The following is a 65,979-nucleotide window of genomic DNA, read 5'->3' as shown; positions in this document are numbered from 1 at the left end:
CAACATACAGTCCTGATCTGTCTCTACGATATATAAGAACTAATGAATTGTTCATATGGAAAGACTAGGTTAGATTTGTCATAACTGACAGTTTCGACTACTGACTTCCTGCAATCTTCCTCAGAGACGTCACATGAGAGAGAGAGAGACGTGACGTGACGTGTCATATGGTTGGTTTATGTAGGTTTGGCCATCCCACCTGCATAGGGGATGAATGAGTTAATTTTAGTTGGATGAAATGAACTTGTTTGGACCCAGCTCACATTCCCTATTAGTGGGTGAACAATCCATCGCTTGGTGAATTCTGCTTCACAATGATAGGAAGAGCCGACATCGAAGGATCAAAAAGCGACGTCGCTATGAAAGCTTGGCCGCCACAAGCCAGTTATCCCTGTGGTCACTTTTCTGACACCTCCTGCTTAAAACCCAAAAAGTCAGAAGGATCGTGAGGCCCCGCTTTCACAGTCTGTATTCATACTGAAAATCAAGATCAAGCGAGCTTTTGCCCTTCTGCTCCATGGGAGGTTTCTCTCTGTTTACTTCAGTGTAGATTATGTGGTTAATGTCTCCATCTATTGGACACATGGTAGAACTTTTTTGTCTGCCTCTAGTAGTCTGCCTCAGACCTGGTAAGTACAAGTACAAGTACTCTTTCTCTCGCTGTCTCCTGCTCTAGTGTATCACATCACATCAAGGACGTAATGTAATGAGGGGGAAGGAGTAGATGTCATTTTAAGGATTTTAATGAGATAATCAAACTTTCTTTGTGGAAGAACCAGATCAGAAAAACTATTAATCAAAGTATGGTCTTCATACATCTTCAAACATGTTTGGAGGGGATCTTTTACAGCCGGCTTGTCTCACAACCGTTGAATGCACATCTGGGGACTTGCAGGACGAGTTGAGCGCTCAGAGCAGTCGATCTGTAGGAGCATGGTAAACACCGCTGATAATATCTGATCTGTAGGAGCATGGTAAACACCGCTGATAATATCTGATCTGTAGGAGCATGCTATCTGATTTAGAGAATATGGACGATGCATTTGAATTCGATGGCCACCCATATTTATTTGAGCTGGAATAACGTCATGTGACAGAGAGCAAACGGAGCAGACTGAGCACGTTGCACCAAGGTAAATAGATCATTCATTTCCTCCTTGTCTCTATGATATAATAAGGATATGAGCCGCTGTGTGTCAGAAAATGAGCTATTTACAGGACGTAAATACACACATTACACATGCCCCATATTCCTCGTTTCCTGGCTGCTGCTCAGTCCATGGATAAAAAAAGGGGGGGGGAATCAAGGTGAGTTAAAAAATCATAATTAACACTGAAAATAAGGCCCAGGTTGTAAAAAACAACAACTTAATTCTCCTTTAAAAAGCCCTCAATAGTAATATAATAATAATAATAATAATAATAATGATGACGATAATAATAATAAACAACTATTATTATTGGGTTGGGTATGTTGTATCCTACTTTTTTTTTCTTTTTCTTTTTTGACAGTTGGGACTGTGTGAGTGAGAGAGAGAAAAAGAGGGAGACACCGTGGATACGCCGTTCGGCACGGATCTCCCATTAAAATAGAAAATTGCACAACAGCAGTGAAGCAATCCACTTAAAACACTTTTATTACATAAGATATAAAAATGTAACTTAAGTGCCACAAACATGCTGACATTTTTTTCACCCCTCTCCAAAATCTCTCTGAAACCCCCTTCTCTCACTCGTCATCAAAGGACAAATATTATAATAATTAACAAACTCAAAAATGCTTCAAACATTGTGTTAAATTGATAACTTCCTAAATTCCAGCTCGCCCCACTGGGCCAGCAGGTGGAGCTGCAGCTCTGTGGCAAACCCCCCGGTCTCCCAGCTGTGTGAAAACCAAGATGGCAGCGGCCAAAACACCAAGCTAGAGGCTTCAGAATGAGTCCACCAGCCAATGGGGTGACGTCACACACACTCCGTCCAGCTCTTTTCACAGTCTATGGTTCTATCTTCTTCTTCTTCTACTACTTCTCTAGTGCATCACTCCAGCCTCCCTCTCCCTTGTTCTTCTTCGTTGGTGCATGCTGCAGTAGACGCCTCTACATGTAATGGACAGGAACGACTGAGTGAAAGCTGGCAGAAATCTGTTTGGAGGCCACATCAAGAAAACATCTGTTCCCTCTGAGCTGAGAGTTTGGTGATTGTTGAATGATCACACTGACAATCACAATGTCTCTGTCATCAGTCTTCTCTCTAGCCTGAAACCATGAGAACGTGACTTCACATCTTGTTTCACTCTATACATATCAGTCTGCACTAGCTGTGAATCCAGTGGCGTGCCTGACCAAGTTGGTGCCCTAGGCAAGATTTGTGCTGGTGCCCCCCCCCCCAAAGAAAATATAATAAAAATTATATCGCAGCGAATTCCACCACTGCAGTGCAGGCTCAGAATCGCCCTTCCCCAGTGGCACTGGAAGTACTTTTAGGTAGGGGGTGCTGTAAGGAAGGGACTCTCGGTGCTGCCTGCAGCACCGAAGAAATTTTTTTGTTTTTTGGACTTTTAGCCATATTTAGAAGAATATGTAATTTTAAATTAACATTAGGATTATACTGTTGTGATGTCATTATTCAGTATCTTCTCCTTTTCTCACTCACTTTCATGTAAGCACCTGCTCTCCCTTTAGTCGTTTTACACTACAACAGACAGCAACACAGGCATAAACACTGAACTTATTATTATTATTATGGAAAACCAGATTATGATGAAAATCAAACACTTTTGAAGAGAGAGCATATAAGATCAGAGCTGGGAAGCACAAACTGTTTTTTAATGCATTTTGTTGGTGGTATAAACACAAGACAGCCAAATCCAACAATTTTGAAAATCCCATTTCTTGCCACCAGGGGGTGCTGCAGCACCCTCAGCACCCACCTTCCAGCTCCCTTGCCCCACTTTGGGAAAAAGCTCAGAGCAGGTAGAAGGGGGCGCGGCCGCGCAGGGAGTGGGGTGGTATGGATTAGGGACCATGGTGAAAGTGCTGCAGCCCAGGCAGCCAGAAAGCCAGAATTAGAAAAATGATTTCACTATTATTTAAAGACTTAAGACGTTGTTGTGCTTATTTTTTGTCTACTATTGTAAAATAATAGTAGGCCTATTATCATGAAAAAGTATTTGTAAAAAGCCCCCCCCCCCCCCTTTTTTTTTTTTTTTTTTTACCTCTCTGGCGCCCCTAACGGCTCAAGCGCCCCTAGCATTTGCCTAGTTCGCCTAATGGATGGCACGCCACTGTGTGAATCTTCACTGGCCTCACGATTCGATTCGATTATGATTCAGAGGGCTACGATTCGATTCGATTACGATTATCGATGCATCACTTTTTTCTGCAATACATGATTTATTTTTTCTCACTTTCTTTTTTCTCACTGTGTGGCTACTTTTAAAATAAAAGTGTATTTGGAATTGCATTGTATTAAGATCCATAATTAAAATAAACCACTGCATGTACTTCTATTATATTTTATTTGATTATAAAAAAAATAATAATAATAATAACAATAATAATAATTGATTGATTTTTGAATCGATGCACTAGTCTGCACTTCCAGCTGTCCACAGTGATTTCAGTGTGCATGAGGACTTGACAGACAACTCCTTCAGCCAATCAGCGTTGCCAAATCCAGTCTAAATCCATAATCCAAAAAGGTTCATAGTGTCTATAATTTACTTAGATCGTTAGGTTTTCTTCTATATCAGACACAGGTTTTTGTTCCTACCTGACATGTTTCGACGGCAAAACTTCCGTCTTCATCAGAGGTGTCACTAGATGGTGTGTGACGTGTCTTCATCAGAGGAGTCACTAGATGGTGAGTGACGTGTCTTCATCAGAGGTGTCACTAGATGGTGTGTGACGTGTCTTAAACAGCTGATGTTGTTTACAGAGGCATGATCGTCCTGTCAGATTTGACAGGACGACCACGCCCCTCGTTGTCATTTCACCGTTTGAGGACGCTGCTCCAGGTGGTGGAAAGCATGTAAGCCCCCTCGTCCCGGTTCATCGTCGTTTGCGCCCGCTTCCTGATCTCCACTGCCTCCATAATCCAGCGCTGGTGTTTGTTGTCCTGGGTGAGGATGACTTTGGCCTTATCCCAGTCCATACATGTTTCACTGCTCTAACTCAATTATATTATAATGTTGCTTTGTCACGTTCTGAGCCTGCCCCGCCCGCACCCGCCATATTTTCATCATTTGCCAACCCAGACCGCCTGCGGCGGGGCGGGCCAGCCCGCGGGACCCGGCGGGTTCTGGGTGACCCGCGCATCACTAGCACACAGGATAGTTAAGGCTCTTTCACACCGGCCTTGAAAGCCGAAAAATGCACGGAAAATAGGATTCGCGCCTCCGATGTGAAAGTCGTGAACGCGCTTTGGTGGACAATTGTTTTACACCTTTTGTCCCACGACGGTAGGTAGTCACAGCGCCGGGTTAGCTGGCAACCCGCCACCATTTGAAAGCGCCATCGCAGCGAGCCGGAAAAGGTGCGAATGGTCAGCTCATTCATAAAAAAATTACAGGGGAAATCACCTCATGTATCAAGAAAGTGCAGGAATGAAAGTAAAAAAAGTAGCCTATACTATACAATCATGACTGCAGGGGCGCCAGGAGGAATGCTCCGTGCGGTTAGGCTTTATGCTCAAACGATGTTGACATTAGGTAAAATTAACGGATATAATAATAAGCTTCAGAGGGCTATAGCTGTCTGTGGCGAGTTGGTCTGAGGTTATTCCCTCTCAAAATCAGCTCTGTGCATTCCCTTACAAAAACTACTAACGTTAAGTAGTCATGTGCATTTATAGCCTATACTATTCCCCCGACGAACATTATGCAGCTGTTTGATATGCGGGCGGTCGTGTATCGTTCCAATTTTAGTAGGACACCAAATCGATCTGCCCGCCCACCATGCGAGTGTACCTATCCTCCCTGCTCACTAGAAGGAGGGAAGTCTTGTTGTTGAATGAATTCGTTCATCATACAGTAGCCTAGGCTACACTAACCTATGAAAATATTCATTTGGGCTAGGAGGAGCAGGAAATCCCTCCGCTCGCCTTTCAATCCGGGAGCAGGGGATTTCACCTGAAAGTACACAGCAGCACGGGAATGTGGCCGTGCTGCTTGGCTCTGTGTGAAAGCAATTTCTGTGGCGAGGGTGCGAGCTTTGCGGGACTCCTAAACGGCAATTTTTGCGCGATCTGTGTGTGAAAGAGCCTATAGTTAGGTTATGTTAAATTAGTTGGGTTAAGTTAGTTAAGTACATATAAGTGGCAGGGTGGCGAGCAAACGGCGGTTATTGACAATTTAGCTGGAGCTCAGTCAAACTTTATTTCACTGTAGTTTTCATTGTGAATTCGAAAATGGTCGGAGGACCACTCTGCGCCCTATCGTGCAGCCTGATTGGTCCGGTTACATTGTAATTTCACTTAGTCCAGACTGATACGTAGAGACAAACAGAACATGAGGTCATGTGATCCGTAGCGTATGGAAACGGGTTTGGACGTTTGGCGGGCAAAGACTCTCTGAAGCTCCTTTGGGACATTGGTGAGCTGCAGCTTGGCGGTGGGTTTAATTGTGGCTCTGCTTCTTCTTGAAGATCTTGTTGAAGGCGTGTCTCCTCCGGCCGGGGGCAGGACCCGAGTTGCTCTCGTCACACCGTGGATCCTCCCCCTCCTCTGTGAGGCCCCGCCCACCCGGCGGCTGGAGGCGGAGCTCCGAGCCGGCGGAGGAGGGGAAGGTGGCGGCCGCGTCGTACAGCGAGCGGGTGGAGCAGGCGGCGACGAGGGCGGGGCTGCCCCTGAATGAATTAATGAAACTTTATTTATATAGCACAAGTCATAGCAATGCAACTCCAAGTGCTGAGCATGAAAAGTGACAGCCAAAAAAAATAAAAAATAAATACATAATAAATAAAAATGGTAATAAAAATACCCCCCCCAAAAAAAGTAAAAACAAACAGTAAAAGAGGAAGTTGGAATAAACACACTAGATAAACGCAAGGCTAAAAAGGTGTGTTTTATATCCACACTCAGGCTGGGGCCATATTCTCTAAAAGCAGCCATGGGTCTTAGTCCATGTCCACACGTAGATGAGTTTAGGTGTATCCGCTAAAGTTTTTTGTCATATAGACGTTTCGTCCAGACGGAACCAGCGTTCTGGGAGTATACGTTCTGGGAGTATACGTTGTGGGAGAATATGCTAATTTTTGAAACCGGGTCCCAGAGTGAATAAATCTGAAGACGCCACCCTTGCATTTCCGTGTTTACAACCCATACGCATCTTTCCTAAACCGATGACGCCATAGCCCCACCTCTCTCCGCCAGCAACAATTTAGGCAGTGCAGTAGCGTTTGTGCTACAGCAGCTACTGAGCCTGTTAGGGCTTTTGCAGCAAAATATAATGCTCCTCTATTACCACCGTCAGCAACAAGTGGACACGGAGAACAGCGTGTACAACATCCTCAGGGCTCCACAGCTGACTCTTCCCATCCACCCCTCCCCTCCCTTCATCTGATATTTCCCAGAAGGCTTAGCGGCGGCTAAGTTTTTACAATAACACAAACAAAATCAGGCTAAACGTGTTTAGTGTATTTTTAATACAACATGCAATTCTGGAATATTTTAATATTGGACAAAATGGAATGAAATGAAATGTAAACCCTGAGTGTAACGCACATACTCGGGATGCTCTATATATATCCCTCGCAAATACAACGTGAATAGTGAAGTGAGAGGTTTGACGACCACACGGTTGCACTGTGACGTGGCAGCGTTACAGCGCCGCTTACCGGCCTGGCATATACACTACAGCGACTTCAGTGGTATTCAGTGGTTTCATGTGGATACACACATTTCTTGAAACAATTCCGTGTTTATGGAAAACTTTTCTTAAACGAAAAAAAAAAAGATCGCTTCCGTCTCCGTGTGGACATGGCCTTAGATGGTAGGAACAACCAAGACACAACTACCAGAGGACGTGAAGGATCTAGTGGGCACATATCTTAAAACCATGTCAGACATGTCGTCGGGAGTGAGACCATTTAGTGATTTGTAGACCAAGAAAACAGTGGATTATATATATATATATACTGTATATATATATATATATAGTGAAATGTTTTATGGTCTCTTCTGTTTCTAAATATAGCCGAATCGTTTGGTTTGAAAGTAAAACAATTTTCATATTAAAGCATTTTACGAAATGTCTATGGGAAAATCAATGGCGGATGAAATGTCTCGGTGCCTATGACCAACCCGGAAGTGAGCGTTTGGCTCTCTGTACGAGGGATAAGCGTGACGTCACCACGACAACAAACACCTGACTTTCCGTGGGACTCTGCGGGGCGTACACCCATATGAATACATGCATCCGCACTAGGTGCTGGAACATAGCTAGTTTGATATAATGGCCCAACAAGTGGCTCTAAAATATAGTTTCTAGCTATGCGGTGACACCTCTCTGCTGCGCGTACTTTACGCTCTGCGTGTTTCCCCCAGTGACACTGCTAGTTTACCAAAATGCTGATCGGCTGATTCCTCGTATTGTAAAGCTAACAACTAGCCTGTGCAGCCATGTTAAACCAGGTGTAATGATGTCAGCTCGGCTCACCTCAGCTCGCCCAGGCTGGAGCTCTTCTCCAGGCCGCCGCCCTGGCCCTGCAGGGGGAGGAGCCTGGACGACAGGGGGAGGGGCTTGGGGCCGTACGAGCCCCGGGATTCACCAAGGGCGGAGTCAGAATCTGAGCGGTTCATAATGTCCCTGAAAAAGAGAGAGACAGAGAGAGAGAGATTGAATGAGGAAGGTGAACAATGGTAATATTGTTTTAGTGTGGAAAGACATCGGATGTTTAAAGATACAGTAAAATCAAAAATACATATTTTTCCTCTTATAGTGCTATTTATCCATCTACATCAGGGGTGCCAAAACGTTTTTATTTAGGATGAGAGCTACTTACAAAAAATATAACTAGTTGCAAGCTACTTTTTTCCCCCTTGTCTCCCCCAAGAACATATTTAGCACATTTTAACAGTATTATATTATCTATTTAACATTACTTGATAATGTTATTATAATGTTAAATACTGTAGATACTGAGTTAGCTACACATGAGTGGGATTGAGTTTATGCATTAAAAATAAATAATTTACATTTTGGATTTCTTTGGCGAGTTACTTATTGATGGCCCGAGATATACCGGTGGATCACGATCTATTGGGCACTCCTGATCTACATGGTTTTGGCGTGAGTTACCGAGTTTTGGAGATATCAGGCCGTAGAGATGTCTGCCTTCTTTCCAATACAATGGAACTGGAAAAGAAAATAGTTCCTACCTGAAACTGCTAACAACGTCTGTGGATTATCTTGAGGAACCGGGTCATGATTTCTGGAAAGAGACAATGCTATTGAGTTTTTTAAATGTATTTCTTGGTGCTCTGAGCACCACAAGCCGAGTGCCATCCAGTTCCATTGTATTAGAGAGAAGGCAGGCATCTCTATGGTCGATATATCTCCAAAACTCAGCAACTCAAAACCATCAACTATCTCCAAAACTCAGCAACTCACACCAAAACCATCAACTATCAACCAAACGATCAGTGCTCTTCAACCTTTTTCAGACCAAGGACCCCTTGGTTGTTAGAGAAACAGAGCATTGACCCTCTACGATTAAAAAGAAACTTGTGTTACACTTTAAGCGTGGCTTATTTTTAACATTTATAATCCAGACTCACTCCATTTTACAGGTCTGTTACAATATAACTACATATGAACGTAATTTAGAACTATTGGTAATTACTGTGTAATTACATTTGGTGTTCATGTGTAATTACAAATAGTTCATATGTAACTAGGGTACCTGTAAAATAAAGGGTTACCAAAACTTCCTTTACCACAGTAATGATAGATGTGATGAAACAATAAAATAATAAGAAAATTAGCAGTAAAGGTGTGTCATGGAGCATTTCAAAATCCATAAATTGCAAAATGAATTTTGAGATAGGGCTGATGGGAAATGTAGGAGAAACACTAGCCTGGTAAAAAAACATCCTGATCATGTGACCTCATATTCTGTTTCGCTCGATTTCCTGAAATTGGCAAAACAGAAATGGCATCTTTCGAAGCAACGAGCGGTAAAGTTAACGTTCGTAGAGTAAACACAGACGTAAGAAATACACGCAACAACAACAATTAAACAGGGACAAGACGTTGTCGGCGGAAAAGATGTTTTCGCCATCCTTCCGACTGGATTTAGTTTGAGTTTGGCGACGCTGATTGGCTGAAGGAGTTGTCTGTCAAGGCACGTAGTCCCACCCACTTGGAGTCCACACTGATACGTAGAGCCAAACAGGATGTGAGGTCACTATCAGGATTGGTTTTAACCAGGCTAGAGAAACGGTGAACTCATCTCATTGGTTTACAATATTAATGTGATGATAGATTGTTGTTAAAATGACACAGAGCAACTTGAACAAGTCAGCGTAGAAAATAAAAGCTAGCAGTCAGTAAAGGACATTCACAAAACCAAAGCTACTACTTTGTGTGTGTGTGCGTGTGTGTGTGTGTGCGCGTGCGTGCGTGCGCGCACGTTAGGGGTGTTAGTCTCGGTTCATTTTGCTTTTGATAGGCCGACACTCGGTAAAATATTTGCTGACTCCGCCCGAGCGTACGCCGGTAACAATGATCCTATCCTACAATCCTGCTCTCGGGGGAAGGAGGGGGGCTGTGCTGTGTGTGGGGAGCACTGTGATCATCAGACTTCTCTGGATTAGAAAAGCCAGTAGCTGTCCTCCATGTTGAGAAACACATGCCCCCTCATATGCATTTAGATAGACCCTTAGCTAAGCCTGGTGTGTTCTGTTGTAACGGAGATCTCTCTCTAAATGTGTTTTTAAGAAATAAACTATGTACTTTTGTTCTTTTATTGTGCCCTTATGTGCTTTTTGTAATTGTGTATGTGTCATCTATGGACCAAGCATCTGCCAATAAAGGTTTGATTGATTGATTTGATTGATTAAGACTAAGCTAAAAGTCCTCTATAGCGTCTTTGCCAGCGGTTCCCAGCCTTCTTTGGCTTGTGACCGGACTTTGACGTCACAAAAATCTAGGGACCCGAGACATTCAAATTCAGGTACATCATCGATAATAATATCATAATATCATCAGTGACATCGTCAGTGATGTCACATAATAACAGTATGCTTCTTTCCCCTCCGCAGAATTCTGACTTTAATCTGAGAATTCTGATTTTAATCTCAGAAACAATTGATTGCCTCGAGATTAAACACATTAACATTATTTCCCCCTGGTCAGAAAAAGTCGGCAGATTTGTCGCTAGTTGCTTTTGAGAAATAAAGTCGCCGGGGGGATCTGAAAAGTGGCTAAATATAGCGACAAAGTCGCCAAATTGGCAACACTGGCGGATGCAAATGAACCTACAGACCAACATGCGTAACCGCCAAAAATATTCTCGTGGTTAACCAATTAATAGTTCACCATTGACATCCCTAGTGTGTGCGTGCGTTCACCATTGACATCCCTAGTGTGTGCGTTCACCATTGACATCCCTAGTGTGTGCGTTCACCATTGACATCCCTAGTGTGTGCGTGTGTGTGTGTGAGCCAGGCCCAGTGTTAGCCAGGCTAACAAAAGCTCTACTCATCCTCTATGTACAGTATGGGAACAAGAATGCTAAAAGAAAAATCGTTTCTTTGCTTTTGCGTTGGCGACTCTCTGTTTTACCCATCAGTCTTGTTTATTGTGTGTTGTTTTTAATATTTAATTAGGACAAATAAAGTTAAAATTTAACTTGAAATTACTCGTGTGTCTCTGTCACATGTTAGAACTGAGGGAATTGTCTGATAGCGATGTTTCAGTCCGGTGGTGTCGCTGTCAGATGGCCATGCAGAAGAAGATACCCACCTCAGAGTAAAAGGTCCTTACACATCGGCAGCGTTTTTTCCGTGCGATTTATTCGCACGTCAATAATATTTTCCCAACCTATATCAGTTAATGCAACCGTGCATACCAACGGCGAAGTTTCGCCGAGCGTTATTGTGGTGTTTATTTTTTCGAACCACGGTCGATTTTTCAGAAATTCGCTTCCGACGTGTACACATCTGTGGCTGTGATTGACAGGTGGGTCAAAACTCGCATCCCAATTTCGTGCCGTATATTCGCATCGCTCTTGATGTGTAAGGACCTTAAGGTTATTATAGTTTTACATTTTTCATTAGTCTTTATTTAAATTTTTCATTAGTCTTCATTTTCATTTTTCATTAGTCTTCATTTTCATTTAGTTTTGACTCAGACTCAGACTACTTTACTGTCCATTAAATTGACATAAAATGAAAATTTCTCCTTTGAATAAATGCCTTCAAAGCAGAGTGCTGTTGGGATTTCAGAGTAAGTGCTACTTTTAATTCATTTAGAAGAGCCTCAATAGCAGCGGCTATCTCGTCTATAGCAGTCACCATCGTCGTTAGGCCTGCAGCACTTGACTTGCTTGACAATAGAGAGGCAAAGTGACCGCCTACTTCCTGCTTCAGCACTGTACCAGAGATTTTCATCCGCCATTTATTTTCCCATACACATTTCGTAAAATGCGTATAGAAATAGTTTTACTGGTTCAAACCAAACGGTACAGATATATTTAGAAACTGGAGAGATCGCATTACATTTCACTGGGACAAAAACGTTAAAAAAAAATGCGGGTTTAAAGAAAATATTTTTTCGATGTTGTTTTTTTAGGTTTTGGTCCGAGTGAAATGTTCTATGGTCTCTCCCGATTATAGCGTTAGCTGAACCGTTTGGTTCGACGAAGTAAAACTATTTTATAAGCATAAGAAATGTCTATGGGAAAATAAATGGCGGATGCAAATCTCTGGTACAGTGCTGAAGCAGGAAGTGACGTTCCACTTTGCCTCTCTATGGTGTTAGTCCTGCCTGTTGCGCTGTTGATTATTGATGCTGATTGGCTGGCTCATTGTTAGTTCCGCTTGGCCCTCATTGGACCGAATGTTTTTGCTGTTGCATGTCACAATGTGAGACCAGGGCCGTTTCTCAATACCAAGAATGCATTCTTGTTCTTGTGTTCTTGGGGAGAACGTTCTTGCTAGTCGTTCTTGGAAGAATGAACTTGCTCGGTCACAAGCACACATGACGCTGTTGGCAGTTTGAGACGATGCATTCTTGAGGGTATTGCGCAATACCAGCGCAGAGGCCGCCTGCAGTACTACACAAATAAAAAGCTCAGCTGATGTAGATGCAGCCAATTGTGCTCTGGAGCTTTTTGCCATTTTTCTCCATAAATGTTGGTAAAGTGGCACTTATTGAAACCTACTACCCTGCTTGTAGGCATCAAAAGTCATCAGAAATTAATTTAGTGATGAAATAAAACTTTAAATTGTAAAAAACTTCCCAGAGATTATGGCGTCTTCTCTGCTGCATTCTGCCTCTGCTTATGCAGAAATGCATGCTGGGATATCTGCCTTGCCAAGTTGACAGAAGTCACCAACCGGAGCATCCTCGGTAAAGTGGGCATGTGAAGAACACATCCGGGAATTTTAAGCGTTCTTGGCGAAATGTGAACTTTGTATTGGAACAGTACTTGGGCTGTGACTGATGACGTTTCACAGGGACACAAGAACACACAAGAACGCTTATTGAGAAACGGCCCAGAAGTAGCCAGCTCGTTGGAGTGGGTGCAGTTCAAATTCTGGACCCAGACAGAGTCTTATGTATCAAATAAATTGCTGAAGATGAAAACTAAATATATTTTCTCTATAATTTTAGTTTATTTGAGTTAGTTTTGTAAACACACAATACAGTTTCACTTATCATATTTTTTGTGTGGAAAACTTAAGTTTTTATTTTTATTTCCGTTAACGCAAATGTCTTTTCAACCTAGTTTTTGTTACTTCGTTAGTTTTCGTTAACGATAATGACCTTGCCGCAGCAGGGCCGCCCGCGGGCCCGAGGCCGCACACCGCCTCCACAGAGTGAACACAGGTGGAGCACAGGTGCAGGGCTGTGCCTTCAGCAGGAGGAGAGAGAGAGATGGAGGGATGGGAGAGAGAGGTAGACAGAGAGGAGGAGAGCGAGCAGGGCAGGGGGAGGAGCTCCAGCTGGCCAATGGAGCGGCTGCGATTCTGCCGGCTGCGGCTGCGAGGGGGGCGGGACGACGGGAAGAGGCCATGCCCCTCCTCCTGCGACAAGCGCCGCCCCTCAACCAACCTCTGAGAGCTGAGGGTCAGAGCGGGGTCTCCCATCCTCTGGCGCAGGGGCATCAGACTCGGGGCTGCCGGGGAGAGAGGGGCGGGGTTAGACTTGAAGCCTGGAAAAGACTTGTAGGCTTTTATTGTGATCCAGCCCCAAGTCACTCTCAAGTCCATTTTTTTCTCCCATCTTCTCCCCAGTTGTACTTGGCTAATAGACTGTTTTCACAGCAGCCATTTTGTGTCTCAAGGCAGGGTAAACACAGGGTATACACAGACAGGTGTAACCAATAACACGTCTGTTTACGTTGCTTTGAGACATGAAATGGCTGCTGTGAACACATGCTTCCTCCGATACATGTGCAGGCACCAGCCACTTCTTTTCACCTGACCTGGAGGATCACGCTATCACCCCCCCCCCCCCCCACCACCACCACCACCCACCCACCCTGAGGCTTATTGATGAATTTGAGTTAGATCTTATTTGGATAGCCTTTCCGCCATCATTTTCCAAAACTTTTAAAGACTAGCTGAACCCAAAAATTACTTTTTTGGTAACCCTTCGTTTTACAGTCCGGTAATTACTAGGTAGTAACTACCAGGTATTTACTCGGTAATTACAAGTATTTTCCTGGTATTTACCGGTAATTACCTGGTAAATACATGTAGTTACCCAGTATTTACTAGATCTTTTCCTGACAAGTACCATATATTTACACGGTAATTACCTGGTATTTACCTAGTAATTATAGATTATAGATTATAAACCTTCACGATTACCTATCAATTTGTGTGAATGTGACGGTGTTAAGTTGATAATAACTCAGACATTTACCAGGTAATTACTAGGTATTTTACCCGACAATGGCCACGTATTTACCCGGTAATAGCCAGGTATTTACCCACTAATTATACTTTACAATAATTCCAAAACGTTATCATGTGAAACCTCACTAGTTTTCTAAAATCGTGGGAAACCCTGACGAGAGGCTCTTGTCAATCAAACCTGGTTATCTGCTCGATGTGATTGTCAGTTCAAACAGAGATATAGATCTGATGGATGTGATTGGTCAGTTATCCATCCCGATCAAACAGAGGTTATAGATCTGAGGGATGTGATTGGTCAGTTATCCATCCCGATCAGAGGTATAAACCAGCTTTGCTCAGAGGGCGAGTAAAAGAGGGAGGGGCCAACCGGAGTGTTTCCATGACGACTGGCTGTCTGCGATGCCGCTCAGGGGCCAGAGGTCGCTGACTCTCCGGTCCATCTGCCAGGCTGCGTCTGCAGGGAGCAAATCAGGAGAGACGGTGAGAGAGAGGACCAATCGGAGGAGGGGACGGAGACACGGAGCGGACCAGTTGAAGTGACTGAATCTTACAAATAGTGCCTTTAACCCATTGATACCTGATGCAGCATTTGTGTGTGTATCCCTTTAAGACCGCAAACCGCGTTAATGCGGCCTTAAAGGGATACGCACACAAATGAGGGATATACACGCAAATGCTGCATCAGGTATCAATGGGTTAAGTTACTGAGTCACCACAGTATTGTCAGCAGAGTTAAAGGATTCCATTGTCATTTTAGTTTCTGCTTTTGTAACCCCCCCCCCCATTCCCTTTGATGTTAAATGTGACAGTTCAAGCTGTTTCGACATTTATCAGTGTGACCGGATTCATATTACAGATATGTGAAGTTCATTAACAACTAGTTGAAATGCTAAGTTAACATATCCCTGACTCATCAAAATGCTCATTTCTGTGTGACAAGTCAATTGAAGATTGTGACGTCATCTTAAAAGATGTTTTGACGAGCCCAGTGGTTCTCAAACTGTGGTATGGGTACCATCAGTGGCCATTTCTAAACATACAGTGAATTCCTGAACATATCCAGACATTACTCGGGTTATGAGCATGCTCTCGCAAATTTTGTGGGGAGAAATAAATTGACAACTAGCCAGATATGTTTTTTCCCCCCGATTTTCTATCCAATTTTTATCCCCCATTAGTGCTAATTTTTTTATTTATTCATCCTGGTTGCTGCTCCACCCTCTGCCGATCTGGGGAGAGCCGAAAACTGGCTCCATGCTTCCTCCGAGACATGGGCAGTTAGCCAGCCGCTTCTTTTCACCTGACAGGGGAAGCTTCACCGGTAGGACATAGCACGTGGGAGGTTCACACTATTCCAACCAGTTCCCCTCCCTCTGAACAGGCACCCTTAACGACCAGAGGAGGAACCACATCAGCAACCAGGATATTGCATGTTTTGGTGAAGGGGGTTCCTACATGAAGGAAACCCCCGGGAGGCACGGGGAGAACATGCAAACTCCACACAGAAAGGCCCTTTTGACGACCCCACCCGGGCGGTGGGCACTCGAGGACATGCGGACGGGCACGCATTCCTTCAGCGTTCACAGCGTCCCAGGTGGGAATCGAACCCAGGAGCTTCGAGCTGTGAGGCGATAGCGCTTACCACTGCACCACCGTACCCCCCACTAGCCAGATATGACTTGAATGGTACTTGACCTGTTATCTAGCCTGGTATCACGGATCCAGATGGTTTTAACCAGGCTAGTTTTCTATCCCTATCGCCAGAATAATGCATTGAAGGCATTTTCATTGAGTGGACAATTGCTTTCTGAAATACATCTCTATTGGATGTTAAACGCCGTCTCATAGACATTGGGTTGGAGCCTTGAGACGTACACTTGAGCGTCCCCGGGGACAGGATGTCCTCGTCCATGTCGTCCAGGTCGTCGGACAGCAGCAGGGTGTGGGGGCCGGGGGGCTGCAGGCCCAGGCAGGCGGGGTCCAGGTGCAGACTGGAGGCCAGCGTGGGCAGGCCCGGGTTCTGCACCAGGCACCAGCCCGTCAGAGACTCCAGTTTCCCCCAGCGGTGCAGCTGCTCCCTGAGAGCCGCTGTCACCTCGCCCAGGGCCTGTCTGAGAGAGAGAGAGAGAGAGAGGGGGGGGGGGGGGGGTTAGTATAGACAGCCAAAGCCACGCCCCTTCCGGTCGGGTCCTACACGCACCAGCATCTGAAAAAATGCCCCCCCCTCACCATATACAACAGCACTGTGTCTACGGTGGAATCCTACAAGTTCCTAGGATCCATAATCTCCCAGGACCTCAAGTGGGAGGCCAACATAGACACCATCACCAATAGGGCTCTCACTTTTTCTCCAAAATAAAGTTCGAACGAACTTTAATTGCCCGCAAAATGTTCGAATATATTCGAAGTTTTTTGGTTAATATTATTATTCTTTTTTTTTTTTTGCAGGCCAGGCCACCGGGCATCAGCCCGACGTGTTAGCTTGGACGCTCACAGTCACAACACTGCCTCACAAACTTGGCTGCATCCAACTCCAGACAACTTTTCAGACCCTGGAGACAATCTTTCTCAGAAGAGACTAACGCGACAAATCTGGAGACTTTTTCTGACATGGGATTAACATTACCAGCAAGCAGCAGTTGGTTAATTTTGGTTCATAAAAAAAAAAAAAAAAAATAATAATAATAATAAAAGAAAATAAAAAAAAATCTAACAGATCAATTATACATTCGAACATGCCCTCCTCCCCCACATTCGAAGTTAAATTCGAATTTCGAATAAAAAGTCACAGCCCTAATCACTCACTTGACGTGTCAGTTCACTCACTTGGCAGACAGGATCTTGTGGTCCACGTCGTCCAGCGAGGAGCTGTGAGCCACGTGGAACGTCCCGAACAGAGAGCTGCGCTTCTTCTTGATCTTCTCCGCCTGGAACGGCATCATCAGAGAATAGAATAGAATGCTTTATATATATATATAATAATAAATATATTATATAATGCTTTACATATATAATAATACAATATATATAATGCTTTATATTAGGGCTGTCAACTCTAAGTGGGGCGCAGATCCATCTACAGTCATCTGCACAAACATTCTGAAATTCAAGGACTTAGTCGATTACATTACAATACAAACCATGTACAAAGCAAAAAATAAACTTCTACCTCCACATATCCAGAATCTGTTTAAAAAGAGGGACACCAGCTACAACCTGAGGGGAACACTATTATTTATTAAACCAAAGATTCGAACAAATTTAAAAAATCACCGGGTATCTGTCAAAGGTGTAAACATCTGGAACACATGTCCTGAAACTATTCAATTATGTAGCACATTAATCACATTTAAAAGACACTATAAAAACGATATAATTTCTCGTTATAGTGTGGAAAATTAAGTTTACTGATTATTATTATTATATAATAATATATATAATATAATAATTATATTATCATTATTAGATTATTATTTTTGGATTGTGCGTTGTGTGCTTTTCTTCATTTCGTTGTTATGGGAAATTTAAGTTTACTGATGTGACTGATTTCAAATCTTGTGCTTTGCTCTTTTTTATTTCTTATTTATTTGTTGTGAGAATCATATAATTGTAAGGTAAAAGGGGTAGGTCAGTATAAGCTTTGCTTCTACCTACACCCTTTCGGTTACGCAGGCTGAGAAATCAGTCTTTTACATGTACCGAAATAAACTTATTCATTCATTCATTCATTCATTCATTCATTCATACAGTCAGTGTGTGTGTGTGTGTGTCTCACCCCCTCTCTGGCCTGTAGCAGCTGTCTCTCTGCTGTCTGCTTCTTGGTGTTGTAGTACTGGACCTCCACCTCGTGCGAGAGCTGCAGCCAGGTCTGCAGAGTGTCCGGGGGTGACCAGCGCGCGCGCCGCGACTCCAGCTCCCGCTCCGCCTTCCGCAGTGCCATGCGCACCTGCAGCAGACACACACACACACACACACACACACACACACACACACACACACACACACACACACACAGCAGACACATACACACACACACACACACACACACACACACACACAGAGGTAAGGGGATTCTTGGGCCATGGAAGCACTCCGACTTTGGGAAAGTTCTGGAGTCATAAGTTGAGGCCACGTCTCGTCATAGACGCTGGTTTAGCTGGCTCAGCCTGGCTGGGGGCGTGGTCAGGGTGGGGTAAAACCCCCCGTTCTATCCATTCAGCAAAGTTAGAATTTAGCTGATAGCCCAGCCCAGGCAGACACGATCGGGGGATTTAACCACCGCAGTAAACCCACATCTGAGCAGACGTCTTGTGTTCTGCTCTAGAACCCCCAAACCTGTAGTTTAGAGCCGCAGCAGCACCGTCTTTTGGTGAGTCAGCCCATGAGATATATGGGCGGTTTTTACCCCACTCGCACGCCAGCCAGTTTAACATTTTGTGGGCGTTCCCAGACATGCGGACTGTCTCTATGGGAGAGTGCGTACCTGCTCGAGCTCCTCCTCGGCGTATCTCGCCCGGCTCCTCTCGTTCTCCGTGCCCTGGCGGAGCACCCTGAGCCGCTGGGCCTCCTGCTTGGCCGAGTCGATCTCGCCGCGAAGCTCCTCCTCCACCTTCACCTTCTCCACCTCCGCACAGCGTTGCTCCGCCTGAGCTTTCTGCAGCCTGGCAGACAGACAGAGAAACTTCCTCTTAGCATCTGGAAACTGGGCTAGTTTCATAGTTACAGCTAGAAAACAAAGGAGCATGATAGTTGTGATGAAAAAAAGGATGTGTTATGATTTCTTTTGTACAATACTGTAGATAACACTTCACGAAGAACAACCTGCATCATTCTGTATTCATTGTTTAGCAGCTGAGTAAGTAACTAAGGGCGTTTTCACACGGGGAACACAAGCAATCGTTCCGTGCCTGAGGACGATTGCCCCCCCCCCCCCCCCCCCCCCCTCTCCCCCGCTGGTCAGCTCCGCACGAAGCAGCCTGGCTGCCTGGTACTCCGCGGATCCCACTCGCCTAGCACGACAACACGCTGAATCCCACCCGATTTGGGGGGTGGAACACGCCAGGATTGGCCAATGCCAAAGCCAGTCCTCAGAATTGTCAAATCAAATCATCGACACCGTATTATGGTCCGCCTCTCAATTTGTTTTCAGTCTGAAACGGACTCAGATGCACGTGACGAACGGGTTCACCTCCACTTTAAAGGCGTGTTTATGCCCAAAAGCATTGTTGTAGGTGTGATCATGCGTCAGCAGCTTCCTCCTCACTGGGAGGGACAGAGAGAGAGAGAGGAAGAGAGAGAGAAGAGAGGGGGAGAGAACGACAGAGGGGGGAGAGAGAGAGAGAGAATTGGAGGATGAACAAGTTCGGATTCAATATAGATACACTCCTGGGGAGTGCTATACAAACTGCGCCCCCCACTGGCAATTTGAAAGAATGCAATTTCCGCTGCACAGGCTTCAAAAAGACGGAGGCTGAATTGGGCACTGTTCACACCTGTCCTTTTGGTTCGGATCAAACTGGAAAGTCCGAAAGTCCGGACCAAACGAGGCAGGTGTGAAAGAGCCCTGAGACGCTTTGGCTTCATTTCTAGAGAGCTCATATCCTGTCCATTCTAATATACAATGTCAATGAGCCAGCAGGAGGCGCTTTGGTTAAATCCCAAGTGGTGTGTGTGTGTGTGTCTGTGTGTGTGTGTGTGTGTGTGTGTGTGTCTGTGTGTGTGTGCGTGCGTGCGCTTCTGTTGTGTGTGTGTGTGTGTGTGTGAGTGTGTTGAGGGTGTGTGTGAGCGGGGGTGCTTTGAAGTGTGCCTGTTTTAATAATGGAACCTGCAGGGATGTGTGTGTGTGTGTGTGTGTGTGTGGGGGGGGGGGGGTGAGTTATTATTTGTTATGCTTGCACATATCTTCAGAGCATGTGTCTGTGTTTGTATAAGAGAAAGAGAGGGAGAGAGAGGGTGGAAAAAAAGGAAGAACTATTTTAGGAGAACGAGGGTGATCCCCCTCCCAACACACACACGCACGCACGCACGCACGCACGCGCACACACACACACACACACACGCACACACACACACACACACACACACGCACACACACACACACACACACACACACACACACCGCCCAGGGATGATTAAGCAGAGGAAATAGACTCAATGTTTCAGTTGATCCCTGTGGAGGTGCTGCAAGTGGAAAACACATCTAAACATGCTGCCATGATAATCCCCACCTGTGTGTGTGTGTGTGTGTGTGTGTGTGTGTGTGTGTGTGTGTGTGTGTGTGTGTAACAGCATATGATAATGCCACCTATGTAAATCTAATTTACATAGGTGTCACTGTATCCAGTCCAACAGCTGAACCAGAGCCGTGTAGATAGAGGAGTCCCGACATCTCCATTCTCTCCAATGGGCCAGTTTTTTACTCTCAAGAGTTCCAGGAAGTAAGGTCCTGGATTAAGCAGCACGGTCGAGTTGCAGCAAAATAGACAGTTTGTGTTGTACTTTGAAAGGGTTTTTCATCCCTTGAATCAAATTGTACATTATCAGCTTTATTTTAGCATGCAAAAGTAGCGCGAGACCCATTCCTGGCTGTTCATTGGCTAATGAGTCTCGCATTTTGGTCCTCCGCTGACGCCACTCTCTCTCTAGAGGAAACTAAGCTGAACACTTCAGGGGCCGGTTGCACCAAGTGGTCTTAACTATGCCTGGTCGTAACTCCTACGTCGGTCTTAGTTAAGACCAGTCTTTAGAGTGGATTTATGCCTGTTGCACCAACACGGCTTACGTCTGGTCTTAACTACGCTGGTCGTAGCGATGCGCGTCCATGTGAATTGCCAGGGAATGCACCCTGATTGGATGATGTTGCAAAAATGTGCCTCGCGACCTGCTTGGAGCGTCACTGTGCCACTACGCTCTATCAGCCACTACTGTAAGTGCATCACTACACCCTCCCTCCTCCCACCCTCCCTCGCTCCGGGGGAAAAATGGTGGTGATTGAGCCAGACAGACAGTCTGAATGAAATTGAATGTAACGTTCCCAATTCTATGTATTAAATTCTAAAAAATTAACGGCAACATTTGTGAAGGCTAAGCCACACAACTAGTTCGTTATAATCTAACATCGTGCTTTCAAAGACGGAGAACTGGCTGTGTTACGACGATGACGGTAAGGACTCAAAAAGGTCTCCGCAGAGATCTCTGTTACAGGCAGGCTCTACGCCTCCTCCTGACCAGGCGTAAGAGTTACGCCTGGTCGTAGTGAAAAGAAGGCCGTCTTGGTGCAACCGGCGTAGCTGTTAGGTCGTAAAGTTACGACCGGTGTAGCTTAAGACCAGTCGTAAGACCACTTGGTGCAACCGGCCCCAGGAGTATAGTAGTTTTATTTTAGTATAGTAGTAGTCAAAGTAATGGCAGTACTTGTAGTAGTTTTAATTTCTACATACATACATACATACATACATACATACATACATAGGCTACATACATAGAGACAACAATTGTGATATTCTAAAAAGGACCCAGCCTCCAGCATCACAATTATAAATTCTATCTAGATACGATTGCCCTAGGATACACAAAAAACCATACCTACAGTGTACCTCAGCCTAAACATCAGCACCACAGGTAACTTCAACAAAGCTGTGAACGACCTGAGAGACAAGAAGGCAAGAAGGGCTTTTTAGCCCATCCAAAGAACCATCAAGTTGGACATCCCAATTCAAATATGGCCCCAAAAATATTGGGCTATTTTATATAGAACCCATTTCCCTTTATGGTTGCGAGGTCTGGGACTGGGGTCCACTTGCCAAACAAGATTTTACGAAATTGCGACAAACACCTAATTGAGACTCTGCATGAAGAATTCTGCAAATCCATACTTATTACTTGAGCCCCAAACGCACAGAAGCTCGTGTTTGGAAGCTCACCCATTGTTTAAAACGGCCGAACACGCACCAAAAGCGTTCTGACTAGCGTCAAACTGCCTTGACGCCCGTACTCCAAATCTGTTTCGATTTCGGAGCGTCAAACGAGGTTCCAGCAGCGACCAAAGCGCTCTGAGCTCCACCTCCTCCCTCTCTGCCCACTTTCATCCCCGTCTGTCTCGCTATGCTCCTCAAACAAATCTCACGGCAGTTTATGGCTGAAGTCATGGCAATCATGAATGCACGACCCCCTAGCGCCAGTGTCCTCCTCGGACCCTGGGATGCCAGCTGTTTTCACGCCTGCAATGCTGCTCACTCAGAAGATTGACTCGGTATCTGCTCCTCTAGGAAACATGGATCTCAAGAATCTATATAACACACAATGGAAGCAAGTGCAAAGCCTCGCTGAAACGAGGCTTTGCAGAGTGCTTGGTGACCCTCCAGCCCCGCAAGAAGTGGAAATCGGAACGGCCGAACCTGCAAGTTGGCGATGGGGTACTCCTCAAATACACTCAAGTTAAGAGGAACGAGTGGCCCACAGGGGTCATGGTGGAAACCATCCCTAGCCGAGATAGGTTGAGGCCACGTCTCGTCATAGACGCTGGTTTAGCTGGCTGAGCCTGGCTGGGGGCGTGGTCAGGGTGGGGTAAAAACCCCTGTGCTATCCATTCAGCAAAGTTAGAATTTAGCTGATAGCCCAGCCCAGGCAGACACGATCGGGGATCTGAGCAGACGTCTTGTGTTCTGCTCTAGAACCCCCAAACCTGTAGTTTAGAGCCGCAGCAGCGTCTTTTGGCGAGTCAGCCCATGAGATATATGGGCGGTTTTACCCCACTCGCGCGCCGGCCGTTTAACATTTTGTGGGCGTTCCCAGACATGCGGACTGTCTCTATGGTAGGATTCGGAAAGTTGATGTAAAGATCATCAGACAGGGAACCCCCAAGGTGTATTCAAGACCTGTCTCTGAAAGTCGTACTGCTCCTCAGTAAAGGGTCATAGTGGTATTACAAAATACCAGGCGGGGAGTGTTCTGCCCCCACAGTTTTGTGTTGCATTCAAGACCTCTAGTGGCATAAAATAGTATTGCATTTGAGTTCTTATATTTAACCCTCCTCTCTTGCCGTAGTTCCTTTGTGTTTCTGACTCTACTGAGAGGACATGCTGCAGCTACTTTTAATCAGTGTTGGGCAAGTTACTTTCAAAATGTAATATACTACATATTACTAGTTACTTTCATTTGAAAGTAATAAGTTACTTTAGAATATTACTGTCTGTGTAGAGTAACTCGTTACTTATTACACTACTTTTGCATTACTTTCACCAAAACAACAGCAGCAGCAGAATGACATTGCCACCCCGGAACCATCCCGAAAAATAATGTCAACCGCCTTGAAGTCAGTGTAAACAATCCAAAATTCTAAATGTTATTTTTTCCTTTGTTATTGTCATCTATAGTGCTTATTTGCATAAAAACACACAGTTTGATTAGGAAATGATTGTATCTTTTTTAAATATGTGCTTTGATTTAATAAAATGTAACTCAATTTGTAACTTGAGTTACTTGACAAAGTAACTGGTATAATATTACTGAAATCCTATAAGTAATAAGTTATATTACTGAGTTACTGCTAAAAGTAATATATTACATGTAATATGTTACTTTTGTAATGAGTTACCCCCAACACAGGGTCTAAGTCTGTAAGTATTTTATGTAAATGTGTACTTTGATATATTCTTTGTGTAACTTCCACTTTGGAATCTTTTGTGTATGACATTTATGTTGTTAAAAATCGATGCTAATTAGTAACAGCATTCAATTAGCTTAGGTGCTAACTAGCCCTCCAAGCCACATGGTAGGCCTAATGGCTACTCATTGTTTGTGATGGATATGTCAAATTTGAATTGTATATTCCTGTAGGCTATATGTATGTATGTACAGTATATGGGTAGTTTGTAATGCTATGCTATATTTTTGTGTTTTCACAGTTTTACAAAAAAGAGGAAATCCTAACTAAAAGTCCTAAACTCAACTCCGGTTTCCTGGGTCTTTATTCAAGGATTTCATGTTAGCTATCTGCTAAGCTAACCTGTACAAAGCAAGAGCAGAATACGCTTATTTATTCTTCTATATCTTTAAATGTACGCATATTTTTTTGTTTTAATTTGACACTTTCTTTAGCAATGCATACATGTTTCTCATGCCAATAAACCCCATTTGAATTGAACATTGAATTGAGAGAGAGAGAGTTTGTATCTGTGTGTGTGTGATGTGCATGCATGCATGCATAGTAGGGGTGTCACAATATATCGTCCCACGAAATTTCGCGATAGTAAAACGTCACGATATGTATCGTTGAGATGAAATCTCATATCGTGATTTTTTTTTTTTTTTTTTTTTTTTTTCAAAAATAGACAAAGAAACGTCTTTGTTTGTTGAAGTTCAATGTGTGGAAAGTACTTCAGTTGAACAAGTCTCTGAAGAGACACATGAGAAGTTATACAGGAGAGAAACCATTCAATTGAGTTTCTGGCAAAACTGTTTACTTGACAGGAAAAACTGAAGATGCATAAAAAATAGACTAAGAAAAGTCTTGTTGTTTGAGTTTGAAGAAAAACTGAAGATGCATAATGAGAATTTATACTGCTGAGAAACCTTTTAGTTCAAAGTAAATCTAAGTGACGGTGTAACTCATTCTATTTCAAGATAAGCCTTATCTCCAATCTCATGTTTTTTCTAGTTGTTATTGTAATAACAATTTCCCACAACAGCATGTTTTGTATTTGTGCATTTCAAATAAAATACTACTTTTCCAGTCATATATTGTCATTATTCAAGTTTAAAAAAATATTGTTAAAATCGTATCGTATCGTATCGTTATCGTGAACCCAGTATCGTGATACGTATCGTATCGTGAACTGAGTGTATCGTGACACCCCTAATGCATAGAGGTTGTGTGTGTGTGTGTGTGTGTGTGTGTGTGTGTGTGTGTGTGTGTGTGTGTGTGTGTGCACACGTGCGTGTCAGTATGTTCAGAGGGAGCTGGCTGTTCTTTGTCCATATAAGGAGTTCAGACTGAAGGCTTCTGCACAGAACATCTGACACACACACACACACACACACACACACACACACACACACACACACACACACACACACACACACACACACACACACACACACCTAAAGGTTAGAGAAGGGAGCTTGTGACCGAAAGGTCGTCGGTTCAATCCCCGGGACCGGCAGGATAAATCTGGGTGGGGAAAGTGAAAAGGCAGCGCTTGCCCCTCCCTCATTACCACCACTGAGGTGCCCTTGAGCAAGGCCCTATAGACCCCAACCGCTCCAGTGGAGCTGCTCAGTGGCCAACAGATCAGACTGTGGTTGTACTGGTCAGCTTCCAGGTATGAATGTGTGTGTGAATGTGAACAGGGCGCTCCTGAAAAAGAGCATTGCTCTCAGTGAGACTCCCCTGTATAAATAAAGGTAAAAAAAAAAAAAACGTTTCTAACATCTTTGCAACGGTAAAATCACATTTTATTATTAGGCTTTGGATCAAAGCTAGTTTTAAAGCGAAAGAGACTAACTTGTCCTGGAGGTCCTGCAGGCTCTGCTCGGCCCGCTGCAGCCCCTCAAGGTCCTTCATCAGCTGGCCCAGGTGGACTCTGGAGCTCCTGGTCTGGACCCACGAGAACCAGCAGCCCCCCAAAGCCATTAGCACTGACAGCCCCAGAACCAGGTCCTTCACCAGGCTCTGTCTGCCTGCTGAGAGAGGGGGAGGGGGCAGGGAGAGAGAGGGAAGAGTGGGGGGAGAGAGGGGGGGAGAAAGAGAGGGAGGGAGAGAAAAATAAGGCCCGGGACAATACGGTAATCTCCTTACTCCTGGACTTTGTGTAGGATAGTTGTGTAACTCAGTCTGCAGTGGGAGGCGTTTTCTCTTCACTGGACATGTCTGAGCTGGAATGCTACTTGGCTAGCTGCTGTCTGTTGTGAAGATAACAGTTTGTACTTTCTGTCCGTATCAGGCCGGATTATGTCGACGGATTATGTCGACGTAGTTCCTTTGGCAGCTGTTAGGGACTGTCCGATATTTACGTGGGGTGGGTAAGATATTAGGGGTGCACCGATCGAGCGGCAAGCAATCTGTATCGGCCGATTTTGACCTCAAATATGCGATCGGCTGATTGCCGATATTTCGGCTGATTGCCGATATTTTTTTACATTTAATTTTTTTTTTTTTATAAAAAAAAAAAAGCCCTATCACTAATCAGGCTTTCCAATGATATAAAATACAATGCCAATTGGTATTATTAAAGGGGAGAAATAATCGACCGAAATAACGCTTCCAAACTTTTTTTGAGGAGTTTATATATCGGTGATCGGTGATCGGTGATCGGTAATCGGTGATCGGTCGATGATCGGTTGGGAAGATATTTCCCATAGGCGATCGGCAATCGGTGGCAAAAAACGTGATCGGTGCACCCCTATAAGATATGATATATATATATATTTTAATCGACTGCCCTCCCTGGCATTTATAATATTTTCTCTCTGCCCTCCCGCTGGACCTGTAAAAAAATAAATAATAATCTGCCCTCCCCCACCCACAAGTTCAGCCTTTTGTCATTTTATACACAATTAGTTTGTTTGAAATAAAACAGCAATATTCACTTTTTACGACCATGGTATCTGGTGAGATAGTTGAGAGCCATTGGATTGAAAGTGTATTCCTCCTATGCGCAGCAAGGGCAGCAACGTTTCATGTGATTTGAGTTTGTTATTTCAAATATAGCACAGCAAATATTGATTTGGTTCCTGTTATAATTATGATTGAATGAGACGTGCGGCGGCTCTACTGTACCTACATGGACAGATATCACAGATCACATAGTGCCATTTTAATCCATTTAATGATATTGATCGATTGTTGACGTTTTTCTTTACTGTGGCTCCTCCAATACGTGATGCTAAGCCTTCTATTTCACCAGCCCTGGTTTAATGCACGGGCTTACCAGGGCTAAGGCCCGCGGGGCCCGTGGCTCTGAGGTATTAAAGAAAATACATATATACTGTACAGTGCACCTGAACGCAACATGCAAGATACCCGCTGAATAAGTGTCCAAATGTTCATGTCATTCTGGCCAATACTCCACTTCTGTTATAGCATTTCAGTCTGGAATATGGAATATCTTTCAATAATCTTTATGACTAAAAGGCTAAAAGTAATCTCATGTGTAAGAAATGACTGTTCTTACATTGAGGAAGTTTGAAGTAAAAATGTAAATAATTAACTTGTTGGTTCTGGATTTATTTAGCTTCAAGAGTGCATTTTTGTTCTTGCGTGACCCTCGACACAGGCTTTGAGAATCCCGGGCCACTTACTTGATATATGCTTAAATTAACCCACCCAGTGAGAAAAGGGTCAAATATTGGTGGTTTAAGACTGAATAACGGCCACCACAACTGTTAATTTAAAATGAGTTATTCCTCCCACCTGGGACGCTGTGAACGCTGAAGGAATGCGTTCCCGTCCGCATGTCCTCGAGTGCCCGCCGCCCAGGTGGGGTCGTCAAAAGGGCCTTTCTGTGCGGAGTTTGCATGTTCTCCCCGTGCCTCCCGGGGGTTTCCTTCATATAGGAACCCCTTCACCAAAAACATGCAATATCCTGGTTGCTAATGTGGTTCCTCCTCTGGTCGTTAAGGGCGCCTGTTCGGAGGGAGGGGAACTCGTTGGAGTAGCGTGATCCTCCCACGTGCTATGTCCTACCGGTGAAGCTTCCTCTGTCAGGTGAAAAGAAGCGGCTGGCTAACTGCCCATGTCTCGGAGGAAGCATGGAGACAGTTTCGGCTCTCCCCAGATCGGCAGAGGGTGGAGCAGCAAACAGGACAAATAAATTAAATTAGCACTAAAGGGGGATAAAAATGGGATAAAAAGAAAAGAAAAATTTGTTATTCCTCTAAATCTGGTTTCAAATGCCCCCCCCCAAAAAATTGCGCCGGCGCCAGCCCTTGGCCCTCAGGCCCCCTCTAGGGGGAGCTCACAAGTCTCCACAACTGTTTGGTCCGAAAGCACCAATTGTGTGTATAGCCTACACACATGTACGCACTCACTCACACACACACACACGCACACGCACACAGTACCGAGGGGCGGGCCGAACAGCACGGTGTCCAACGCTTTGAGCTGCAGTTTGTGGGCGTGGCCTCGCTCCAGGATCTTCAACACCGACACTGTGAGGGTGGTGTTCTTCACCGCCAGCCTGGGAGAGAGAGAGAGAGAGACAGACAGACAGACCAGACAGACAGACCAGACAGACAGACAGACAGGCAGACAGACAGACAGACAGACAGACCAGACAGACAAACGGAGAGAGCGATCGAGAAAATGAGTATAGACATTTTCACGGAATTGTGTAGGGAACAGTTTTAAACCCAACTTATTTCCTGTCAGTTATTGTATCAGCAAACACTCCAACAGGAAGTAAGCTAGGGTCAGGGGTCAGGGGTCAGGGGTCAGGGCATTTCAGAATGTTCATGTTGTCAAGTCAAAACCATCTATATAGTGCAGTGTTTTCCCAAAGACTGGGTCAGGACCCACAGGAGACCTCTGATCTTCAAGCCTGCAATATTTGGGTGACCACGTATTTTTAAGGCAAGGGGCTCGAGCGCGACGGCGAAGAGGGCCGGCAAGAGAGGGCAACCCTGCTGGACCGAGTGGGGAAAAGAAAACCTGGTTGACTTGTCACTAGGGATGTTCATTTTGAAAAATTTCCATAATCGAAAATCGGGAAAATTAACGATCAATTATCGATTAATCGATTATCGATAGCGTAATAATAATAATATATATAATATATATATATATATTATTTTTTTTACTCTGGTCTGGTAATAACGTTGCGCGTTCTCGGCCAGCTATAATGGCGATGCCGCTGTGTAGTAAGGATATCAGACACTAGCGCTGTGGCCAGGTAAACAAACATGTTACATGTCAGGTTACATGATGTAAGGCAATCGGCGTCTTCCAGCTTAGCTGACAGCACAAGAGTCACATCAACAGGCCTGAGCCTCACTGAGGTCCGCAGACCGCTGGGTGCGTTTGTTTGTGTCCCCGGCGCATGCCGGTGTAAATTCCCCATGTTTAAAACAGTTATGTTGGCACAAAGGCCCGTGCCCAGCCAGAAAACTAGAGACTATATGAAGCTCCACCTCACGTTAGTCGGCTGTGCAATGGAGTGGGGCGAGGAGGAACGAATTCCACCCAAACCTAGTCCGCAAAAAAATAAAATAATAATAATAATAATAATAATAACAATAATCGATCCAAATTCCACATGATCGATTCAATTCCTTAACAATCAATTATCGATTTTCGATAATTGATGAACATCCCTACTTGTCACCATTATTATCAGTTATAACTGAACATGTAGGATTAGTATATATGAGCTTTACCCAGGATATGAATGAATCATCAAAACCAAATCTATGTAGTGACTCGAACATATAAGGCCACTCAACCTGATCAAACGCCTTCTGTGCATCAAGTGATAAAATGGCTGCACCACTGGTCTTACTGTGATCTGCGTACATGGTGTTAAAGAGGCGTCTGACATTGACATTGAAGTGAACCTATTGGGGATGAACCCTGTCTGATCAGGATGAATGATGGGTGACACATGTTTATTCAGTTTAAAACCATACAATTCAAGATGTTATTAGCTGTTAGCCGTCTAAATAGCTGATGCTATTAGCATCCAATCCGTGGTTTTGCGACTTGAAGCTAAACGCATGTAGGTCGGAGATTACGCGTTTCCCACTTCCCACCTCCGACCATAAACGAATGCAGCATACCATTTCATTCAATTGACGGAACCTGGAATGAGCGATCTCTATAGTCATCTCTGATATAAGATATTTCGCTGGTTCAAGGTACCAGAAACTTTCACAGGTTATATTTGGGTACCCACCAAATCCATTTATGGGAAAAAAGATAAAATGGACAAATTTGGAGTTATGCTGTTGCTGTGTGTGTGTGTGTGTGTGTGTGTGTGTGTGTGTGTGTGTGTGTGTGTGTGACACACACACAGCAACAGCGGATCCTGTAGTCAGGAGAGATCGGAAAAGGCATTACTCTTTGAGTGCTGCCTTCGGGGACCACTTGGAAAGGGCAATTTCCATAACAGAGCGCCATTAGAAATGCTGCATTCAGGGTCAGGAGAGGGCACTTTTTTACAGACGGGGAAAAGGGCAGGGGCTCAAGCCCCCTTTCATGTCTATGTGTGCACGTGACTGTGTGTGGATGGTGTGGTTCCTCCTTGCTGCCGATAGAGAAACAGTCGCCTCTCTGCTTGCTCCTGCTTCTCTGCCAGCTTTTTGCTTTTTAACTACGAAACTTTCTTTTTTCTTTTATCCCCCTGATTTTACTACTACGCCACTTTCTAGTAACGATCTTTCATTTTGAATCGTTAACCTATTTTTATGGAATCACCACTAACAGCACTTTCGGAGCTCACCCAGGCTAAGTATAGCCTAGCATAGCCTAGCACTCCAGAGACTGTCGGACAATATGCCTCATATAAGCTGCTGTGATCATCTTCAAAGGATTGCCGTACTGGAAACAACGATATTTCATCTCTCAAATAACTCACTGCCATCGAGTCAAATTGCACGGAATGTCACGAGCAACGTGAGTACATTATCATTAGCTCTCAGGGATGCTGACTCACTGCTACCGAGTCAAACTGCTATGGCTACCAACCTAGAGCTAGCTGATGCGGCTAGCCTGCCAGCTCCGGAGAAAGCCCGTGCTAACATCGCTAACCAAACTGCGAGCCCGAAGCATAAACAAAGACATATCCCAAAGAGATTAGTGATTTCCGAATCCACAACTACTCCACAAAACCCAGAAATCAGCTCAGCAACAGGCTGGCCCTCCCTAAATTCCAGCCTGCGGTGCTCGGCTCGGCAAGCTAATGGCCTGACACGGGCTCTCCGCACGAGAGATGAGGGTCGTCAACTGCTTAACCACAAACACCAAAACGAGCGGTCATGGACTACTGTCACGAGAGGAGGAACAGCCCCCCCTCCTCCGCTAATGGAATTGCAACTTGAGAATCGTTTTGGCCTGCTTCGATCACCTCCAGCTGACATAGCTGCCCAGCTCCATGAGAGGGAAAATCAGGCTAGCGCTAGCACAAGGCCTCAGGGAAGAAACACTGTCTCAAAGCCCAAGGACACCCAAGCCATAACAACCCTGATAGTAGGAGTAGGAGATTATACAGTGAAAAACATCAGGAGTTGGAGAAACTCCAAAACATACTGCTTCCCTCAAGACGCAATCTCTGACATAACAGGAAAAATCACAGAGCTACTTACATCTCACAAAGCTGTGACTAGGGTGATCCTGCACATTGGAAAAAATGTTATTTATAAGCAAGAATCAGAGAAACTTAAATCTGATTTTACCAATTTGCTGAATATGCTAGCCTCTCTAAACATTGAGGCTTTTATCAGTGGTCCTTTACCATCTCAGGGCACGAACCGCTTCAGCAGACTACTAGGCCTAAGCTCATGGCTTTCCACCGCCTGCCCACTACATAAAGTAAACTTTATTGAGAATTTTAATTTGTTCTGGCAGCGTGAGCACCTCTTCACTACGGACGGGCGCTATCTCAATAGTGCTGGCGAGGCTTTACTGAGTTCTAATCTACTATACACGGTGGACTATTACAAGGTCAAGATCCCTCTAAAGCCTCCCCAAGACAGACAGCCTGACGCAGCGGCCACAGAGCTCTCCTCCAGCCCTGCTCCACCTGCAGCCACTGACCATGCTCAGATCGACGCAGCTTCCGGCCCAGCTGCCGACCCTGCCCAACTGACCAATGACGCCACACCTCCGGCAGTCGCCACACCTCCGGCTCTACAGGTCGCCGCCCCACCTCCTGCCGCCGCCCCGGCCCAACTGACCAAAGACGCCCCACCTCCTGCCGCCGCCCCGGCCCAACTGACCAACGCCACACATCCGGCAGCCGCTGTCCTGGCTCTACAGGTCGACGCCGTGGCTCAACTGGTCAACGCTCCACCAAACGACGACGACTTCATCTTCTCCCCTCCCCTCCTCTCTTCCACCCCCCCTTTCTCCTCCACCCCCCCTTCCCCACTCTTTCCCCCTCCCCTCCACTCTCCCACCTCCCTCTTCTCGCCCCCCACCGCAGCTCAACGGCCTGATGACCCGGCGGAGAGCGACGCCCCCCCAGGTGTTTACCCGGCGGGGAGCGACGCCCCCCCAGCTGTTTCCTTGGAGACCTCATTTTTCCCCCCCCTCCACTCCTCCACCTCCCTCTCATCGCCCTCCTCCCTTTCCCCCTCCCTCCACCTACTGCCATTCTCAGCTGGCATGAACAAGCTAATTGAGGAGGTTAATGTTAGTCTAGCTAGCCCGCTCCGCACCTCCAACAAACTGTTTGAGCGGGCTGACGCTGGACTAGCTAGCCTGCAGTGCACCCCCCCGCCTGGCCTAAAAGAACTGGCTAATCAGCCCTCTCCATCTGTCATGAACACACTGGCCGAACAGACTCCTGGCCTAAAAGAACTGGCTAATCAGCCCTCTCCATCTGTCATGAACACACTGGCTGAACAGACTCACGCCAGAATAGCCAGCGCCCCCTGCTCCTCCCCACCCTCAACATCTCCCCCTCCTCGCCCCCCCCCATCCCAAAGACCCCCTCGCTCCAGCACCCCCTGCTCCTCCCCACCCCAAAGACCCCCTCGCTCCTCCCCACCCCCAAGACCTCCTTGTTCCGACCCCCCACCCTCAAAACCACCTCCCCCTCCCACCCGCTCACCCTTCCCTCAATCTCCCTGCCCGCCCCAAAGGGGAAAACTGAAGAAAAAAGCATTTTCTGCCCCAAAAACAAGGTCACAGAGGATCATGAAACGATCAGATGTCTAACTATCCCCACCCTGATTAGCTACAGAACAAACAAAGATTATCTCTCAGCACGTCCTGTTCCAGGACCAAGCCTAGTATCTGTTCTCCAGGGACACTCTGAAAAGCATTTACAAATTCAACCTAGCAGTGCAGCTATCAAGGCTGCACTGCTAAATATTAGGTCACTTGTAAGCAAGTCGCTTCTAATAAACGATCTGATTACGAGTCATAAACTGGACCTCATGTTCCTCACAGAGACCTGGCTTGATCTAAACAACAGGGAATATGTTCTTAATGAGTCAGCCCCACCTAACTTTAACTACATTGACGCCCCCAGAGTCGGTAAGAAAGGGGGAGGAGTAGCTATTATTTTCTCTGATGCTTTTCAATGCAAGCAGGTATCGTTTGGCGACTTTTCATCATTTGAATATCTGGCCGCTGTTCTGAAGTGCTCTCCCTCTATTTTACTACTGATTATATACAGACCACCTAAGTACTCTAGTAGTTTTTTTGATGAATTTTCAGAACTCCTTTCTATAATCTCCATAGAACATGACTGTTTAACTATTGCAGGAGATTTTAATATTCATATTGACAACCCCAATGATAATAATGCTAAAGAATTGAATAACCTCCTTGACACTTTTGACCTGTTACAACATGTCTCTGGGCCCACTCACAATCGAGGCCATACCCTAGATTTATTTATCACCAAGGGCTTTGAGTCATCGTTTCTTTCAGCTAGTGATGTTGCTCTGTCCGACCATCTCTGTATTTTTCTTGAACTCAAGATCACCCCTATCGCTCTTACTCGGTCAAAAACCATCAAAAAGCGTTACATCAACGAGAGTACTAGCACACGGTTCATGGAGGCTTTCTCGCTGGCCCCTTCCCTCTCCTCAGCCTCTGTCAATGATCTCCTAGATAACTTCAATTCTAAAACCCTAAAGGCTATTGATGCTGTAGCTCCCATTAGATCTAAACTAATCTCCGGTAAGAAAAAAGCACCATGGAGAAACGCTCCCTCTGTAAATAACAAAAAAAGAGATTGTAGGAAAGCCGAGCGCAAATGGCGGAAAACTAAACTTCACATCGATTATGACATCTATAAAAATAGTCTTCACTCCTACAACCAGGAACTAAAAAATTCCAGAAAATTCTTCTTCTCCGACATTATCAGCAAAAACACCAATGACGCTCGCACTCTTTTTGCCACTGTTGACAGGCTGACAAACCCCCCCCCACAAATTGCCCCTGATCTTCTATCCAATGTCAAATGCAATGAATTTGCGACCTTCTTTAGGGATAAAATTATAAATATCAGACTAACTATTTCCACATCAAGAACAAATGTGGCTCCGCCGCACCCACAGAATAGGTGCTTAATTAACATGACTCAGTTCAATGTCATTGACCACAAGAAACTAGAAGAAACGATACGAGGCCTTAAATCCTCATCGTGTTGCCTAGACACCCTGCCAACAAGCTTTCTAAAAAATGTCTACAGTTGCCTGGCGACCGACATACTGAAGATAATTAATACCTCTCTTCTTACAGGCATTTTCCCAAAATCTCTAAAAACTGCAGTTGTTAAGCCCTTGCTAAAGAAGCGTAGCCTCGACCCCTCTATAATCAGCAATTACAGACCAATATCAAATCTTCCCTTTATTAGCAAAATACTCGAAAAAACTGTCTACCAACAACTCAATACCTTTCTATCCTCCAATGACCTCCTAGATCCTTTCCAATCAGGCTTCCGACCCCATCATAGCACCGAAACTGCGCTTATCAGAGTTATAAATGACATCCGAATGAACACTGATTCAGGTAAAATCTCAATCTTAGTGTTACTAGACCTCAGCGCTGCCTTTGATACGGTTGACCACGAAATTCTATTGGACAGACTGGAAAACTGGGTCGGGCTTTCCGGCACGGTCCTAGAGTGGTTCAGATCTTATCTGCAAGACAGGAACTACTTTGTCTCCATTGGCAACTACACATCTGACCAAACCAAAATGACATGTGGGGTACCCCAAGGATCAATTTTAGGTCCTGTCCTGTTTAACCTTTATATGCTCTCTCTGGGCCTAATTATGCAAAAAAACAAAATAGCTTATCATAGCTATGCAGATGACACCCAACTCTACATAGCCCTCTCATCGGATGACTATGCCCCCATAGAGTCACTGTGTCAGTGCCTTGCGCAAATTAATGATTGGATGTGCCAGAATTTTCTCCAACTTAATAAAGACAAAACAGAGATAATTGTCTTCGGCAAAAAAGAAGATAGGCTCAAAGTTACTGCTCACCTCGAATCCCTATCTCTGAAGCCAAAGGACCAGGTAAAAAATCTTGGCATTATTATTGACTCTGATCTAAATTTCAACTCCCACATCAAGCTTATAAGAAAATCTGCCTTCTATCATCTAAAAAATATAGCAAGGATTAGAGGCTATATGTCCAAACAAGATCTTGAAAAACTAATTCATGCTTTCATTTCTAGCAGGCTAGACTACTGCAACAGTCTTTTCAATGGTCTTCCCAAAAAAGCTGTTAAACAACTTCAGCTCATTCAGAATGCGGCTGCTAGAGTTCTAACAAGAACCAAGAAAGCTGAACACATTACACCAGTTCTCAAATCCCTGCATTGGCTGCCAGTAAATCTTAGAATAGACTTTAAAATTCTGCTAATAGTTTACAAATCTCTCAACGGGTCAGGCCCACACTACATCTCTGAAATGCTTCTACACTATGAACCATCCAGATCCCTGAGATCTTCAGGCACTGGTCTACTAATTGTCCCAAGGACCAAATCTAAACATGGTGAAGCCGCGTTCTCCCACTATGCCTCTCATAACTGGAACAAACTCCCTGAACACATTAGATCTGCCCCTACTCTGCCTATTTTTAAATCCAAGCTAAAGACCTTTATGTTTACTCTTGCTTTTAACTGCTACTAAACTACTGCCTCTCTCGGCCTGTAATTTTAAAAAGATTTTTCCTGTACATTTCCAACAAATGGACTGTACATGTAATAATAATACTGAAGAGTGCCTTGTAACTTATTTAAAACAGAAATAATGTTTCATGTTTGTTAATTTGAGTATATATTTTAACTAAAACTGTCGGCTGTGTTTTTTATGTGTTTTTTATATGTGCATTGCTTTGCTGCTTGTTTTTTCGATTATTTTTTTGTAAAGCACCTTGAATTGCCTTTGTGTATGAAAGGTGCTATATAAATAAAATTTGACTTGACTTGACTTGACTTGGATGTGCGTGTGTGTGTGTGTGTGTACTGTGCGTGTGTGTGTGTGTGTGTGTGTGTGTGTACGTGCGTGCATGTGTGTGTACCTGGGTAAGGCCTTGCCGTCCAACCCATGTCTCCTGAAGCTGTATGTGTACTGAGGCAGCTCCACATACACACACAGCCAGTCCTCCACCTGCTGCTGTGTCCAGTTATACACTGCACACACACACACACACACACACACACGCACGCACACACGCACACAGACACACACACACACACACACGCACGCACACGCACGCACACGCACACACACACACACGCACGCACGCACGCACACACACACACACACACACACACAGAGTTCATGCTGGACCAATTTGCGGACTAATTTGTTCAAGTCAACATTTGAAGAGCCGGCAACAGCTGTTATACTGTAGTCTCTCTCTCTATGTAGTCCCTCCCTCTCTCTCTGTAGTCCATCCCTCTCTCTCTCTGTAGTCTCTCTGTCTCTCTCCCTCTCGCTTATATAACTCAAGAGTTTAATCACTACATTAGTGACATTTCTCTAAATAAAGAAACCTTTCTAAATATAGATATTGTTCTGTAGGAAAAGTAGAAAAAAGAAGAACGCTGCTTGGCTTCGAAAAATGTGTGATCAAAGTGGAGAGGTGCTCGTTCGGAGGTGGGGTTCTTGTCCATGAAAACCCAACGCTTAACCCAACGCGTGCCTTCATCAGGGGTAGGTAGGTGTGAAGGCAGATGTACTGCCGACACGCGTTGGGTTAAGCCATTCCTAAATAAAGGCTTTTTAACTTGGAGACTGAGTGCCTTTGGTTTTTGTAGTAGGGCCCACTGCCCAGCTACTTTTCTATTTTTCATAAATATTGTTCTGTTGAATTGGAAAATCAAATCGTAAAAGAGGATTTCGTTTTTACATATTTTTTTTTACTCCCTATTAGGGAGTAATATCGGCATCGGCCCCAAAAGGTCCAGTACCGGTCGGGGCCCATCCTCACCTTCAGAGGTCTTCCAGAAGCTCCACAGGTCCTCCACGCTGATCAGCAGGTCAGCTCTGTGGAAGCTGCTGTGTTTGTTGTTGCTGTGCTTGTTAGGGTCCTGGTACTCCAGATTCTCCCTGAGGAACTGGTACATTACAGAGTCAACTGAGTCAAACTTGACCACGTCAATTCAAATAAAGCTGATTTGACAACGTGTGGTGTGCGGTGAGCAATGAAGCCATAGCTCAGCACAGGCCGTGGTGTGGTCGTTATATTACAGCTAAGGCCCATGGCACACCAATCAATCAATCAATCAATCAATCAATGTTGCATGCGATCATCGAATAATAATCCAAAAGTACGGGAAACAGTCATCTTCAATTAAATCCATAGCGAGAGGAGCCAGCAAGAGGGTTACCTCTCTGCAACGAAAATCACTTCCTCGTTTGCCTGAGGCGCATGTGTGCGCATGTGTACGCATGTGGTCACATGCGCCTCATGTAAACGAGGAAGTCATTTTCATTGCAGATGGGAACGCTTTTTGCTAGTTATTTTTCTCTATGGATTTACTTGCAGTTTGTGACAACAAGCCTCACGTGTGCTGTTTTGATGCGTTTCTCTCGTGATCAGCGCTGATCGCCGGGTCCACTCGGGTCTTATTGGACCCGGCATTTCAATGTCAGAGCCCCGAGACCCGTGACAATCGCTACCGGAACCGACCCAGACCCGGAGGAGGCACTTCTTTTGAATGGACCCACACCGGCCGGGTCCGGGTCGGAACCTCGGGTATTCGGCGGGTCGGGCATACCCGAAGACCTCTACTCTCTACTGTCCACTAGTGGACGTATTGCTTACCATGACACCAATAGACACACACACGATAGAATCGTTAGTTCCTTGCTCGTCTCTTCCCTAGAGTGCACGGAGCAGGAAATATGTTTTCTGATTTTTTTCACATCAATTTATTGGGAGGGCCACATTTTATCAGGCTTAAATACTGGGGGGGGGATTTGTCCTTCTCAATCGATTTGCAATTTGCAGTGGAAGTGCAGAGCGAACTATCTTTCTGACGGCGTCTTTCTTACTTTCACTTTCGCCGTGCAGTGCAGGGTGCAGGCTGAAAGTGTCTTTCACGTGGTGGAAGGCAAGGTGGATGAGATGGGGCCCCGCAAGGGAGGTTTCCTACTGTGATGTCATGTCATTGCAAATCGTCCATTGGTTGTATAAGGGGAGGGGGTTGCGGTCATTTCTGTGGAGTACATTTTGGCTGCCTGTAGGGGGCCCCCTAGTGGCCGGGGTTTCAAGCACCTGCCTGGTTTGCTTGTCCTCTTACTTCGCCTCTGTACTGTATGTGTGTGTGTGTGTGTGTGTGTGTGTGTGTGTGTGTGTGTGTGTGTGTGTGTGTGTGTGTGTGTGTGCGTGTGTGTGTGTGCGTGCGTGTGTGTGTGTGTGTGTGTGTGTGTGTGCGTGTGTGTGCGTGCGTGCGCGTGTCTCACGTCGTGGGTCTCGGTCGTGTCCACGCTGCCGTCGGCGTCGTCGTCCATCAGCCTGTGGATGCTGCAGATCGCCTCGAAACTCAGCAAGGAGCTCTCATCACCACACAGCTGCTGATCTATCACACACAGATCTATACCCACACAGAGAGAGAGAGCTTCTATCACACACAGATCTATACACACACAGAGAGAGAGCATCTATAAAGCTGCGTTCACACCGACCTATTAAAGTTTTTCGCTGGCATCGAGTTTACATACAAAGTCAATGCAAACGAGCGATTGAGCGTATATTCGCTCGCATTAGGAGCACGCTGATAGGCTTAGCTTGTAAACAATGACGGTGGCTCCTAGTGGACAAACATCATGACATTGCGTAACGTTATAGCCCCCACATGTCCGTCAAATCGTGTGCCTGTTGATGAGCGATTTAAACAGAGCGACAGAGCGATTCCAAAGGGTTGAATCAAGCGACAGAGAGAAAAATAAATATCTCGGTGTGAACACAGCTTCACACTCAGATCTATACGCACAGAGAGAGCTTCTATCACACTCAGATCTATGCAGAGAACTGTGAGAATCCCCCCAAAAAAACAAAACAAACAAACAATCAGTTTGATTTTGAGGACAATACGAGGTTTTTTTAAGTGATAATACAGAGGATTTTCATGTAAATAAATGTCTGTAAAGTCACTATATATCGCCGACTGAGTAACACAATGGTGATTGAGCCTATGGCCCATTGATGAAAGCCTGTGCAACTGTTTGTATTGCAACAGTTATGAGCTTGGGCTCTATCTTCCCAAAAGTGCTAATTTAGCGTAATGCAAATTGGGGGCGGACACAAGCGCATGCCTGTGATAATTGTACTGGGCATTGGCTGCCCCATGCCGAAGCAGGCGTTTCAGCGCTAAAATGTGGGGATAGATGGCGTTACCCTATCGTCAGCAGCGCGCAATTACTTTGCGCTAAGAGCTTTGAAAAGGACCTCTTAGCCGCTAAAACAGTCGTTGTGCTTGAGCGCACCATAATCTCTGTGCAGCGCAGAAACGTCATTACACACGGACGTGCCACCCCAGGACATCAAATTCTGCTGCTAAAATTGGGTATTAGCAGATAATTCGGTGAGGCAATCAACTATAACTCACTGAGAAACTTTTATCACATCACAAAGAGGGAAATGAATTGAGAAAACTTGTTGGACTTGTTGGACAATGGACATAGGCTATTTACCCGAAGGGTCGTTGGCACCACAGACGATCTGTCAATAAGCTCTCTCTGTCCTCACACGAGTGAGTACACTCTATTACGCATGGAGAGAATTACAGCATATTGCATGCTTCGCGCAAACAGCCATTGCGAGACAGGAATCTGATTGGTTTTGATTGACCTAATGCCCAGCATTGGCTGGCCACGCCTGTGAATAATTCTGGTAGTTAAGCCCGCCCAAATCCCGTTTGCGCAGGGCAGGCATTTTGGGGTGCAGATGATTTTGGCACGGCTCTAATTTGCGTCTGCAACACGTGCTGTGAACCTTTCCGCATGCCGGCCGAGAATTGCATCCCCAACATATTTCGGGGCTGTTTTAACTTAGAAATCAGGGAGGTCACGTCTACCAGACAATTATATCACTTTTAAACAGTTACATTTCTGTATAAATCATTACAAGTATGCTCCCGTGAGGTGGGGATGCTTTTTTTTGCTGCTGGGCGGGGGAGCAAAACTCGGCAGAACACCTGGTGGACGACGCAAGGTGGACTGCTATCTTCCGTGCCTTAAGGCATGCGCAAACTAGACTCAGCCCTCAGTCTTAATCCGTTTCACTCCTGTAAGACTGAGAATATTACTATTTAAATCTTTGCATAACGTTAGGTGGCGCTGTTGGAAGCCTTGCATCGGAGAACCAATCATGAGTGTTGTGGGCGGGCCTGCTTTCTGGGGGCAGTTCTCATGCAGAACCGGTGTCTCGCAAAACATCGTCGCATTTGCGGAGAAACATATGAATCACTTAGAAACAAACATAACCTGTTAATAGGACGTGTTTCATCCGGCCCCGGCGGCTAGAGGTCTTTCCCCCAGCGATAAGCCCGACTCCCGAGGCTAACGTTACAGAGCCTGCTGATGACTCACAGTAGCAAGCGGACCACTTCCGGGTAGGAAACATTATTGTAAAATAAACCACAGCTATAAATTTTGTTTGGAGCATATCAGCTTCATGCTCTGTGTTAGGACTATGATAAATGGCATTGCCGCTACCAAATAAAATTCTAATAATAAATGTAGGCGTGTCTGCTGCCGGCCGTTCTCGCCGGGCTCTGACAGACAGTTTCTGACAGTGAAATTCCCAGACGTTTGGTGGCGCAGCTCAAGATAGAGAAGATAGAGCCCCTTGTGTCTGTGGCGACACTTGCCCCGCCCCCCAAACAAAAAAACAAAAAGAGTGTTGCACAGTTCTTGAAGTGTTTCCCATCACCCAGCACCCGCCAGAGAGGGTAGGCGGAGTCGGAGCAAGTTGCTGTTGTTTCCGCGTTATCATGATCCCACTGGGGATTTGGGCAGAACACACCCTGCGCCCGCCTACGCAGCAGTCAAGCCCCCCCCCCCCCCCCCACACACAACCCGCCCAGCCGCCCAGGTGTCATAGCAATGTCCAGTGGGGTCCGCTGAGCAACTTCTTCTTCTTTTGAGATGTGTGCGCGGTTGGTGTCCAAGCGTTGCATTACCGCCCCCCACTGGCCAACTTGAACGTATTAAGAAGAAGAAGAAAAAAACCTTCACGTCACATATGCGCCACTGTGCATGGACATATGTTAGTTAGTTAGTTAAAACTAACTAACTAACATATGCGCCACTGTGTGGATCTCATTTGCATTTACGGCTCATGGCCATTGGTGTTGTGAGAGACAAGAAAACTGAAATCTTCCGTATTATCACTTTAAAGCAGCTACGAGCAAGATTTTCGATTGTTATTAAACAGTATAGAGGGTATGCACACCCACTGGAACACGCCCCCTCAATCAGGAATGAGTGTCAAAATGAGTGTCAAGTTCCTCCCTGAGCAGCAGGTGTCAGTTATCTAGGCTGATTACTGCATTCAAGCTCAGTCTTGCTGTGACTCAGTGGGCGTGACCCCACAGTGACTTCTGCCTCTGTGACATCACATGCATACCCTCTATAATTATAATATTGATGCATCACATCTTACCTATAATAGAAGCTGAGACCAAAGCCGTGTGAATCGGAGATTGCTCTCTTGATGATTATAGAGTCTGTGTCTGTCTACCGGCGGGCCGGATAAACCCGGAAGTGAAACGAAACGGTTTACGGCAGCTGCCTGCCTTCAACCGTTTCGCTCTGCCTAGCAACAGACCATAAACACGGAGAACGCCATGCAGGGGCTCGCTACTCTCGCGAACATCTCTCGTTATATTCTGACAGTTTGTTTGGAAGTAATTTTGTTATTTTGTGGTTATGGCCGAAGTGGCTGCCGCAAACCATTTCATTTCACTTCCTGATCTGCCCCGGCCGCAGACAGACTAATCATCAAGACAACATTGGCCGATTCACTCGGGGTTCAAGCGAGACTACTCGGCGTTGGTCTCGTCTACTATTAGAGGTCAGATGTGATGCATCAATATTAAATTTAGACTGTTTAATAACAATCGAAAATCTTGCTCGTAGCTGCTTTAACTCAAAAACAGGTAGATTCACATGTAAATGAGGTATATTGACCAAAAATTCCAATAGGAAGAATACAAATTGTGTTAATAGTGTGGTGGGCTAGAAAGAAATGGGTGATTATGTATAGTTTATGCTTCATAATCACTCAAACAAAAACCTGGTCAATTTGACAGGAGCAACAGTTACAGGACGCGAAGACAATAGGGTTTGTGCGACTTGAGTGCCCAATACGAGTTCCCATCTCTGACGGCGTGCATGCGTGTGTGTGTGTGTGTGTGTGTCTGTGTGTGTGTGTGTGTGTCTGTGTGTGTGGGTGTGTGTGTGTGTGTGTGTGTGTGTGTGTGTGTGTGTGTGTGTGTGTGTGTGTGTGTATGTGTGTGTGTGTGTGTGTGTGTGTGTGTGTGTGTGTGTGTGTGTGTGTGTGTGTCTGTGCGCGCGCTTGTGTGTCTGGTTCCCCTCAGTGTGGAGGTGTTTTGGGCAAGTGGGGTAAATATTAGGACAGGATCAGATTAGAGAGGAGCAGTTTCAGTGCTTTTCAGTTTACACACACACACACACACACACACGTGCGCACACACACACGCGCGTGCGCACACACACGCAAGCAAACACACACACACACACACACACACACACACACACACACATCACTATACAACGCACAAATGATGTGATTAAGGTCACAGTGTGCTGAAAGTTTTGATGGTTCAGTTTGTCTCAGTATCAGATCAACTGCCAACAAGTCAGCTGCAGTCTAACTGCACATCCATGTCTGTCTAACTACAAATACTTTGCTGCACTTAAGTAGGGTTTTATTTCACCCATCTGTACTGGATTTATTTTGTACTTTTACTCCCCCCTTTTTTTACACAAATACCTGTACTTTCTACTCCTTACATTTTCAAAACGGGCCCGTTACTTTAGTTTTAATGCATAACAGACAAAAAAAACGATGTATCGTTTTCACGTTTCAGCTTTCACGCGTTATGTGCACCTTTTTTTGTAGAAAAAACATATCACACAAATTAATTATTAATCAAAGTATAGTCTTTATACATCTTAAAACATGTTTTCAGGGGGTCTTGTGAGTTTAATAGTCTTCGGATTATATTAATATGACGTGAGTTTCAGGCAGCTTTGCACAGAAACAGCTGGTAAAAATACTTCTTACTTTGATACTTTATTACATTTCAGAGCCTGTACTTTTTTACTTTTACTTGAATACACAAGTTGAAGGTGGAGAACAGAGGAACTGTGAGAAGAAGCTGTATCTGCTAAGAAGCACACACACACACACACACACACACACACACACACACACACACACACACACACACACACACACGCGCACACACACACAGAAGAGGAGGAAGAGTGAATCTGACAAATTGATGAACTTTAATAAAAGTATTTTTTTTCCAACAGGTCCCTCATTCCCTTTTTCCAAAATTGCTCAGCCCTAGTTACAGTCTCAGGTGGCTTACTGTACTTTTGTTTTGTAAGTGTTCAGCTTGGTTAGCGTTAGCTTCGGGCAGAGATGTTTGCAAGTCATTTTTTTACAAGTCCAAGTCAAGTGTCAAGTCTTTGAGCTAGAATCCACGTTGACGGAAGCGTTGAGCAGGAGCCTCGTCACTCACACCAGAAACGGTTTGGTTCACACCTCCCCCGGCGCTGCCCTACCCCATGCCTGGCTACTCCAGTGCAGTGCGCTACACGCTTGAAAGATACAACAGAAGCTGAGACAGTATGGCTGCAGCACGTGTGCAGCGTAGCTTCAGCGTGACGTGGCGTGCAGCTGGTGTGATCAGGTCTCGCCTGTTAACAAGGAAGCTGAAATGAAACTGTAAGTCAAGTCTCAAGTCTTTGAGGGGCAAGTCTAAGTCAAGTCTCTCTTATGGATGAGTGTTCTATCATCTGCTGCATGCCATCCGGTCTGCTTAGAACACTGCATAATAGCTAAAGCTAAACTAAGGAACCAAGGATATCAAATCATGTTAGGATGTTCATCAATTATCGAAAATCGATAATTGATCGTTAAGGAATTGAATCGATCATGTGGAATTTGGATCAATTATTCTTATTCTTATTATTTATTATTATTATTATTAATTTTTTTTGCAGACTAGGTTTGGGTGGAATTCGTTCCTCCTCGCCCCACTCCATTGCACAGCCGACTAACGTGAGGTGGAGCTTCATATAGTCTCTAGTTTTCTGGCTGGGCACGGGCCTTTGTGCCAACAAAACTGTTTTAAACATGGGGAATTCACACCGGCATGCGCCGGGGACACAAACAAACGCACCCAGCGGTCTGCGGACCTCAGTGAGGCTCAGGCCTGTTGATTTGACTCTTGTGCTGTCAGCTAAGCTGGAAGACGCCGATTGCCTTACATCATGTAACCTGACATGTAACATGTTTGTTTACCTGGCCACAGCGCTAGTGTCTGATATTCTTACTACACAGCGGCATCGCCATTATAGCTGGCCGAGAACACGCAACGTTATTACCAGACCAGAGTAAAAAAAATAAAAAATAAAAATATATATTATTATTATTATTATTATTATTATTATTATTATTATTATTACGCTATCGATAATCGATTAATCGATAATTGATCGTTAATTTTCCCGATTTTCGATTATGGAAATTTTTCAAAATGAACATCCCTAAATCATGTACATTGTTATCCTCACTCCTTTATCTATTAGCACTAGCGTTATCTTATACCCGTCCCTGTGTGACCATCTAGTCAGGCCTCACTCACAGAGTTGGCATGCAGCCTCTCTCCTCTCTCTCCCCAGAGGGGTTTCATAGTCCATGTCCCTTCCTGATTCCAACTCCGTTCAGCTGTGTGCTCCTCCACTCTGGAGCTCTCCGTGGTGCTGAACCCGCCTCGAGTCATTTTGTCCACTAATTAGCCATTTTTGCCCATTCAGTCGGCCCTATGACCTAATAAGAAAAATCTGGCGTCGTTAGGTCACCAGCAGGGCGGTGCTCTTTACACTTCCCGAAAGATTCAGCGTGATCACACGTAGATTTTTTGTTACCTTTATTTAACCAGGCAAGTCATTAAGAACAAATTCTTATTTACAATGGCGACCTGGCAAATGGCATAGCTGTGTGGCCGAACACAATTCTGCTCTCTTACTCTCACTCACACGCACGCGCACACACACACGCACCACCAGGGGCGTTTCTATGGGCGGGCCCGGGTAGGCACAGGCCCGCCCACTTCTTGCCCTGGCCCAGGTGGTTTGCAGTCTTTGTCTACTCTGTTTATTTGTGTGATTCAACGTTACATTTCATTTCCTGTGTGATGTTTGCATCGGAAATCTACCACAATGCAGCGCTGCCCAAATGCGCATAATAGACTACATGCACAACTCCTTTACTTCCTGAAATTAGTACAGCTTCTTTATTTCCTGTCCTACACTATTGGATGAACTGATTAATCAGGTGTGCCTGATCATTGTTGTGACTGCAGCACACCTGACATTAAATCAGTTCATCCAATAGTGATGACAGGAAATAAAGAAGCTGTACTAATTTCAGGAAGTAGTGGAGTTGTGCATGTAGCCCATTGTTTGTTTTCTAGAGGCAAACTTGCTGCTGCCTTGCTAGCTAATGGTTTTGTAGCTTAAAAACGCAGGGCACATCATCTCCAGAGTCTAATGCATGACGACTTCATGACATCCAGAAATTTTGCTAGATGTTATGGATTGTCTGTGGCCCACCAATTTTATCCAGGCCCACCTATAATTGAATTTCTGCCTACGCCACTGACACGCACACGCGCACGCACACACACACACACACACACACACACACGCACACACACACTAGGGCTGTTGAAACGAATTTTGATATTCGAATATTATTCAAATTTAATAATTATGAACGAAATTCGATTATTATTATTTTTTAACACGTTAAGTGCCATAGCCGAGATAATTCGTCTTACATAATCCAACGCTTGAGTGCCAGAGCCGAAATAACTCGTCTTACATAAACATTTTTTTTTTTTGACGGTGGGACATCAATCAACAACTTTTACATCTTCGAGATCACTATTGGAGCAAGAGAATGTGTATAATCTATTTTACCGACCCACTAAGTGTTGACAGTGCTCCCCCAGACGAGCGAAATCAAAGAAAAAACTGCCGCGGGAGCAAGCCATTCAAGGAAATGGCGAGGCGATTTTACAGTAATCCATTCCACACTTGTCTTGCCCGAGAGCGGCCGCGCAGGCAGCCGCACACAGAGAGCGGAGAGCGATTTGCAAAATAGATTATAGGTGAAACACACTTTGAAACACCTCAGAAAGGCCAGAATCAACATCTGCCCATCGCCCACGCATTCCCCGGCCCATCTTGACTCGCACAAGGAGCGTCCGCACGCAGGCAAGCATGCAGGCAGGCACGCAGGCAGGCAGGCAGGCAGCAGCAACGCGCTTCTGACACGCCCGCTGTAGAGCCAGGAGGAAGGAGGAGAAGACACACGGAGGGAGGAGTTTGAATGAGAGGGGTGTTTCCTGTTGTTATGGAGGAAATTACTGTTCAAAACTATTGTTTAGAATGTCTGACGGTCTTACTGATGCCAAAAATGAATGGTTAAAGTGACTGTTCTGTCGAATTTCACAAAAAGCCATTTATCTCTGAATAAATTTCCAGACGCTGAAACCATGCTGTACTCAACGGCTAATATCTACATAACTACTAACTCTGCAAACTAACTCTTTTAGACAGAGAAAGCACACATTCTATTAGTTATTTTTAGATGATTGGTGTTCATGAATTCTTAACAGAAAATAATCCTCGGCTCTTGTAAAATGAGCCAGAATCCTCAAAAAAAAACCTGGCACAACTTACCTACAGGATGAAAAAATGGCTGGCACTCAATGTGTTAAAAACGAATATTTTTTTTTTTTAATTTTTTTTTTTTTTTTAATTTTTTTTTTTTAAGAACACTAGAACAGTGACAAGTTCTGACAACATACTTGAAGAAAAGAGTGTTAACTGAAGTTGACTGTTGGAAGCTGCTATACTGATGTAAACCTACCTGTAGCTCTTAAAATGTATGTTCATTCATTGTTAACTGAAGTTGACTGTTGAAGCTGCTATACTGAATGTAAACCTGTAGCTCTTAAGTGCAATACGTGACAGATTTTTTTGTTGTTCATGGCTCATTGTTGTTTTGGCAAAGTTTACTTATTTGTTTATTGATAAGGAGCTCAAACAAAGGCTGTGTCTTTTTTTATTATCAATTATTTTATTTTAGCATTTCAGACAGCACCAATACATCACTGATGAATATTAACTAAGCTCTGGTTATCTGACCTATTTTCTAATGCAATGAATGTATGTACATTGTACAAGGAACATGTTTTCTTAAATAAACATCATTGCTGGACTATTTGTGATAAGCCTACCGGTAATATTATTTTGAATATTCATCCACCATTCACTTTTCCATCTACATTTGGTAAAATGCTTAGAAAAAGTTTTACTTGGTCAAACCCAAAGATTCAGCTATATTTAGAATCAGAACACAACATAAGAGAAGACAACAATTCACTCAGACCAAATTTTTTTTTTTTTTTTTTTTAATTCAATTAAAAATTAATTAAAATATTCGAATATAATTCGAATATTAAAATGTATAAAGCACTGAAATTCGAATTTGATTATAGAGGGAGATTGACAGCCCTAACACACACACACACACACACACACACACACACACACACACACACACACACACACACGCACACACACACACACATTCATGCTTTCATTTCTAGCAGGCTAGACTACTGCAACAGTCTTTTCAATGGTCTTCCCAAAAAAGCTATTAAACAACTACAGCTCATTCAGAATGCGGCTGCTAGAGTTCTAACAAGAACCAAGAAAGCTGAACACATTACACCAGTTCTCAAATCCCTGCATTGGCTGCCAGTAAATCTTAGAATAGACTTTAAAATTCTGCTAATAGTTTACAAATCTCTCAACGGGTCAGGCCCACACTACATCTCTGAAATGCTTCTACACTATGAACCATCCAGATCCCTGAGATCTTCAGGCACTGGTCTACTAATTGTCCCGAGGACCAAATCAAAACATGGTGAAGCCACGTTCTCCCACTATGCCTCTCATAACTGGAACAAACTCCCTGAACACATTAGATCTGCCCCTACTCTGCCTATTTTTAAATCCAAGCTAAAGACCTTTATGTTTACTCTTGCTTTTAACTGCTACTAAACTACTGCCTCTCTCGGCCTGTAATTTAAAAAAAAAAGATTCCTGTACACTTCCAACAAATGGACTGTGCATGTAATAATAATACTGAAGAATGCCTTGTAACTTATTTAAAACAGAAATAATGTTTCATGTTTGTTAATTTGAGTATATATTTTAACTAAAACTGTCGGCTGTGTTTTTTATATGTGCATTGCTTTGCTGCTTGTTTTTTCGATTATTTTTTTGTAAAGCACCTTGAATTGCCTTTGTGTATGAAAGGTGCTATATAAATAAAATTTGACTTGACTTGACTTGACACACACACTGCATTCTTATGATAGGATTATAGCATGCAGTATCAGCATTGATTAGATGGCATTGTTATTAGTAGACATTTCCTTAATAAAATAAAGATTGTTCACAAGTGCCAAATCTCGAGTCCAAGGCAAGTCTCAAGTCTTTTGAGGATGAGTCTCAAGTCACTGAGTCGCTCAAGTCCCAAGTCCCCATCTCTGGCTTCAGGGTCAGCCGCTCGCTGACCGGTTGACAGAGCTGCTAAGCCTGTGTGTAGCACTTAAGCTAGCTCTCAGCTGTCAGCCAAACTTCAGAGAGAGAGAGGGCTTCACACATTACATCCAACTATTTATAGCCAGACTGTCCTCTCTCTCTGTAACCTGCAGCTGGAACCTTAAGGTATGTGGGGATTTGCCATCAGATATCTTGTAATAATAACCTTTATTTTAACCAGGAATATTCTCTTTGAGATTCAAGAATCTCTTTTGCAAGGGATCAGTCCTAGCCAAGACAGCAACATACGTTTCATACAAGCATAGAAATGTTTCACATAAAAGAACAGACAGACACAAGACAGTAGGGGTGTGCCACCTTAGGCACCTCACGATTCGATTCGATTACGATTAAGGGTGCTACGATTCGATTATTAAACGATTATTACGATTATTACGATTAATCACGATTTTCGATGCATCTTTTTCACCAAACAGGATTATTTTTAAGCAAGGTATATTTGTCAGTATCCATTAATTAAAGTGAACAAACAAATGTACCTCCATTATCTTCAGTTGCGACTGAAGTCCACGCATCACATGTTACAGCCACCCTGCATGCTTTCTTCAGTGATTCCAGTTTCCAGTACTTCGGTTTTGGTCTCGTTTTACAGTTAAGGAACTGCTTTCCAGGCGAAATACCGTATTTTTTGCAAATAAAGCAAAAAAAAAATTGCAAAAAAAATTGCAAAAAAATAAATAAATTGCAATTTTTTGCAAATCGATAATGGAACATTGTGAATCGATTTTAATCGTCACGTGACTCATCGCGATGCATCTAAAAAACGATTAATCGGCACACCCCTACAAGACAGCATATAACTGACTTTTGGTCTATCAGCACCGGTGCCACCCAGGGTGCCGTTCTTTCCTCGTACTTCTTCAGACTGTACAACCAACAGCTGCACCTCCAGTCACCGCTGGTCCGTCAAGCTCCTGAAGTTTGCAGATGACGCCACCCTAGGGGTCATCTCAGATGGAGACGAGTCTGAATACAGGCAGGAGGTTGACCATCTGGTGACTTGGTGCAGTCAAACACAACCTGATGTTAAACGCTCAAAAGACAGTGGAGATGATTGTGGACTACAGGAGGAACACAGCCCCACCTTCCCCCATCACCCAGTCAACACTGTGGAGTCCTTCCGCTTCCTGGGATCTATCATCACCTGGGGAAGCTAAGCAGCTCTGGCCTAGGATACTCCTTGGATGGGAGACTGTTGCTGGAAGTGGTGTTGGAGGACCAGTAGGAGGTGCGCTTCCCCTCTGGTCCGAAAGGTCTCTGATGAATAATCTCCCCAATGCCCCAGGGCAGAGACAGAGACTCTGTCCTGTGAGTGAGCACCGTCCTTCGGATGAGACTTTTAACCGAGGTCCTGACTCTCTGTGGTCATTAAAAGATCCCTCCGCACTCTTCAAGTTCAAGTTCAAGTTCAAGTATATTTATTGTCATTGTTAAATTGCTCCAACAACAAGATATAGACAAGCAAGCAAGCAAGCATCTCCCTCTTCACAAGAGTAGGGGTGTAACCCCGGTGCCCTGGCTAAATTCCCAAATAGGCGTTCCTTCAATCATGGTCACCTAATCATCCCTCATGACTTAATTGGCACATTCAGTCCTCAACTCTCCACCGTGATAGGCTGATGTGTGGTGAGCGTTCTGGCGCAAACTGGCTGCCGCGCATCACCCAGGTGGGTGCTAAACATCGGTCGGTGGATGAGTTGAGTTCCCTCCCCCTCCCTGCTCTGATATGTGAAGCGCTTTGACTGTCTGGAAAGGCGCTATATAAATCCAATCAATTATCATCAGCCAGGACTGAAATGGGAGCTCAACATCAGAGCTCTCACCAAGAAGGCACAGCAGAGGATGAACTTCATGCAGCAGAAGTGCCAAAGGCCACGATGGTGCACTTCTACACCTCCATCGTTGAGTCCATCCTCACCTCCTCCATCAGCGTCTGGTACGCTGCTGCCACTCAAAAAGACATCAACAGACTTCAGCACATCATCTGCTGTGCTGAGAAGGTGATCGGATGCAACCTGCCATCCCTTCAGGATCTGCACACAGCCAGGACACTGAAGCGGTCTCGTAAGATCATGGCCGACCCCTCCCACCCCGGCCACAAACTTCAAAACACTCCCCCTCGGCAAGAGACTGAGGTCCGTCAACACCAGAACCTCTCGACAACAAGAACAGCTTCTTCCCAACTGCCATCAGCCTCATCAACAAGGTCTACCAAGGACTCCACCAACCCCATGAAGAAATAAAAGATTATATTCTAGAATATCTTAACACTGCAAATAAGATAATATATTTTCTGGTGTTACTTCTTACTTGAATATTTATTTGGTTATTTGAACAGTGAACAGTAGCCTATTTTGCAATTTATACAGATTGGCTGCAACTGAGCTCACTGCTTTCCTTTCTTTTTCTATACCACTTTTAGCCAGCAGGAGGCAGGTAGGTTAATCTAAAACAATATCCCATGTTTTCCTGCAGAACCTTTCATTAGAAAATGGACACCTGAATCGTCATTCATTGTCATCGTTCAAAGTGTGCAACACGACAAATTATAAGATGCATAGGCCTACAACAAAATGTTTGAGTTAATAGCTTAGCGATGGCTAGGTGGAGCTAACCTGACGCTGCCCGATGGATGTAGGTTGGTTCACATTTTTGTTTCACAAGGATTGTGAATTTGTGAACAATACCGCCCCCATCTGGCGGAGTCAGGTTAAGGTGGAGCCGCCGGTGACCAAAACACTGCAGTCATGTCTAGTTGTTTAGGGCTGCTGCCTTCACTGTTTGTTGTGATGCACACCACGCGGTCCTTGCTGAGTCCCCATGATGTCCTCCTGGGTCCCCATGATGTCCTCCTGAGTCCCCATGATGTCCTCCTGGGTCCCCATGATGTCCTCCTGAGTCCCCATGATGTCCTCCTGGGTCCCCATGATGTCCTCCTGGGTCCAGCGGGCTAGCTAGCTGCTGGCTAGTTGCAGGGAGGCTAGCGCTAGCATGATAACGTAGACTCATGCTTTCGTGCCACTCTTTGGTGTGGTACCTTTTGAGATGGTGGAAGAGGATAGTGGTGTTTCCCGTTGTGCTGAGGACTGGTCACAGACATATTTTGCACCTAACGCTGGTCTGTGGTCTGTGCTTTGTCAGACAAGACAATTGAGCTGACTGATAAACTGCCAGTAAACTAATCCAGGGCAGTTTAGAGTACAGCGACCCTCGCTTTCGCTTGTACTCAATGGACTGATCATTTCCTCATTTAGCAGACTGCTGCGGTCAATGGATATTAAATCCCATGGTCTTTGCTGCGGTGTGCGGTCAGACGGAGTTGTTGTTGTTGGGTGGGAGGAGGAGCCGAGATTGCGGAAGCACGCGCTTGTTTCTCTGCTGTTAAATAAGATAACGTTATCGAAATTACAGCTCATAAATCTATCATCTTTGGAAGCATTGTTTCATGGAGTGTCCCTTTAAGGCCAAAACTCTTAATATCTCTTAGTTGGCATTCATTAAACACACAAGGATAGAAATACATTTCAAATCACATCAACACATTACTGTCACTTAAAATTACCTTCATACCCTTTACATAACAATGAAAATATATTTCAGATTGTGTAAACCTCCCTTTAGACTCACCGATTTCGCTTTCGGAGGTTTCATTCAACAGGTTTCAAATATAAGATTTTTAAGGTTGAATTGGATGTTGAAAAGGTGTTGAAAATTAGCATTCCACTATAAACACTTAACACTGTGTATCTGGTTGTTGTGCGCATATATGTATGTTACATCTCCAATGCTCTGTGATGTCCATATGAAATAAACTTAACCTTAACCTTTTGTTAAAACACTTTTCCTCTACACCACCATCTCCATTCATCTGATTGATTGATCCAGTGCACCTGGTACAGCTAGCCTACAGAGCCTGACCACAGCCCAACTCTGATTGGCTCAGAGTGCTGTCAGTCACACTGCAGGATTACAAGCCCCACCCACTTCTGTTTCATGTAAAATGCATTGGTGATACATTTTGCAGTGTAAACATTGGTGACCTGGGTTTACAATTCTCAAATTGTGTGTCCTCAAGTTAAAGCAACTCTGCTCAACACGTGGTAAAAAATCTGGCAGGGTTTGATGAACGGTTAATGAGTTATGACAATTAGTGTCAGGGCGTGTTTCATTAAAAGTTCAGAGATTTATCATTTCAAAACGGTTTCACGTATCCAAATAATTTTGATAACTTTAAGATCAGGGTAGTCCAGAGATGACACAGAAAAAGGTTGGGGTGATTTGGCCTAACGGTCTAGGAGGAGTTCACAAAATAGGGAAATTTGGATTTGTTGTAATAAGCCACGCCCACATCAATCATTCATTACAATATTTCAGATATTGACTTGTTCATGTCGGTTAATGATGGAAATCGAATTTCGTACGAATCCATCCGGCCAATTATGAGATATAAACCTTTTGCAGCTGTGGCGCCCCCTAGTGGTACAACTGAAACTTCTGTCTGTCTTTTACGGTAAAGCCATATGGGCAACATGTGGTCAAAGAATGCGCGGGACTCAACCAACGCTTTACGAGTTATGGCCAATTTAGTGTCAGGGCGTGTTTCGATATAAGTTTAGACATTTATCATTTCAAAACGGTTTCACGTATCCAAAATCCTATTGATACCTTTAGGTTGGGGATCTATGTGCCCAGTCTGGCTACTCTAAAGCTGTTTTCACACATACAGACAGGGAAATTACCTGTAAATCAAGACTGGCTATTTCCCGGAATTTCCCTTCACACCTGAGGATCACATGTGTGAAAATAGCAGCTAAAGTACCTGTATTTGAGGGGGGTCGGGGGCACTGCAGAGCGGTTGGGGAGTGACGTGTGCACTTGGATGGGGAATCGTCCTTATTTTATCCCTATCATATCAATCGTGGTCATTAGGGACAGTTCGTCAATAAAATCATAGGCAATACAAGGTGGGCATCATGCACGTGACAAAATTAAGCAAAGCACACAAACTGCTCGACTTGCACTATAAGCTGTCAGACAATTTAACGTTATCCACCTTATTTTTGTGAGGCTCCCACTGTAAAATAATTCTGGGAGCAATATCCGGTCTAGAACGTGAGCAGCTGTGTTTACGCTGGCTTGACGCTGCCTGGATACTACTCTGCACTGCAGCCCATGACTGCAGCGCATGCCTCCTCGCATCGCATTTCCTTGTCGAACTCCGACGTTAAACGTTTACTCGTCACAAAATAACACTCGTTTTGGGAATGTAGCCTAATGATGTTATCTATCACATCCGCTAACCTGTTGCTCGTTGAACAAGTCGGCATTTATCAGCTCAGCTGCTATTGTTTCATGTTAATTTTGGATGATTTAACATTGGCTGTAAGGTAATTTAACCGTTGCACGCTGCGCTGTGCAGCAGGCATGGGGAGGAGGACGTAGGGCAGAGGAGACGAGAAGATAATTTCGCCAGTTTGCTTTGATGTGCGCGAATGATTAGATGATGCACGCTGGAAGTGAACGTTAAGCAACGTGTGTACACCTCGCCCATGAGAGAAGGACCGGCAAATGACTTGACACGTTTCACACTTGAGTCGCTCTGCCAGCATACCGGTGCTGTCACTACCGAGGAAGTGGTGAAATGTCCGCGATGACGGGGCTTATACCGGAAAACAACTTTCACACATGAAGGCATTACACCGCTTTCTGGTCATTTCCCGGTATAAAGCGCATGTGTGAAAACGGCTTAAGCATTACAGTTTCTGCTGTACATACAGTTTTAGCGGAGAAGTATAAAAAAAACGACAGAGAAGCGAGCATGTGGATATCAAGTACCACTTTGTACGATCTGCACAAGCTCAGGGCAAGATATCTATAGAGTATTGTCCTACAACAGAGATGGTAGCTGATGTCTTAACCAAGCCATTGACAAAGGCTAAGTTTGAGAAATTTGTATTTGGGTATTTGTTTGGAGAATAATGTGATTTTGCACGCACGCGCACACGCACGCGCACGCACACACACACACACATACAAACACACACACACACACACACACACACACACACACACACATAAACACACACACACACACACACACACACACACATGGTGTCTCTCTCCTCACCTGAGGCTGCGTTGGCGTTGGAAGGTGGATGGCGGTCCGGCTGGGCGTCGTCACCTCTGTCACTCTGAACACACACACTCAACACACTCAACACACTCAACACACACAAACACACTAACCACACACACACCATGTCTGCACGGGGAAAGACAGAGAGATTAAAAAATTTTAAGTTATCCTTTATTTATCCCTGAATCTGAATTGTTTCCTATCCATAAGGGCGTGCCCCAGGGCTCAGTGCTGGGCCCCATTTTATTTACTATTTATATTAATTGTCTGGGTCATATAATGTGTCAAATGCCAATTTTCATTTCTACTCAAATCAACTCTCAATAACTGTCAAACTATTCATCATTCATCTAGTTTGACAGTTATTGAGAGTTGATTTGAGTTAATGAGTTATTAATTTGAGTTAGTGTGGACCAGTGATGTTACTGGTCCACACTTTAACACTCAATAACTGTCAAATTAAATTAGACTTCAAAACAGTTTACAGTTTTCTGATATACTACTGATGTTCTAATGATACAAAGCTGGTTGAAAAAGGGCAGAGTGTTCCTTTAACTGCCGCAGGGTTCCACATTTCTGGGTGTCGTCAAGTGACGTCACGCTGATTCGTCCTATAATAATGTTGGTGATTATTTATTTTTGTTTTTTTGTAATTGTGTTTATGACAAAGTGTTGCTGTTGGAGGAAGATAAGGGTGTTGCCTGTTGGTAGTTTGGGGTGTGAAAGTGTGAAGAGTTTTGAAAAAGTGAGTAAACAATCCAACCAAGTGAAAAACTGAAGTAAAGAGAAAAGTAAGGAATCCAGTGGAGTCTGGCAATGCGTCGGAGGAATGAGGATGCACCCTTTTCTGAAAACAACTTGAACGTTAGTTTCTCTTCACACAGCTCCTGGCTGTCTGTCTGCCTCGACATGCTTTTTACTGACTGACTGACTTTAAACTCACTTTAACATTACTAATGTAAGAAAGCGTGTGATGAAGTCTCTCTGTGTTTACCTCATAGTTTGTCTGGTAGATCATGCGTCTCACCTCCAAAGCGCTCCTCGGATCCTCCAGAGGTTCAGCCCACACTCAGTCCCATCTGAGCCCCGGCCACAGGCGCTCTGTGCGGGGAGGGGAGATCTACTGGAAGACGGAAGACTGAGCTCATGTAGGCTAAAGCCAGCTGTGTTGTGTCAGCGAATATAAGAGCGGCTAAACTGCTAAAGAAGAAAAGGAGAGGTTGTTAGTAGCCTGTGTTACAGGGACACCTAGTGGTGCCCTTAAATGGTACATGTTATACCCGGATGTTGTATGTGGGCATGCGCGGGGGAAGACGATGCACTCCAGTGAACAGCTTTTACTATTTACATACTGAGAATGGAGTGTGTACCAAAACATGCATATCTTGATTACTGTTTAGAACTCTGACTTAATGTTTTTGCTTTATTTATTTTGTTTTGTTGTTTATTTGATTGTCTGTTCCAATTTTGTAAATGTTTAGTCTGAATTTTTTTGTATAGCCTAACGTTATTAATGCCAGACTTTGTTTATTGAATAAAAAAAAATAAAAAAAAATTACATACTGAGAAGAGCGTTCTCAATGTGTGTTAATGGTCTTCTGTGGTCCCAGCTCTCTTCTGGTCATTGACCAGGTCCTGCCGTGTAGTTCTGGGCTGATCCCTCACCTTTCTCATGATCATTGATGCCCCACGAGGTGCAAACAAAGGTTTCTTTACCAAATATTAAGTTCTGTTTTTCCTGATGTATCAAATACTTATTTCATGCAATTAAAATGCAAATTAATTACTTAAAAATCAATGTGATTTTCTAGATTTTTGTTTTAGATTCCGTCTCTCACAGTTGAAGTGTACCTATGATAAAAATGACAGACCTCTACATGCTTTGTAAGTGGGAAAACCTGCAAAATCGGCAGTGTATCAAATACTTGTTCTCCCCACTGTACACAAATACGATATATAGGCTATATATATATATATACTCTCAACATTAACGTTGAGTGTTGTAGTTATATGAACTGAACAAAGAAAACGCTCTGAATCTATAGGACTACTCAGCCACCCGGAAATGTGGAACCCCACATCAGTTAACTAGTAGGCCTATGAGTTGTTCTAAACAAATGTTAATATCTCAAAAACTATACATCACATCACTTATATTTTGACATTCTGAGTGACAGCAGAAGTAGCTCAAGAGTTTGATGTATAATATATGCATGTCATGTTAAAGCTATGTGAACTGTCACAGTTTTTAAAATGTAAACAGGGTCAGCCGGCTAGAGTCAGACGCTCAAGCTCAAGTTCCCTATCAATTCCCAATTCTACTCTGCACATAAAATGAAGATCTATTTGTAATGTGCATGCGCTATTTTCTGGGTCTCCAGTCCTGGAAGAAAAGGCAAAAATGGGAACTGGGTGAGGGTCAAGATGTCAGGTCAAGAGAGGCTGAATTAAGCCTAAATAAGTGAAGACCCAGCAGTTCTCCATTGTGTTGACTGAGAACCTGACAAAACATTATGTTCTCTATGATGTAAACTAGACCAGTGGCTCTCAATATGGGGTCAGGGGACCAGCAAAGGCCATTGAGGGTGTAGTGGCAATCTAGCAACAAAAAATGCCACTTGAGGTAACTTGAAGACATTTCCAACTCATGGTGATGCAAAAAGGGAGGTCCGCCATGGAATATGCATTTGACGTTTTATTATTGCAAATATTTAAAAATACACCTACAAAAGGCCGGGTGCACTGAGTAATGGTATAAAAACGAGCTCATAACATTTACTTACTAAACAAACAAACAGACTATATTGCATAGCAAGACCTCAACCACAGCTGACCACACAAAGTTGAAAAACTTTGTGGCTTCCCAGTTGCTGATTCCCTCATGCCGTGCACCTGTGACCCACCTATGTAGAGTAATGTGAGGGTGATTACCTAGGTGCTCATGCCCTCTAGTGTACAGGTGAACCAACTACAGCTAAGTTGACCCCTGACACCAATATCCATACCACACACATGCACAACATATTAAAACACACATCAAAATTGGCTACAACAGAGGCGGTTCCAGGGAGTCCACAGCAAATTAATGAATTGTTCAACTTCACCATAATAACATGTACAAGAAGTTAACACAGTTAGAATGTAGAAGAAGGACTATCATAGTTCACGGTTATCTTTGCCTAGTGGTTCTCAAAGTGGGGTCCGAGGACCCTCAGAGGTCATTGAAGCGTGATTTCTAACCCCACATAGGATAAGCAATAACCACGCCCTGTGGCGCCTGGATTGGCCAGGAGCAACACTGGAGGGCACGCAGCCCAGCGATTTCATAAACAAACTGAATAGCTCTTGAGAACAGCCAGCGATTTCGAGAGCGGACATTGAAATTAATTATGGTCACCTACCTTCCTTAGCATAGTAATAATAATAATAAGCATAATAATTGTAATCTACACAATGTACACAATCTACAAAAACATGCAATAATATAAACGGTGTTGTGTTCACGTTCATAGGTCATATAATATAATGTATCATATCGTTAATTTCAAGCTCAATTCTTAGCAGAGAAAAGGTACAGCACTGAAAATGTAACAAGCAATATTTTTTTAAACATCTTTATTTTAAAAGATGAAAAAACCCAGGCGCTTTAGTCCCAAGCTTCAATGCTCCTGGCCAATCCCGGCGCCACAGGGCGTGGTTATTGCTTATCCTATGTGGGGTTAGAAATCACGCGTCATTGAAGGGGTTCCAGGGGATCCCCAGCAAAAAGGGTAATAATTTGTGGCGATAGATATCCAACCCTAACACAATGACAGAATGTTATGACTATTTTGGTCATTGGTGTCATACACTTCCTGGCCCTCTCCTACATGTACCTGGGGTGTGCTGATGCACCTTTCCGTTCTTTTGTTGTAGTTTCTGTTGTCTAGTCATTTCCCCTTAGTTTTAGTTCATAAGTTATTGTTTTATTTTCGAAGTCAAATCAATAATTTATTAACTAAAACTAAGGGGAAATAACTAGACGACACCAACTGCATTAAAGAAATGAACAGAACAAAAGGTGCATCGATGAGGAGGGAGAGAGACACTGAATTGTCTGAAGGTCTTGCGCACCGGGCCCAGGTGCAGCCAATCAGCCTAATGACCCCAGGCTCCTCCTGCAAGCCAGGGCCAGGAGAGTGGGTCGTCACGAAAGCTCAAATATGATCAGATGAGGGACCCTGGGACAACAGAATATCATGAAACGGCAGCCCCGTGGTCTAATTTGTGTCAGTTTAGGGGTCCTTGACATGAAAAAGTTTGAGAAGCACCGTTCTAGGCTACAACACAGATAGTCATCGAAATTCTGGACCAAATCAAATCTAGAGGGCACTCGGAGAGCGCAGACCTCTGCCAAGGCCAATAGTCCGGTTCTGATCCGCTCCAAAATTGAATTGGTTCTTCCTTCTTGGTCCATGAAGTTTTATGAAAATCGACCCAGTAGTTTTTCCGTAATCCTGCTAACAGACAGACAAACATACAGCACCGAAAACATAACCTCCTGGCGGAGGTATAACAAGACAAATATTCTCAGATTTTGATGGGAGACAAAATGGGGTTCCATGGCCCTAATGTATACTAACTTAGGGCTCCTTCATATGAAGCAGTGATCCTCACTATTTTCTCCATGAGAGCCACACCAGCCGGTCAAAGTCAAGAGGAGAGCCACTTTTACCGCAAAACCACACAGTAAGCGTTTGATTTAGTTTTTAGTTTATTCAATGATAAAACCAATGATAAAAAATGTAGAACCAATGATAAAAATGTTAGAAACAATTATAAAAATCATAAAAACATTCCGACCGACTTTATATATATATATATATATATATATATATATATATATATATATATATATATATATATATATATATATATGATATAAAAAACATTCAGGCCGACTTAATAAAAAATGATAAAAGTGATGAAAACATTCACACCGACTTGATTAAAAAAATATATATGAAAAAATTCTGATGTCCAGTCTGTCTCTCTCTGGGATGCAGCTCCACACCCCTCCAGCTCAGTAAACAGCCTGTGCTTTCCTGGTCTCTACACCCAGCTCAGTAGGCTAAACCAGGGGTTCCCAACCTTTTTTGTGCTAAGGACCGGTAGATACAGTATATGGGAAAAAAAAGTTGCGGACCGGTTGTCAATTTTTATATATATATATATATATATATATATATATATATATATATATATATATATATATATTATAAACATAGGCTATAATATTATAGGCTGTGTGGTAGTTGAAACATAGTTTCAAGTTGAGGTTTATTTATGTTTGTAGTTTGTAAATTTGTTTTTTTGACCGGGCTCGCGGGCCGCAAGCCGCCAATGAAAGAGTCTAGAGCCGCCATCCTCTCGCGAGCCGCGCATCGAGGATCTAGGGTACAAAGCATCCATGCAAAATCAAAATCATTTAACATTGCATTTAAAACTGGGCTACATTTGGTCTGTTTCCCCACTGCTTTGAACGCCTTGCCAAAGCAGTTACCCCCTTATAGTTAGTGAAGTGTCTCATCACTTTGAACATCCTTCATGGCTAATGCTCGAAGTAAAGGAAAGTCATCCCAACAAGGAACGCCCGAATCTCTCTTTCCTCCGGGGTCGACGACGTCCTCGCACGGTCCAAAAAAACACTGCTCTCGGGCCATGGCATCAGCTGACACATTCTGGTAGCTCTTTGGGCTGAAGCCGTCTTCTGACTCCAACAGGGGCTGCATGGACTCAGAGCGCAAGTAGACACGGTGGGACCGGCTGGCTGACTGGCTACTAGTGTATGAACCCGCGAAGATCACTGTGGCGTAAGGAACAGACTCGCTGTTTGACCCGGAGTACCCGGGGGTGAGTGGTGAACCACAAATGGACTCTCCCAGGTCGCTGGTGTCGTCTACATCGCTGTGCAGCCAAGGCTCATCATCCCCCTTCTCTAGCTTCGTGGGTATGTCCACTAGGCTGAGGTGGGAGAGGGGCACCGGGTTAGGCTCCTGGATGTCAGAGAGAGACAGGGTATCCTGTAAAAGGAAAGAGAACATTGAAGAACAAAGGGCTCTTGTATTGCATTACCTATATGATATCACATGGTGGACTGTGTTTTATTATTATGATTTGTTTTTGCATAAACACATTATATCATGCACAGTAACAGGATATTCATTCTGCACCTGGATAGTTTCCGATGACCATCTCTTGATGCTGCTGTTAGCTGGATCAGGGATCGCCGGCCAAAAACGCACTTTCAGCCTGCAGAATGGAAAACAAATGTCGTCTGTTTTGAGCAGTGTTGGGCAAGTTACTTTCCAAATGTAATATACTACATATTACTAGTTACTTTCATTTGAAAGTATTACGTTACTTTACAATATTACTTTCTGTGTAGAGTAACTCATTACTTATTACACTACTTTTGCATTACTTTCACCAAAACAACAGCAGCAGCAGAGTGACATTGCCGCCCCGGAACCATCCCGAAAAATAATTTCAACCGCCTTGAAATCAGTGTAAACAATCCAAAATTCTAAATGTTATTATTTTCCTTTCTTATTGTCATCTATAGTGGTTATTTGCATAAAAACACACAGTTTGATTAGGAAATGTATCTTTTTGAAATATGTGCTTTGATTTAATCAAATGTAACTCAATTTGTAACTTGAGTTACTTGACAAAGTAACTGGTATAATATTACTGAAATCCTAGAAGTAATAAGTTATATTACTGAGTTACTGCTAAAAGTAATATATTACATGTAATATGTTACATGTAATATGTAGACACCACAGCATCGCGCTTTATGACAAAGTGGCAAAAGTTTTCACCTTTTGTGGGTTGAGAGACAAATCAACACTGTGATAATAATCAACAGAGACAGGCCAACAATGGATGGAATTGCAATCAGCGCAACAGTGACTGCATCTGAGAGAGAGAGAGAGAGAGAGGGGGGGGGGGGGGGGGGTTGAAATGTCTGTTGTACTGTAGGAATACACGTCCTCTTTAATGTTTCCAGAAAGCCACTGCTGATAATCAATGTTGGGCAAGTTACTTTCAAAATGTTATATACTACATGACTAGTTACTAGTAAAGTAATAAGTTACTTTACAATATTACTCTGTGTAGAGTAACTCGTTACTTATTACACTACTTTTTTTGATTACTTTTACCAAAACAACAGCAGCAGCAGAATAACATGGCCCGGAACATCCTGAAAAATAATTTCAACCGCCTTGAAGTCAGTGTAAACAATCCAAAATTCTAAATGTTATTCTTTTCTTTTGTTATTGTCATCTATAGTGGTTATTTGCATAAAAACACACAGTTTGATTAGGAAATGATTGTCTTTTTTAAATAAGTGCTTTGATTAAAAAACATTTTAACTCAATTTGTAACTTGAGTTACTTGACAAAGTAACTGGTATAATATTACTGGAATCCTATAAGTAATACGGTAAGTTATATTACTGAGTTACTGCTAAAAGTAATATATTACCTGTAATATGTTACTTTTGTAATGAGTTACCCCCAACACTGGTGTAGAGTAACTCGTTACTTATTACACTACTTTTGCATTACTTTCAGCAAAATAACTGCAGTAGCAGAATGACATCGCCGCCCCCGAACCATCCTGAAAAATCATTTATACCATCTTCAAGTCAGTGTAATCCGTCCAAAATTCTAAAATGTCTAAAATGTCCCTTTTCTTTGTTATTGTCATCTATAGTGGTTATTTGGAAATAGTGGAAAAGAAAAGGAAAAGTTTACTGTTATTGCTTGTTGTTCTCTTGTTTTACTGCATCTACAGTATATGCCCTGTTTTTGCACTGTTATACTGTTATTTGCACTATGTTGTAACGGAGTCTACAGCACAAGAATTTTACACGTGATACTTGTACTACGGAGTGACAATAAAAATCTTGAATCTTGAATCTTGAATCTATTTGCATAAAAACACAATTTGATTGGGAATTATTGTATCTTTATTTAAATATCGGCTTTGATAAAAAAAAAAAGTAACTCAATTTGTAACTTGTGTTACTTGACAGAGTAACTGGTATACCATTACTGAAATCATATTGTGATGAGTTATATTACGGAGTTACTGCTAAAAGTAATATATTACATGTAATATGTTACTTTTGTAATGAGTTACTCCCCGACACTGCTGATAATACCAACCGATGGGCTCCGTTTTGAAAGTAATCGTTGACCCGTTCAGGGTCCCGCCGTCTGTGCTGACCATCATGAAGGCGTTGTACGACGACACAGTGTTGAGCTCTTTCAGGACCACCTTCCTCTTCTCCAGGTCAGCGTTCACCACTGGAACCCAGAGGAGGAGACACACACACGTCAGCTCAGCATTAGGGATGTTCATCAATGATCGAAAATCGATAATTGATCGTTAAGGAATTGAATCGATCATGTGGAATTTTTATCGATTATTGTTATTATTAATATTTTTTTTTTTTTTTTTTTTGCAGACTAGGTTTGGGTGGAATTCGTTCCTCCTCGCCCCACTACATTGCACAGCCGACTAACGTGAGGTGGAGCTTCATATAGTCTCTAGTTCTCTGGCTGGGCACGGGCCTTTGTGCCAACAAAACTGTTTTAAACCAGTAGCGTAGCCAGACTCGGCTCATTGGGTGTGCCACAGAAAGCCAGGGTGTGCCAGGGGGCGCACCCGTCATTGTTTCGGCTGCATCATCGTCTGTCTCTTCTCCACTGTACACCACCAATACAGGTGCGGGAACGGGTGCACTAAAAATCCGCACTTGTTGAGGGGGAGGGTGACGACGAGTCATCTTCTTCCTCGTCGTTTCTTGCCTTTGCCGAAAAAGCTTAAAAGCGAGCTTTGTTTCATGTCTTCTTGATTTGGCGCTGCTGCTGCTGCTGCTGCTGCTGTTGTGCATTTGTTTACTTTACGTGGACGACAGCTTAACTAGTTTCCCATGATGCTCATAGGGCAGCGGACAGTTGGACACAGTGCATGACAGCGTTGACATGTGTTTTGCAGACAAAACAAAACACTTTTTTTACCCCATTTTTTTGGGTGCGCCAGCGGCCTGTCTGGGTGGCATTTGCACACCCTAGCGCACCCGTGGCTACGCGCATGTTTTAAACATGGGGAATTCACACCGGCATGCGCCGGGGACAGCAGAGTGTTGGAGAGGAGACACATTGAAATAAAGAGCTCATTGAGGAGAACACGTTGTCGTTCGTATTTTCTGCCATAGGCATTCATTTTGTAAAAAAATAAAAAATAAAAATAAAATAAATATTATTATTAATATGATCGATAATCGATAATTGATCGTTAATTTTCCCGATTTTCGACTATGGAAATTTTTCAAAATGAACATCCCTACTCAGCATACAGCAGAACATCTGCCCGCACGAAGAAGCCATCTCCCTTACCTTTGATGTGTCCCGGCTCATCCCAGTAGAACACCTTGTAGCTCCGGACGAGTCCGTTCCGTTGCTCCAACGGAATCTCATCCCAGGTAATCTCAATGTAGGAATGCCTCGTCTCTTTAAACTGTATCTTTGGTACCATGGTTGGAGCTGAAATAATTCAGGAATAATTATTATGAATGTATTGGGTTGTTATGACAATTGGCACCTGTGTGTTTTCATTCAGCATTAGCTTTAGTCTAACTGTAGGAGCCAAAACAGCATTTATGTTTTTTTTTGTTTAAAAAATACTAATTATAATTTCAACACTTCCCATATTTTTGTTCTAGTTCTAATTCATTGATTTGTTTGTCAGTTTGGCCACTGATTGACAGCTTGGCCACTGATTGACAGCTTGGCCACACCCATAGTAATTGGGGTGTGGTGTCAGCTAACAAGGGAAGTGGGGAAATGTTTGTAGGACAATGGAGTCCTGGCTTTAGTTGAGAGCAAACAGTTTTTTAATCTCATCTCACCTCATCTCACCATAGTATCATCAAATATCTATCATCTACTTTCTCTCTTTTACACACATTTGAACATACACTTGATCATGTTTATTATGCTGGCCTACAAGATTTTGGTAGGATATTTTGAGTTTATTATTTTCAAACAATGAACATCTGCATGGTGACTGGATCTACAATCAAGGTGCGTTAAAACCAACTCTTCTATTGCTGGGGCAGTGGCTATAATTTTGAACGGAATAGCCGCTACACTAACAGTTTTTGATTTTTAACAGGGCCAGCAAAAAAAAAAACATTTCATTTTATGTCCACAAGAGGGCAATATAACATCACAGTTCGGCTGGCTCTGATGCTGTTGCACCGGATTTGTGTGGCAAGCTCTTTTCTCACTTCCTCAAAGGGGGAGACTACCCTGTCACACCCCTGCCCGCTCTTTGCGTGATCGTTTTGGTGTGTGTTCGGTGACTTACCCTTTTGTCTCGTGTAGGCATTTACAGTCTGAGGACGGCCTATCCCATTCTTATACCTGGGATACACAGAAATCCCATAGGGCTTGTATGGCTCGAAGCCTATTGATGAGAGTGAAGAGGTTAGAGTGGATCAGTACCGCCTAAGCCCATAACAGTGTGCACAGACAAGCCATGCACAGGAAAAAGTACATCTTATATAAGATTGAAAGTATGAACATTTTTAGATTGATTTGCTG

General features: G+C 43.9%; 2 protein-coding genes across 2 annotated transcripts in view; both read right to left on the bottom strand.

Moving 5' to 3' along the window:
* Positions 1 to 5,514: 5,514 nt before the first annotated feature.
* LOC310798920 (stromal interaction molecule 1-like) lies at positions 5,515 to 52,109 on the bottom strand (the record flags this gene model as incomplete). The annotated part of the gene is made up of 14 exons (XM_083661477.1): positions 5,515 to 5,843; positions 7,655 to 7,804; positions 13,277 to 13,340; positions 14,453 to 14,539; positions 15,961 to 16,196; positions 16,912 to 17,012; positions 17,861 to 18,031; positions 18,569 to 18,746; positions 25,590 to 25,767; positions 28,147 to 28,262; positions 36,287 to 36,398; positions 37,202 to 37,328; positions 38,680 to 38,810; positions 51,980 to 52,109. The coding sequence occupies 14 exons, from the start codon at positions 52,107 to 52,109 to the stop codon at positions 5,615 to 5,617; spliced, it is 2,010 nt and encodes a 669-aa protein (XP_083517603.1). The 3' UTR covers positions 5,515 to 5,614.
* An 8,504-nt stretch (positions 52,110 to 60,613) lies between these two features.
* Positions 60,614 to 65,979, bottom strand: part of csf3r (colony stimulating factor 3 receptor) — a 30,380-nt gene continuing 25,014 nt past the window's right edge. Inside the window, exons 12-17 of the mRNA XM_083661244.1 lie at positions 65,744 to 65,842; positions 64,771 to 64,917; positions 63,535 to 63,675; positions 62,182 to 62,278; positions 61,531 to 61,609; positions 60,614 to 61,380 (exon numbers count right to left, since the gene is read on the bottom strand). Coding sequence (XP_083517370.1) covers positions 60,871 to 61,380; positions 61,531 to 61,609; positions 62,182 to 62,278; positions 63,535 to 63,675; positions 64,771 to 64,917; positions 65,744 to 65,842 — 1,073 coding nt within the window. The 3' untranslated portion in view covers positions 60,614 to 60,870. The remainder of the gene's footprint in view (positions 61,381 to 61,530; positions 61,610 to 62,181; positions 62,279 to 63,534; positions 63,676 to 64,770; positions 64,918 to 65,743; positions 65,843 to 65,979) is intronic.

The sequence above is a fragment of the Poromitra crassiceps genome, assembly GCF_964638095.1.
Source record: "Poromitra crassiceps genome assembly, chromosome: 26".
NCBI classification, from domain to species: Eukaryota; Metazoa; Chordata; class Actinopteri; order Beryciformes; family Melamphaidae; genus Poromitra; species Poromitra crassiceps.
The sequence above is the reverse complement of the archived record's forward strand: the minus strand, read 5'-3'. Positions and strand labels throughout refer to the sequence as shown.